Source organism: Rhododendron vialii, chromosome 1a (genome assembly GCF_030253575.1).
Source record: "Rhododendron vialii isolate Sample 1 chromosome 1a, ASM3025357v1".
Classification (NCBI taxonomy): domain Eukaryota; kingdom Viridiplantae; phylum Streptophyta; class Magnoliopsida; order Ericales; family Ericaceae; genus Rhododendron; species Rhododendron vialii.
Window position 1 is genome coordinate 37510416 of NC_080557.1, and position 51113 is coordinate 37561528.

Consider the following 51113-nt stretch of genomic DNA (forward strand, 5'->3'; position numbering starts at 1 on the left):
TTTCAGTTCAATTTAGTAACTGTTACGAATGTGGTGCTGCTGCTGCAGTTTTTTGCTTTCATGACTTCAGTTCAGTTAAGTTTGTGACTTGAGATGAATGTGTATCTTTTGTGACTTGAGATGAAGCGTCATTTTAGTTTCTGCACTCAGTTTTGAGTCTGTTCTAAGTCACAGGTTATACACAGTTGCCACATATCAGTATGCACTTAGTTTTCAGTTTTCAGTCTGTTTTGCACTCAATTTTGGGTTAACATTTGCATAGAATCAGAGAGAAAAGGAGCTATAAGACTGTTCTCATCCTTTCGGGTTCACATTTTGCACATAACAAATACACTTTATAGCTCTAGAATTTGTTGCATTTGGGTTCAAGGGAAGGGAGGGAGGTATGGGGAGGGGATGGAGGTCAGGGGAAATAGGGTGCTCATTAGCAGTGGTGGTGTTCTCTGTTTTTTCTGTTTTGTTAGGGGAAGGGATGGTGCCAATTCTAGGATTGAGGGGAATGACATTTCTGCCCTTACATTGGTGGTGGAGTGGATTTTTCCGTTTACGAACTTAACAGAAGTTAGAATGAAGGACAACATAGAATCTGATTCAATAGTTGGAGGACTAAGTACACTTTTTTGATGGTTTGTAACTTTTGGTATGTTGTACTAAAGGCACCTCCCGGGATCTTTTGGTTTGTCTTTTTTGTTCGTATCTTGCCATCGTGCATGTGTAACTTTAATTTGTTGCTCATATTATCCAGCCCTTAATAAACTCCTGGTTCGTGTATATATATGGCTTGGATTTCATTATGTGCTTGAGTATTTATGATTTCACAGAGAAGAATTGATACCTTGACCCGTTGAGAGTGTTCTGCTCTAGGTCCATTTAATACTATGTCAAACATCATACATTGGGTTCCACTTGATCAAGTTTTTTGTCACTTTAATGGGTATAGGCATCTGAATGGCTTCATATTTTTCAGTTTTTCAACTGAAAACAGAGTTGATACTACGTGAGTAAGGTCTGCTTCCTTTCTATCCCTTTAATGGGTTTTAAAGTTTAGTACTCATTTTGTTAGCTATATGAGCAATGGGGGTTTATTATTGGGTGTTTAATACTGCTTCCTGTTTATCCCTTGAAAGTTAACTTGCATTCCAGTGGGTGCAACTGAACTCTGTGGAATTAAAGAAAACCGTGGTAGAAAATGATATGAAGAATGCTTGGGGCCAACTCCATTCCTGTGACATAGCTGTTTCATAAGACATCTTCTTTGGAATTCACTTCTACCACTTCCAAGGGGTATACGTCGGTTTACAAGTTGAAACGAAAACTTTCTTTCTATTGTGTACACATGGTTGAGTTATGTGATGATAGATAACCGCATTACTCTTATGCTTCTGTTGTGCACATATGGCTGCTTCCGTATATTGTTATTTGCGATCAGTGCTGCTCTGAATATGACTTGTGTTTCTTTACTCCCTTTTATGCATATCATATTTATGCCTGATTATTTGGTTGCTCCATAGTGTTGATTATGGCCATATCTGTCTTACTCTTAGTAAGTTATTGCACAGTTCAATACCTATATTATTCTTTTATGCTAATAGGTGCACCATGGCTCCTACTTAGGATGGTTAGCGTGAGTTGCGCTGCAAACAAACGCCAACACCAAATTAGGACATGCCCGGCCCCGAAGTACTGTCAGGTACTCTCTAGCACCTATTTTATTCTTTTTGCTCAATGATTTTTTACTGTATGATTTGTAGATGGAATTGAAAAAGGTTGAACAAGATACACCATATTCATATTACTTATGATGAATACGAAAGTAGGACTCTACTGTCATTATAGGTGCGATGTAGGCTATTGTAGTCTGAAAAACATTGCCTATTTTAGTATAATTAGTTCGGTGCTCTGCAAATGTGTTTTTTGTATATTCTTAGCACATAAGCTTCACATTCTCTTGAAATTTAGGGGGTTGATCTCATGGTTGCTTCTTCGGGGCTCGAGTATTAAGTATAATAATGTGCCTATCATTACCACACATATTGCGTATCAAGAACAAACAAATTGTGGATATGGTCGAATGGTAAAATTTGTCTTTTCCGAGGAGAAGACTAAACCTCTAAAGGATAAATGTCATATATGTTTAGATTTTTAGTCAGCTCAGAGTTCGATTTTCTGAGTTTTCTATTTTAATTTACTGTCAATATTAACTTCCTCTATACCTGCCTTGACGTGAGGACCCATTTTAGGTGCTATAAGTTTATAGTTTGTACTGTTTGAAGATTTTGCGGACTTTTATGGTACTATTTGATTCAGAAAACTGGCAATGTAGGAAGTGGGATTCTATTCTATTTTCTTGGTTCAATGTATCTTAGTAACCATGCGGTTGAACTTTAGTGTTTTCTGACTGATTGGTGCACAATTATTTCAGTATGGTCCTGTTTCCTTTCCATTTTGCATTGTAGTATTACTTCGTCTGTTGGGAAATTTAAGAGGTAGAAAATTTCTACGGTAATCCAGAAACAGGGTATTAGTTGTTCAAATGGTAAGGAGACTTTGCTGGTGATCTATAAGTAGGAAAACCACTCAGACTTAGGCGCCTTTGTTGTTTATTGATCCCTTTAGAGTTCAGACTGCTCAGAAATTCCCCGGTGCAGGTTAAGGTAAGCGGATATGCATTTTGGTTTGAGGTACTTAATGGGTTGTCTAAAATGCTTTGGATTCTTGTATACAGGTTGAAATTTTGGACCCTAGTTGTAGTATGCAATATCTTCACCCCTAAAGCTGAATAGTCCGATTTGGTGTTACCTGGAATATAAAATTACATATTCATCATCTAAGATGGGTGATTATTGAGACGAGAGCCACTAGAACATGAAGCTATAACATCAGTGGCAGGAATTATGCAATACGACAATGTTTCCTCTTTTAAAGTTTTTTTTTTTTTTAAGTTGGGCCACCGTTCATGCTGGTTCATTCTAGTTCTAGGAACGTGTATCTTTAGATGTGTGAATGAAAGCAGAACATTTACTACCCAAGAAGATAGAAATCACCCAACCCTATTGATGTCCGGGAACTGAAGTCTGTTGGATGGGTTAGATGCCTTCGCACTCCAACTGGTGGCTCAACTGTTAGGTTGTTCAATCAATTATCTCTATAAACAGATTCACCTTCATGTTGTTCTACTTCTTCTTGCTGTCCAATGACTAAGCAACCGTATTTTGTTATTAGAATTTGGCATAACTCTTGTGCCATTTTGTTGTACTGAATTTGATTTCAACCCTATTTTGTGTTGTACGGAGTAATTGTTATCCTATTGCCTTTCTATTCTGTTTATTGAAAAGTCCTATTCTGGTGCTGCTTTGGGACACATCAACAACTCTGTTTTTGCTGTTTTGAGGGTGCTTTAATAATGCTTGTGCTTTTATAGTCTGAATACTTTCGCGAATCATGATCTTATTCTACACCCATCTATTGATCCAATGTTTATTCCTCTAGCACTTAAAACATATTTCCTTGTAAAGCCATATCCTCTCTGCCAATCTTTCATTGCAGTATGTAATGTACACAAGAAGTTCATGAACTCATGAAAACTTCTAAAAATATATATGCTCTCAACCAATTCACATTCCATCAACCATTGAATAACACTGAGGTGACCAAGACAGTACTCTTTACACATTGGCTCTCCCGGCAACGCAGAATCAAAGAAATACATCGCGTCGTTTCTTGGGGTTTTGTGCTGCTTCTGGGTTGCCTTTTCTCATCATGGCCACGAATTCGTCGTAGTTTATCCGACCATCCTGCAAACATTCAGTTCATTATTACGCCTCGTGAAATCTATGCATCGCACAGAAGCATACACAAATATCAACACCCCAAAAAAATTGAGAAGAAACGTGTCCTATGACCTCCTACAAAGACACAATTTTCTTGGATTATGAGTGTTGCTTACGTTATCGGCGTCAACTTCAGAAATGATTTCCTTTATGTCCCTTCCGTCGTTCATTCCAAACTCACGGAGAGCTTGCTCTAGTTCTTCAATGGTGATGTACCTGGCAATACAAAAAGTTCACCGATAAGCACAAAACATTAGAATGCTGAGAGTGGTTTTCTAAGAAACTAAATTAAGCCTGTTCGTTTTCCAGGAAAAAATCATGATTAAGATTGTTGTTGGCATGGTTGTCCATGTTTTTATAGCTACCCGCTATGGTCCTTGTCAAAGTATTGGAACGCGGTGTAAAGATGCTCTTCTTTATCCATTCTGTTCAAGTGCATTGTCGCTGTGATGAACTCTTCATAGTCTATCGTCCCGTTTCCATCTGCATCGGCCTGATAATGACATTATTAGATCAAACAACTTAGCCCTACTGTGAGGAACAAGAGATTGACTTTAGAAAAAAGAAGAGAAAACTTACGGCTTCCATCAACTGTTTAACTTCATATTCGGACAATTTCGTGCCTTGCTTGGCAAGTCCTTGCTTCAGCTCCTCTAGTGTTATTGTCCCACTGTTGTCGGTATCAATGCCTTTGAACATCTTTTTCAATCCCATGATCTCTTCTTCTGATAGGCAGCCAGCAATAACCTACACCCATTTCAAGAAAACAAAAAAAATAAGGCCGCGTTTGGTTCACCAGAATGATTTTGGACAGGAAGACAATCAAGACTTTAATGGCCTCAGTAATCGGCATGCAATGGGTGGGAATAGTCACTCCCATTCCTACCTTTGGTGTGAGTAGGACACGGCCCAAGAAAGGAACTCCCATTCCAATTCATGTCATCTAGACTAGAATGGTACCTATGATGGAGTTTTCAAAATGAACCAAGAACTGCATCTACAACTTTTTTCCAATAAAACGATCAAAATATCGCTGTTCTTAAAAATGACCAAAATACCAGTATGGTGATATGTAATAAACTAACAAAAATCTAAAATGACGCCTCAACAGAATGCTGTCTCTATGTAGTGATGCCCTCAATGGAATACTATACGGGGGGACTTTTATCTCAGCCAGAAATGAGAAAGAATGAAATGATTACTCCTTGGCTTCTTAATGGATGATCACATTATCTTATTTTGGTAAATGATGATACCCGTTAGAACAGCTATTCGCTCTTTTGTTGGTGTAGGAAACATGAGAAAGGGTATTTTCCAATGTAATGATCATTCCATTGAACCAAATATAACCTAAGGAAACTCATGTACGAAGGATTAGAGGGAAAAAGACATCCTAGCAAGAATACGATCATCTTAACCGAATACCATTCAGTTTGTGCCATGGTTGTTCCAATGGCAACATATTTGCTCAGTAGGCCCATTCCTTAGTCATGGTCTTCTTATTCCAACTAATGCAACGTGGTCCATCGATATTGTCTTATGAAGAAGAATTTCCCGGATTATTAGAACTATAGCAATGTTCAATGCAAACTGCAAATCATTTCAACTTGTTTTCAACAGAAGAGGGTTTCAATACCCGAAGAGCAACTTTCTTGAACTTATTCATTGCTCTGAATTGTTTGAGTCTCTCCAAAACTGCATTGTCAAGTGGTGTGTCAGGTGCTTCTCCATCCTCCTTAATCCACGGGTGAGCTGAATAAGTGATTAACTTTGCTTAGAAAAGACAGATATGATATATGGGTTTCGAACATATGTACATGATAGAAGCAAGAACTCGCCAGATGTGGTCACACTTACAAAGAACTTGTTTTGCTGTGAGCCTTTGCTTGGGGTCTGAGTTCAACATCTTCCTGACTAAATCCTTCGCCGCAGGTGAAATTGAAGGCCAAGGATCAGTTGTAAAATCGACGTTGGCGCGCAATATCGCATTGAAAATGCCTTGCTCCGATTCTGTCATTTTTTTCCCCATCAATCAGTTAGTCATCTCAGCTCAAAGTATCTATCTCCAGCATACATTTTCTAAGCTTTTTCGGTAAAAAAAAATTAAGAAAAAAATCACACGGGTATATAAAACACTGGGGAAGAAAAATGACCTGCCCAGAAGGGAGGAACTCCACATAGAAGAATGTACAACATGACCCCAATGCTCCATATATCGACCTCTGGTCCGTATTTTCTCTTCAAGACTTCGGGTGCAATATAATACGCACTACCCACGATATCTTTGAAAACCTCTCCTGTCATAAGGATTGAGCATTGTTAGTGTTAGAAGGGTAAAAACTGTATTCAACTCAATGGTAAAACAGAAAAAAACAAAAAACATAAATGCTTACCAAAAATTTCACATGCGCATATTCTTTCCTAGGGAAAAAAAATTTAACAGAAAATCAAGGAAAATAAGATCATAACCTTCCTTGAAGAAGACAGAAAGACCGAAATCCGTAGCTTTGAGTGGCGAATCCTCCTGCTTGTTCAACAGAAGGAAGTTCTCAGGCTTGAGATCGCGATGGATGACCCCCATCGAATGGCAAGTGTGCACAATCTGCACAATAGTCCTCAGCAGAGACGCGGCAGCCCTTTCCGTGTAATGCCCCTTTGCTATTATCCGATCAAACAGCTCCCCTCCGGCACACAACTCCATCACCAAATGAACAGATTGCTTGTCCTCGTACTCCCCCTTTAGCTCCACAATGTTCGGTTGCCCTGTCAACAGGCGCGGAGCCAGGAAACTCTTTCAGAAATCATTCACCAAACATTTTCATACTCTTTTGTACCACTTTTTAATATGTTTGATCCTTGTATGAGAGGGAAAGTTAAAATGAGACGTACCCACAAATAATTAGACGTTAGAGTTTTGAAAAAGAACAAAGAATGTGGTACTTTCCAAAATAAAAAAGATGGACTAACAATTTAGTTGCCGAGTAGTGCTTTTTCAATGGGGCAGTTTGAAAATTTGCAGGGCAGATTGTAAGAAAGGAAGAGAAAAGAAAAGAAAAGATTGTTGTTCTCTCATATGGTGTGATTTAGAGAGAAACAAAAATAGACCAATAAAAAATCATCTTTTTTTTTCTTCCTAATTAGCCATTGCTTCTCATTATTTCTCACGCCTCTTATAGTCATCCAAATAACTCAGAGAATTTTCCTTTCTTATCTTTTCTCACACTTCTCTCACAATTTGGCACGATTCCAAATGAGATTCTTCGTAGGAAAATGTTTTGGACACGTATATCCAGAGTCGCAGAATACACATGTATGCACCGCCACAATTTGGCACGAATTCCAAATGAGATTCTTCATAGGAAAGACATAGATGCTTGTCACATATTCGGACACAGATGTGCCAAAATCATGTGAATTCAAACGGCTTCAAACACATTCGTGTCCCGGCATATGTATCCTTAGCACTGCTTACATAATTCAAATGTATGTAAGACAATAAGAGATCAATAATATTGCACCTGTCAAATGGTGCATAATCTGGACTTCCCTCCTCACATCCTCAATATCCTCCTTATTCACCAGCTTCCTCTTGGCAATCGTTTTGCAAGCAAACTGCTCGCCCGTGGCCTTATCCGTACACAAATGTGTCACCCCAAACTGCCCCCTCCCCAGCTCCTTCCCTATCGTGTACACCGACCGGACGTCTTCCATGGGCCGGCCCAAGACCGGCCCGATAGGGGCCTGCTTGGTAGGCTTCTTGGAGGAAGGGTTCGGGGAGGCGGAAGGCGGCGTGGCAGTTCTCGGCGGGGTCGTGGACGGACCACCCTCCGTGACCTCGTTTTGGGCGCCTTGGGATTCTGATCCAATTTTATCAGTGCTCGTGTTCGTGTCCGCGTTGCTGCGGGAGCAGAAGTTGCCCATTGGGTGAAAAGAGCTAGAAAGAGAGAGAGACAGAGGGTGGGGTGAAAAGATTGGTTATAGAGAGAAACCCATGAGAGAGATGGACGAGGGGGATTGGAAAAAGTAGCAACGGGGGGTTGCAGAGGGGCTGCAGAGGAGATGGGTTAGAGAGAGAAAATGTAGGAAGTATTTGAAATTGGGTTGAACTTTTTTTTTTTTTTTTTTCGGTGTGTTTTTGGAAAACAAGAGGGTAGAGGTTGGGAGGATTTCCCGGGAAACAAACGGCTTTTTGGATTTTGGTGAAAGAAAGGATATTGCAGTTATGACGAGAAATTATCATTTTGCCCTCCTCCAAAGCAGTTAAGGTGAAGGCAAAAAAGCTGTCATCTTGCCAAAAACGGTAGCAATGTCACAATCGTTGGTCTTTCAGTAAAGGCATTCATCTCCATATATCAATGGACTATCCAGGGAGGAACAATTACTATCGGTAAGGATTTGATCGATTTATTTAGTTTTTATCTTGTTAAATTTAGGGACAAATACTTAATTAAGTCCTTACCGATATCCAAATAAGTTAATTTTTTACAAGAACTTTTTAAAAAAATATTTTTTTGAATGACTCCGATTATTCACTTAAAATGGGTTCCACACAAAATTTTAAGAAGACTGAATATAAGACTCCAATCAGTATAGTGTTTTCTTTTGAAATTGGATTTGGGCCCAATAGGGTGCTAATGCACCACTCTTTGTTGCTATGAGATGCATGGACTTCGGGTTGGTGCTGTGCAGTGAGCTGCACAGCACCGTGTTGCACACCTCCGAACCGTCGGATCATGCATTCGATAGCTCGAAGATACACAGCACAATACTGCGCACACCACCGCATAGCACCATTCCCCAATTTGAGATGCATTTATGTAGCGTAGGTGGGATGTTACAAGCAAAACGGGGTGTCCTGGCACCCTCACCCCAAAGCCTTGGGTGTGTAAATAGTGTATCGATAGATGAAAAATGTATTTGAATATATAAAAGCATTTAGATATTCGTAAGAAGTGTATTACAATTCTAACCTCTTTGCCATCAAAAATGTATTTTAATATATAAAAGCATTTAGATATTCGTAAGAAGTGTCTTACAATTCTAACCTCTTTGCCATTGTACGCATATTATAACGGTCTTATTTGTGTGAGCAATTTACATATAAATTTTTGAAGTACTGTTTATTTATTTAAAAGATTAAACTTGGTCACACATTAACATCCATCTTTTTTTTTGCGACAGACATTAACATCCATCTAAACAAAGTACATTTGGCGGAAGAAAAATAGACAATCAACAGTAAGAGTCTAACCGTACCGATATGCTTAGATCAACATAATGAACAATTGTTTTTCCAAAAAAAATGAACAATTCAAATCAACAAATATGCTCTTAGCGAGTCTGATTTTTCATCACACAAGGTGTCCTCACACGAAAGAATCTTGATTCCATTTTAATTGGCAGAATTATACATGAGATTTTGCATTTTAAAATATTTTGATGATATCGTACTTTTAAAACAAAGCAAGAGTATTGTCATTGAGCTCTATATCGTAGAAGAGCAAGAAGCAGCTGCTTGAAAGTTATTGGATCAAGGGCGAGCAAAAGAACTTGTTGGAGGAAATGGATTTTGAGCATCGAGAGCCGCCTCTAATCCAGTGAAACAAGAGCGAGCCAAAGATCTAGAGGTCGCTTTACCGTAAGAGAAAGGGCATTAGAGTCCAACCAGCCAGGCATGCAAAAATAGACTGTAAATGCCGTGGTAACCTTATGCTACCAACTTAATATAGTCTTAATTCACTCCATGCTCAACTTTCACAGGTAAAACTTTACGCAGGGCATTGCCGTTAGTCTCCAAAATTCTATAACAACAGAACAATTTCCTTCTCCATGCAACATTTAGGCGCACACCAAATCTCTCCTTTGCTCCTCTAGAAACTGCTAAAAGTCAGAAAGGAACTGGAAAACTGTAGACTGAGGAATTGAAACTGAAGACAATGGAGCATAAAATAAGTTTGGAAAAAAGCCAGAAAACGAGAAGACGCTTCGTTGTTTGAAAGAAAGAATCCAGCTCAGTAAGTTGGAACCGAAGGATCAGCTTTGACAGCATATGCATGAATTCCTCCGGACACGTTGAAAACTCTCTTAAAACCCTGAGATTTCAAAGTTACGTCAGCCAAAGTAATATGGAGACAAGATCTTTCAACGAAAACCGTGTTCAAACAGCGTCCATTTTGCAGATCTGGACAAGAACTTTGTTCGAATTCTTTACTGGGAGGGTACGTACCATTCCAAACAATTTCTTGTACTGAAGGTTGTCTTGTACTATCTCAAAGACTATAGACAACTATAAAATTCTCTACTCATATCATATGAAAACAGGTGCTAGTCAACTGGAACCCTACTTTGCATAAAGAGTTTGACACATACAATGTTCTTCGTGTTTACCAACAAGTTCAGAAGAAGAAAATTAGTGGTGTACTAGAATAGTGCATGCGGCACAAGTGTAAAACCAATGGGCAGATCCACAAGTTCAACTCATGCAATTCCAGTTATAAAAAATAAAAAATAATAAAAATGGACGTGAATTATTTTACCTGCGTCTGCAACCACTTAGCGATTTGCAATGACCGCATGCCATGATGACACTGGATGTACAGAGATTCTTGTTAGTACTCCCACAAAGAATGTCACGAAAGAGGCAACAATTGTTTAGTATAAATTTCAGAGTCAAGGTGTACAAATGAAGACATTTGAAATCCTAAACTCTTAAATTGTCCAGGAGTACTTAAAGAGTCTCGCAAGGCATAAGGCAGCGTAGGCAGGAATCAAACCAAGGCCCCATTACCATTTACCAGGAATAGGACAGATTTTTTTGTTGGCATAAGGCAGCGTAGGCAGGAATCAAACCAAGGCCCCATTACCATTTACCAGGAATAGGACAGATTTTTTTGTTGACGTACTCAAGCGTTTCGAACTTTCGATTGCTCAAGAACTCTCTCCTTGAAAAAGGTAAAGCTTTTAAATATGGTCTAGGAACATGATATTACCGTATTGTCCGTGGGGACATGTCTCCTTGAGAAGCTAACCTAGATTCATAGGGAGTATTACATATTTACATGTCTTGAAAGCACCCAAAGGACAGAGAGATTACCATCCTTTACATCCAAACAAAGCCTAGTAGCTTTCCATTTCCACTTGACATAAATAGAAAATGTATTAATTATTGTGATTGCATGTGATATTTAGAATCAATGTTTTGAAATCTGAAAATCGGAATGAACCGGAAAAGTGATTGGGTGGACAGATCACTTGTTCAACTGCTGTTCAACCGGGATTGAACCATGACCTCATTAATTATATCTATAATTCGTGGTTTTGAAAGAAAAATTACTAGAGAAACGTAGAATTTCCAGGGTTCAAAAGCCAATCTAAATGAGAAAGCAAGAAAAAGCAACATGTTCTGGAAGTCTTTACCGAAATACAGTAATACCACATCGGAAAAGCCAGGAAGTTCTATCTCACTTGCTTTATAAAGGGACAAGGATCAGCTGCATCGTAAGAAACCTGACCGGCTCTTCCGGTTTGGCGGTTTTGACACCGTTCAACTGGTTCTCCGGAGGTTTAAAACATTGTTTAGAATTGTTTTTGTCAAGAAATTGAACAATGCGATTGGAATTTCATAGATAGATCATAGATGTATTAATAACTGCTGAATCCGGATTTTCTGAAACTCGTCATGTCAGTGTACGTATTATGTTCCCCAGTAGTTGTATCTAAACTCCAAGACGCAGGAATCTCTCTCTCTCTCTCTCTCTCTCTCTCTCTCTCTCTCTCTCTCTCAGGATATTTAGTTTGGAATTCGAAGACATATGTTTAAGGTTTTTCTAAAACCATCCTGACCTAAGTCAAGTTCGCTGAGCAAGAGTGAGAGAGCGTGAATTTTCAAAAGATCTAGAACTGAGAGCATTTGAATTAAGTGACATTTAGTAATTAAATTAGTTATTAAAGATAACTATATACATGGCGTGTTTGGTTTTTTTATCTATACACAAATAGGATTAGTTGATAGAAATTTATTGTTATGAAAAAACAAAGATGACGAGGTAAAAAAAAAAAGAGGGAAAAAAACCATGATGAGAATTTTTTGATCTGAGATGACAAGAAATTGAAAGCGTTTGTGAGATGGTTCAGTGCCAGGCTCTGCATTTCGCAGACTGCGGCTCAGCGCCTAGACCATAGGTTGACAGTATTCGTGGTACAAGTAAAGCTATAAAACGTGACACGTGGAGAGTAGTCAAAGCGACATAGCGTTATTTGCCAAGGCACGGATAATACAATGGGTAGTTCACGCATCACGAAAAACAGTTCACGAGTTTTGCATGATTTCTTCTCTAGTTTGTTGATCCACGTTTCGATTGCTAGTTGGCCACCCTATTTTTGGCGAATTGTGTAACTAAGATCCTGACAAAAGATTCCGACAAGGAAACCACCAACATGTTTAAGGCAACAGTGGGATAGAGCAGAGGATAGGACAACTAGTTTGGGAAACCTAATCTATTTGCTGTCAGGAACTTCACACCTTAAATCAGATTTGATCGAAAATGAGATTTGACAAGAGCCGACAAAGTAAACAGAATGAAAGAACGATCAGTGGGACACTAAACAAGTAAGAAGCCCCTTCCAAGAAAGAGGACGAAATATAACATGTCATGTTTAGAACTGCCTCAAAATGAAAGCCAGATGAAAGGAAGAGTATCTAACTCGTTAACTCACATAGTCACATGCAAGACACTGACTACATATGAGAGAATGAAAATGTCAAGATAAATAATGAAATATAACGTTATGTTTATAAGTGACTCAAAATGCATGTGAGATGAAAGAAAGAGTAGTATTCCACTCTGTGACTTTACTAACTTGCATAGTTACATGGATGATTAGATGTGAGAGTGAACATTGAAAGGTCATCTTGCTTCTGATAGTAGATTCCTAAAAAAAGCCTACGGGCTACATGAAAGACTACTTCTCCCATTTGAGCAATCAAACATATACTAGATACTTATCTTTGAAAAGAACTCCTTTAATCTTCTGAACATAGAGAGGTTGTGATCAATCTTTTAAGTGAGGAATAACAACAATCTTATGCGCTATGTAAGAACACGTTTTCATACCAGGACATAGGTATCTTTCAGTGGATCAAACTTGGTAGTAATTTCTGGTCCCCAGCTTCCAAATTGACGGAGTGGAAGAACCTGAAAACCTGGCAAAGATGCGAGGGCCCTGTCATGCAAGAAAGTGATCTGAACATTAACAGAATGAAATCAAAACTCTAGCAAATCATGGGGAAGACCAAATCGTTTTCAATCAGGAAAAATAATTGAGAGGGAAAAAAAAATGAGCCACACACTCTCCACCTTTCCAAAAGAGAGACGAATGATGAACTTTTATGAGTAAGCATAGTTAATTCTTTGACCTACGTCTCATCCAAAAGCCTGAGTTGTTAGATAGAGGAGTAACTTCTCTATCTATATGACAGCACTCCCCCACCTGTGGCCAATATCTCCTCCATAAGCAGGCCCAAGGCCACACACAAGCAAGTACTGTTATTACCGAGGGCCGTTTCTGTGTGGTATGCTTATCGTAATGAAACTAGCACACAACACCAATGACTAATGACGGTATGGACACTTAGGTATTGGAACTGGGAATTTAAATAACCCAAAAAGCAGAAACATAATCTTAAATGCCAGTTACTAAGAATCGAAAAAAAAACATAAACATCAGCATACACTTCTTCGGGTTCTCGAACATCAATCAGTTGAACCTCTTCAAAGAAACATGGATCTTGCATTTTTTCATGCAGTTCATCTGGTGGAATGTCTTGAAGTATTGCTTCTTCCCTTTGGACATACAAAAAAAGATAAGAGTGAAAGTCAGTACCTGCATTACTATAATCACACAGGATTTCAACTTCAGAGAGGTTACTGAGACTACCTCTCCGAAAGGACCTGTAATAAATGCCATCCAAATTTAGTTTTGCATCTTACAAGTTTATTTACAGGTGCGTTAAAAGCGGCCTCCTCAAACTCTGGTACCTGAGACATTTCGCCACAAAAGCACCATAGTCAAGGTGGAAGGTTGAGCGCCACAAAAGCACCATAGTCAAGGTGGAAGGTTGAGTAAAGTAACCTACTCTAAAAGCTCCCAAAAAGTTCATTTTAATCTTACAAATCCATTTTCCTGTAAAATATCTCATTCTAGTTTGAGCACACAATTGTTTTGAAACAACAAACAAAAAAATCTCTAAAAAATAAGGTTGAAAAAGGCAGAAACGGGAGATGAAAGTTCAAATTGAGATCTCAAAATAAAAGTGATCTATCTGAATAGCATACCATCTGACCCTTTCTCACCCAACCAAGCATTCCCCCCTCTTCTTTGGATGGACAAATTGAGTGTTCCATAGCCAACTCAGCAAGATCCTCTCCTAAATGTTAGAATAATATAAGACAATCAATTAGAGAAGAGAAATCAACAAAACTTCCACTGCAAAAAGGCACATCATAGTAGGTTTATTGTAAAAAAAATTACAGGTCAAAATATCACTAATCAAATTCAGTTTCCAGCGCGAAAGTCGTAATCACACTCACAAGTTGCAATAGAACAATTTAAAGTAGATAATCATCTCTCATTCAGATACCAACCTTGCGCAATTCGTTTCATAAGTTCCACCAAAAGTTTAAGGTCATCTTCTTTTACAAGCAAATGCTGCACCAGTATTTCCTTATTACCTCCAGAGCTGCTCCCACCACTGAACGAAGCTGAAAAAGATAACATACTAGAAAATATTAAACAAGACAAGAAACAAACAAACAGAGAAAGTTGCACCATGAAAGTATTTTTTGAAAAAAAAACAAAAAAGAATCAGACGAAATGGCGCTTTACTAACTAGCATTTCTTAAACTTCAATAATTAATGTTTAAGCAAACTACAAGACACCCTTAAAAGTTAATCATGCTTACATATTAGCTTCAAAAGTTGGGTCAGTCGTGCATAAACATAATAAAGGAAAGACACCTGTTCTGCAGAATTTGAGAGGAAAAACTTCATTTAACATATCTATATCTTTACCTTTTTTTCCTCCTACAAGCAAAAGGATCAATTTATATACCACATAAGGTGAAGACGTAAGGAATGGACTGTGCACACTGTGCCAAGGTGAGCACAAATCAGGTGCTTTGATTAAAATTTTTTTTGGCCTGGGTCAAACATGTATCGGGTATATAGTTTCAGGAATACGGTACTGCGGGAGTGTGGTATAGTTAACCCGTTGTTCATCAAATAAACAGGCCCTGAGTGAATTTAGAATAAGCACCTTAAAACTTGCTCTAGCTTGCAAGCTAATTTCTTTCTGGAATTTGAAACATGTAGGCCCCGTTCAGATGACAAGAAAGGATGAGAAAAGCTCTAGCTTGCAAGCTTATTTCTTTCTGGAATTTGAAACATATAGGCCCCGTTCAGATGACAAGAAAGGATGGGAAAAACCAACTTTCTCATAAATTTTGACATGTTCAATTACCAGGAAAATAGTGGGAATCACAAAAATACTTTTCCCACCAGGACTCACTTCCCCCCAAAGTGCATCCTGCAAAAAGGTAGGAATTTATTGTCTTGTGAAAAGTTATCTCCCGCCAATAACACTTCCCTCCTCCCGCCAATCACTTTTCCCCTCTCTCTCCTTATCTCAGTTGTGGGTTGGCATTCAATTTATCTTTTCCTTTCTTTGTTTTCTGTTGTGTTCTTTATTGGCAAGGCAAGTCTTCGATCCCAACTTCCTCATTGAAGGTTAAATAGACCTTAGTAAATTTATTTGTGTTTGATATGCTTGTCTAATGATTCCATACAAACTGCTATTATATTTACATCATAGATATCTATATGCATCCTTCATTTCTATGTCTATCGATTGATATGCAAAGCAAAACCCTTGTTTTGTAGATTAAGGTTTGGAACATCTCAATATTACATGGGGAAACATTCCAAACCTTGGGTTTTCCATTGCCATGGTCTTGTGAAAGTGCTCCCCACGAGGTCACAGATTTTCCATTGCCATGGAGGCTAAACATTTCAAACCTTGGGGCCATTGGGGGTTAGCCGGTCGTTACGGCCCTGGAATTAGTTGAGGTGCGCTCAAGCTAACCGGTTATAAAAACAAATTGACAACAAAACATAGTAGAAAATGAGTAAGCATAACAAGCTTTATCAAGAAAAATTATGGGTTGTGGGAAAATTACCAACCTGTGCATTTGGGATGAAGATGACCCACCATAGCAGGGACCCGATTCAACCCGAAAGAGGAAAGATGGGTGGTTGAATGTGGTATTGATAGGAACGAGGGTAGAAGTGGCTGTGACGGCGCAAAGGAGGAGAATCTCCGAAGGGTTGAAGGTGATGATAGTGATAAGAAGTGGAGAGTTGGAATCAGAGAGTGTCTAATAGCAAATAGAGCTGTTGGAGTTGCAACTGCTGGTAGATGATTAGCTACCATTGCTGGTTAGAGGGTTTTCCAGTTTTGATTTGAAGGTTTTCTGGGTTTAGTGGAAATGGGGAAAAGGACGAAAGGCGCAGGATTCAACAGGGGTTGTTTGGATTATTTTTAAAAAAAAAAAAGCATTTGTTGATTTTTCATTAATTTTTTTATGAATTATTACTTTCTCGAGAGGAATTTAAAAAAATAAAAATTATAATTGAGATTCAAATTTTTTTAAATAAACACAAAAATAAGTTAATAAGTCAATTTTTTTTATCTATTAAAAAAATTACGTTTGGATTATAATTTTTTACTTTTTATATTCTTTTCATCGAGTTGAACAAATAATTAAAAAAATTGAATAAAAATTAAAAATTAAGTCAATTTGCTTATTTATCCAGAAGACCCTAAGTCTGTTTGGAACGGAGAAAAAAAAATTGAAGTGTGTAAAATAGTTAGAGAGAAAATCATAAAAAATTCTCAATCCTTTTTTTGGGTTAGGGAGAAAAGATGTAGTAGAAGAAAATAACAAAACGAAGTATCTCTTCATTTTCCTGTTTTTTCTTTAACATCCAAACTGGCCGTTAGGGTGTGTTTGGAGCAGGAAAAAGGGAAATGAAAAGAAGTAAAAATTACAACTTGTTTTACTTATCTTCTTGTGTTGGTATTTAATATTGGAGGAAATTTTGAATAAAATGCAAGAGGTATGGGGTAAACTAGAAGAGTCCTGCTACATACACAGCAGATCTGTGCACAGATTGTGCACAGATTTCGTTGTGGGGCTCACCACGGGTCCCACACAAATCATCCGAGCCGTTCATTAAATGTAAAACATTTTTTCAAGGGTCCGCATAAAAAATAAGCTCAATCCGATACCAATAGGTGCTTCATCCAACCATTTAACTTTTCATTCAGATTTTCGAATAATGAAAAGTTATATGGTTGGATCGAGCACCTATAGGTATTGGATTGAGCTTATTTTTTACGGGAACATTTGAAAAAATGTTTTACATTTAATGAACGGCTCGGATAATTTGTGTGGAATCCATGGTGGGCCCCACAATAAAATTTGTGCACAATCTGTGCACAGATCTGCTGTATGTGTAGACTTTCTGAAACTAGAATACGATTAAAAATTCCACATCATGCAAAGAATTTAAATAATTTAATCTCTTTTCTTTTTCCTCATTGATTGCTCTGTGGTTCTAGCTTCAGAAATGCTATCGGCAAGGAACTGTAGTACAAGGAAGACGACAATGATCCCATGAAGGTTTTGGTTCAAAATTTAAATAATTTTGGCAGAAATTTTCTTCAACTCCCACACCAGACTTCTTCATCTCCCACGCCATTTCCAGCGACCACCTCCGACGGCACACCCACCACCAGAGTTCATGAGATTCGACACAGAGCTCGCTGAGAAAGACTTTTAACGTGCGATGGCGAGAAAAGTTTGTTTATTACACTGGGTCATCTTCCTAGAAACTAGCTAGAATGCACAATTGTGCTTGAGGATGTCGTGTCCAAAGAAGAGCTTGTTTAGTACTCTTTCCATGTTCGGTACTGTATCATTTCTGGGTATGTCGACACTTACTTATTTTATGCGTTTGTATTTCCAGGAACAACGGTAATCGAAGCCCTGGAAGCCCCAACGATGACCAAAAAAGGCAGCGGAGACCATACAACTCTACGACGTTTAGTTTAAAGGTGGAGATTAGCTTAGCAGCCAAAATCCCAATGCAGTCGATTGCCAATGCACTCCGGGGTCAAGAATCAGAGAACTCTCAAGAAGCCCCGACGCTCTCTCTCTCTCTCTCTCTCTCTCTCTCTCTCTCTCTCTCTCTCTCTCTCTCTCTCTCTCTCTCTCTCGATTGGCTGAACAAAAGGTGAGAAACGGTGGGAGACCAGACCCCCTTACCACCCCTATTTCGTTTCTCACCATTTTTGGTGAGATTTCGAGAGAAAGAGAGAATATCCCGTTTTTACCCCTCCTCCGCGTCCCCTAACCACCGCCGCCGCACCACCACTTCGTGTCCTTAGCCCACCATCACCGCTGCAACCCAGTGGAACTAGGGCTGTGAAGGGTTTTTTTTTTTTCCTTTTCCTTGAAGAAGAGGTGGTACGTATAAATGGAGATGGAGGGCTGGAAATTGGAATAGAAACGAGGGAAAACAATCCTCCCCTTTTCTTTTCTCACCTATATGTTGTACATCTAAATAAGATGGTGAGAAACACACTCCTTTCTTTTCTTTTCTCACTAATAAGGAAAACCACACACATTTTTTTTCTTTTTCTTTTCTCACCTAGGTAGCCAAACGGGCTGTGAGAATTCTGGAGATCATTTTGAGACAAGAGGCATGCATGAAAGCAATAATTCATCTTCATATCCTTGATAATTTTGCACGGCTTTGGATTTTTTTTTTTTATCAGCAAAAAAAGTTTCATTAACTCATAAACACGAAGTTACAGAGATAATAGGATCTTGGATACGCCGGTCTGACCATCCAAGACCCTCTTCTCCAAACCACACGGACACGGCTTTGGATATTCATTTAACTTAATGTGGCACATTGCAAGGGCTGCCTCCTTGCTCGCCAGTCATTTTTTCACAATGCTCTGAAGAATTTTGTAGATGCAGGGGTTTCCACTCTAGTTTCCCGACTACGCAGGGTGGATTGTCTCTAAACATAGGTACATTTGGACTATGCTCATTCTTGCCCAAACGGACCAAATATGTTATTACATCACCAATCTTACCTTTTGATTTGCAGATAACAACCATGATAATTCAGTCTGGGCCGGTTGTGGATTTCCTTATTGCAAACCAGAATGTGAAGGACCCCGGCCCCTTCCAAATTGATTGGGCGAAGGTAGCAATATTTCGCCCACTGTTGTTGTTCCTGTGGTATTGACTCATCTTGTTCATGTAATGTACGTTTGCTTAAATATGTTGAACCTATGTGGTCGCTTGTTTATATTAGGCAAAAAGCACCCTAAAGAATTTGAGGATAAGGACCAATCCCGCCAATACTGAGTACACAATATCTGGATTGAGCAAAAAGCCGTGCAATGGCAGATGTATGCTTCCTCCATATTGAGTCCCTCTTCCTTTAGGCACAATGAATAGACCAACAGGGTTTTTCCAATTATACTGCACATTCAAAGCATGACCATTGTTTATTCTCTCTCAGATGTTTGTAAATTATTGGTTATTGGTCCTAGATTAAAGTTTCTAGTCAATTTACCTTTTTTCTTCTGTGTTGAATCCTTAAAGTTTTCATTGAAGAAGGGAAAGGATGAGGATGTTGAAATTCAAACTGTTGAAGTAACCGTGTATGATTATTTCGTTAACCACCGCTATATAGAGTTGCATTATTCTGGTGATCTACCATGCATTAATGTTAGGAAGCCAAAGCGCCTGACTTACTTCCCTCTCGAGGTGAAATTATGGATTATGTAATTCTCTTTATGTGGAAAGCTGCTTTTGATCTCATTTTGTTATATGGTTTCTCATTGCTGCTCTGGTTTTAGTTATGCTCGTTAGTATCCTGGCAACACTATACGAAATCACTGTCAAATTTTCCAATATCTTCTGTAGTGGAGAAGTCAAGACAGAAGCCACAAGAAAGGATGAGGGTTTTGACTGATGTAAGTTTTGTCCTCAAATATTTTGTCTCTTTATCCTTATCCTCTGCTAGGTCTCTGTTGGTTTTGACAGGCTCTTAAAGTCAACAATTACGATGCAGAGCCGATGCTGCGTTCTTGTGGCATTTCAATCAATAACAACTTCTCCCAAGTTTTGAAGGCCGTGTGCTCCCAGCCCCAAAGATACTTTTAAAGTCCATTATGCCTTATCATTTCTTCAGCTATCGGTCGTATTGGTTACCTTCAGGCCTAGTTCAACTTTGTTGAGGAGAAACGGAAGTAGTGTAAAGTCTTTTACTTCATAAGTTGTCAGAGTTGGCATCATATTTTTTAGTTAATACTGTCCCACAAGCCCAACAACAATATTTCAATATCCTTTTCTCCAATGCACACAAGAAATACGGATTCCATTTTGCCTTCGTTTTAGTTTACTTTCCCGAAATAACTTTCCTGCACAACATTCTTGACATCGGAATGGAAGGCAAGTGGAATTACGTTATACTATAGACTCTTTCTAATTATTACTTGTCTTATTACAGTAGAAAGCGGGAAATGGTGAAGACTTCTTTCGGAACAGAAAACACTTCCACTGATCTCGGTTATTATTAACTGTAATACTGATATGGTGAACAGAGTCACGGATTATACCTTTGTCTCAGTTGAAAAACCCGGTGCAGGAGCAGATGCAAATAGGATTGCAAAGGAGGTAATATTTTACTTTCACTGTAGCAATATCTTTTGTCTGATTCCTAGAAAAGTGTCGTCTTCACGACTGTAGCAAGATGTATAGTCTTTTTAACCCTTAAATATGGCAAAATTTGAATAGATTTTATCTCCATTGACTCTTAATCATTTGCATTTCCCCTTCAAACTTCTGCTCCTAATGTGCCGTTTGGACATCAACGCAATTGTTGTTCTAATATTACTTGGCCCCGTAGGTAACTGCACTTAGTTTTTCTGACTCTCTCATATTCTCTTCTTTATTCTTATTTTGTTTAATTGCCTTGGTGGTTTATTCGGACTTTCAGCCGGAGCTTCACAAGTTCTTTGCTTTTGTGACAATCATGTGGTTGCTATTTCTTTAAGGCAATAACTGATGATTTAAAGATTGTGGTAGATCAACCTAAGCTAAAAGAGATGATGTAATTTGAAATTGTCCTTTTCAATATACTGTCTTTCCGTAAGAATCTGTACACTCCGAGATGTCTGGTTTGTGAAGTACATTTTAGCAACTAACAATGCCCGTTTATAGGACGGAATTAAGGTTTTTCAGAAAATTCCTCGTCTTCGTGTCTCAGGCGCTAAAATGGTGTACAGATTTTGCGTACAATTAGAGATGACGTAGTTTGTTCAACGTTGAGACTATTTTAGTAGAAGGATGACAGGTTAAGCTCTCTACGGTTTCAAGCTCTAAATGGCCAATCTATGTGTTCCAACTATGTAGTGTTGCACAATGGGCAGGAAGAAAAAGGATGTTTAAGTGAGACCTAGATCAGGTCTGAGGGTTTTGTATGCTGGCAGAATGAGTACATTTATAATACTGACTCGTACAAGTCATACAACGCTGATATGCAATTGTATCGGCCGACATGCCAGTAATTTGGTTGTGGCACCCACAAATTTATGCGTATCAGAATTGGAACATCCAAATATCCGTACGTAACTGCGCTATTTAAAACCGATGCTACAATACTGCTATATATGTTATGTAGGTATAATTCAAGTGGAATCAAGACATTAACTTTAGTCTGCCTGCCTTCATTGACTTCCATGTGATTGTTGATGATAGGTTTCGAGACTACATGAACAGCTACAAGCTGAGAGAGATCTACGTGCTGCTTTGGAGGTTGGGTAGAGCATGTCTTCTGGACAGTTCTTGAGCTCTCATGGGATGGATTCAAAGGTCTGTATTGCTAGTCCATTTTTTCCTATTTTCTGATTTGTGTTGTGGGTGCTCTGGCATCACATTCTCATAGGTTTGCTCCCTATATGAAGACAAGGGCTGAGCTTGAGGAGATTGCTTTTGCCGAAGCAGATGTGGCCAGGTTGAAGCAGAAAGTTGCAGATCTCCACCATTAACTAAATCAGCAATGTCAGCAGCAGTTCAGCTCTCCTTCTGAATTGCGTGATCACTATCGATATGTCTAAAACCATAAAGCTCAACAGTGTGTTGCAATATCCTTTCCTTTGGTCTAAGCTTTCACATCTACAGTGTACAGCGTTGCGGTTCTCATAGTCCATTTTTTGAGTGCACAATTGTTCCTTTTAAAGAGACGAATCTATTTGCACTCTTTTCACTCAAAATTTCACATTTACTACCATTAAAAGAAAGGTGAATAGTTTTGCAATTGGTTCCTTAAGGAACTTGTTGTAGTCATGGAAGATCGGTGGTTTGATAGTGTAAATTTATTTGCTATGATTCTAGGTACTTCTTTTGCATGCAGCTTGTTTTGCCAATGTGGGGTCATAAATGCGCATTACTTCCCTTGTGCTGGATCTAGCTATGTTTTTGTTATGTGATCATAGCGTACAAGAAAGATTTCCCATGTGCATGTGTTGTCAGAGTTTACTCTTTTTGTTTTTTGGGCATGGATCATAAGTTGACTAGTGCCCTGTGGTAATAAGGGAACTTTTGAAAATATCTACTGTGAGTATGTGACCCGGTAGGGGTGTGCAAAAAACCCGCAACCCGACCCGAAGGGTCTCGGGCGGGGTCGAGCATGTGGTTCGAGTGGGTGCGGGTTCACTTTCTATTAAAAATCAATTTTCGGTTTGGGGTTAGGGTTGGTGCATTCCTTATCCGTGGGGCCAAACCCGACCCGACACGAAGGGTAAAACCGACCCGACCCGACGTAAAGAATCAGGCTCACAGACGGTTCTTACCACCTGTTTGGTTCAGTTTCGGGCCTGAAATATTATTACCCGACATGGTCGGTTCGAGTTCGAGGTCAAACCCGACCCGTGCACACCTGTATGTGACCGAGTAAACGTTGAGGCATTTTTGGGTATCCAAAAGTATTTCCACTTCCCACATTGTTGACTAGTGATTAAATTCTAATCATTATTCAAATATGTCAGATATAACATGCCATAGTGAACTGGAAGTAGATTTCAGTCAAAAATATAGTTACTCATGGCAGAAAACACTTGTTGCACTTCATATTACACTTATTCTTTTGTTCATGCTGCTTAATGAAAAACCTCAACCACTATTAAGCTGCATTTTATGCTTCTAAATTTCATTGGACGTTGCTTTTGGGAAGTTTAAACCGATATGAAGTGAGGCCTCAGTACATAGCCAAAAAAAGAAAAGGAAAAAATTGGGGCCTAGTAATATCCCTAGTGTGAAGTTGAACATAGTCGATTCCTTGACATAATTATGTGCACAGGAAAACATGGAATTGGATGCGATGTTCTTATGTCATCTAAATTTTTTATGCTTGCAGGAAGTATTTTCAGCAAGATTTTGATACAACCCTTGCTTTTGTTAACAATGAAAGGAAACACAGAACTGAGGTACTTCCGTTCTAATTAAGCTATTGTTTGTGTTTACTTGTTCTTCGAGATGGTTCAACAGGATTTTCAACCAGGAAAAAATGCTGTCTGTGTTACCAGTTGGTTCTCTAGTCTTTCATCCAAAATCTTCCCCTTCCGATAATGAAGTTCCACATCAAAGTTCCTAAAGAGCTTAACTCAATATAGACTACTACAGGGTTCCCTTCGCCCACGGGTCTTGCTTTCTCCATCTATATATTAGGGGGTTCAGGGTAGTCGAGCTCCCTACATGAACTAAGTCATTAGCGCCCTTTACCACTTGGGCTGCAGTCCGCAGGTTCTCCATTTGTTGAGTTGAACTTCTATTTGAAACTTTCAGATGCTGTTCTTGTGTCACAGCACCATGACATCTCCCATCTTTAATGTAAGGTTGTTTTTACATGAAATGCCAGGTCAAGTTGATCCCCTGTAAAGTTTGCATTATTTATAGTTTATCGGAATAAATTGTTTTTGGTGTGCACAATTTGTGAAGACCGTGTTTGGATGTTGCATGCCTATCACATTCTTTCATTCACAAGGAATCTTAACTGATTGGTAAACTATTGCTCTGACTCATTAAGAAGTTATTATATGAACCTCTAGATTAGTGAGTCATTGTTGCATTCATATCAGTGAAATTTACATCCACCCCTTGTCTCTTGCCTTAAAATTTTATTATTCGTGTAGTCCATCATGGACCAGCATGCTTCATAGTACTGATGGGCAATCAAAGTGGGGTGGATCGATTTGGATTGTTTGCACGTAGATGGTGAATACATTTAACTCTACTAGTTAGGAAGATAGACCACCTTTAGGCAATGGTAGGAGATGAGATGTGAATAATATTAGTTTGCATTATAACTAAGAGCATCGTTCTTGCTGGAGCTGAATGGTTGGACATGATTTATGTAGCCGACCCCAATTATTTGGGAAAAGTATTTGTTGAGTTGAATTCATGCCCAACATCTAGACTCTTGTTTTGCTTGTTTTGATAAGTCAGCATCTGAACCCTTTTTATTTTCTAGACGGGTGTAATTATTTGGATCTAGAACAATAAATATAACATTCGCTACTTGAGTGAGCCATTAGTATAGTTCTCTTCTTGTGTAATACCTTGTTAGCAAAGTCCCCCTGTGTAATAATTTGATGGCTACAATTTTCGAGCTATCTGGTTCTTGTATATTTCAGCGTACATGTCTTTATCTTTCCTTATTTAACCTTACTATTTGGCTGCAGGAAAGTTTATTTGGGGCAGAGTTGAAGAATATTACAGGACCAATGTTAACTTCTGGCAGCAGTAGCAAACAGCTTGCTAAGACGCAATACATAGACTCGGCAAGCTTTAGTGATTCTAAAAGTACGGAGGCATCCACAACTATATCCATGGATGAGCTTTATGCAGTGGATTCTTTGTCTATGCCTTCCTCTTCAAGAGTGTCAGAGGTAAGACACTGATGAAATTTCTTGGGCTGCCACTGAATTAGTTGTTTGTTTGGCAAAAAAAAAGAATATGGAGAGCATGAGTTGTGGACCTTTCTTTGTCGTTGAGCGCCTTTTAGAGTTGCATAGAGGCTGATTTTTCCAGAAGATGGTGAAATATAGGGTATAATTTGGTAGGAAATTCCTGAAGTGACTGTAGGTTTCCATCTATTACTTAGCAGTTACTCCTACCAGTTTTGAGTTCAGTTTATGCTTTTCATTTTTAGGTTCTTCTGTTCTTTGTAGATTTCATATCTTAGGCTGTGTCATGAGTCATCATGGACCTGTTGGTGAATTTACCAAATAACAAGAAACAGGGGTAGTATTTTCAAAAAATTTAAAGCTTCTTCACTATGTAATCTCTCGTCTTTACCTTTTTGTTTCACTCTCCTTACTATACCCCAAAATCAACTATCTAAACACAGCCTTGAGGTAAGCGATGAAACGAAGAAAAAAGATGCAGTCGGTAGCCATTTGACTTGTGCCCATGTCGCAGTGGCCTCTACACTGTCTATTAGTCATTAGAATTAGGTACTGAATGTCACAATGGTTGCAAACTTGCAGGTGATGGATTATCCTAGAAACCCTACAGCAGCATCTTCCACTTTGGTAGAATAAACTTACTTCTCGACTTCTTCAAGGGACAACGCTCTCAGCTGATGGAACAACTTCACAACCTTTTATTGAAGAAAAGGAAAGATATATTTGCATACGGGCGGTTCTGAAGACACCCAAAAAAACACCTAAAAAAACCTCATAGTTCCCGATTAAATTTTGATAATCCGAGCCGCTCAATGTGATCAGAACATGATTTTAAGGGTACCTTAAGAAATTAGCAAAAAAAATGACCGGAAAGTGTTTGATCCGAACAGTTTTGAACGGTTCAAATAAAAACTGCTCAAATCAAGCCTATTCCGGTCATTTTTTTTGCTAGTTTCTCGCGGGCATCCTTAAAATCACATTCTGCACATATTGAACGGTTCGGATCATAAAAATTCGATCAGTAACTATGAGATTGAGATTTTGGGTGTTTTTTTGAACCGTCCCGATTTGCATAATAGTATATAAAATGAAAAAGGAAAGAGAAACAAATGAGTACGAAATTTTTTACAAGTCGATAGTATATATTCTTACAGCATGGAAATCATTTTCTTGAAGTCTCTGTATTATTTCTATTTCTATGTTCGTGCCCAAAGGCATCTCGGGACGCACATCCCAAGATAAAGATGGGTCTCCTACTTCTACCCTTTGTTGTTTCTCTTCATCTGCAACCCCTCCTCTCTTTGGCCACTTCGTTTCAACAGTCACTGTTTTTTTTCTTGAAAGTTTTTGAAATGTGATGTTTATCTCTTACCTCAGTTTCCCTTCTTTTTTTTTTTCCCAACTAATGGTATTATAAATTGAGTTTATTTGTTTTATTTTTTCACCACCAAACAACACTCGCAAAAAACAATCAAAACAATGTCTTCCTTTCTTGTTATCCTTCAAAAAACTTCCATTGGGGCACCAAGAACCAACGACGGTTATGTGAAGGTAGAGGTGGCTAGTTCCGATGCTTTGCTGAAATATGGATTTGTAAATTTTTTTTGTATTCCTTATTTGTTTTTCTTTCCTTTTGTCATTTTAATCCAAAAACTTAATTTAGGATTCTAATGTCTCCTTCAATTTTATTCTTTTATTTTATTTTCATTTGGAGGCCCTTTAGGTAGTAAGATGTGTATGTGTTCGATAGCAAGGGTTGCATACAGATCAAGATATTACTAGTATTCGATAGCATTGAATCATAGTAGTAGAATTTGCCAAAAACATGAAACTCTGTCGAGGTTTATCGCGAGAATATATATCACATCAGAAACCTCATTATTGATTATGTTAGCTTTATTCCCGTTTGAAGTGTGATCTCATCAGTATTTTTATAAAAGTAAACTATATTGAGATTAGTAATTTGCCCTGGCTTCAAAAAATAACATCTGGTTCTGTCGCGGGCCCTGGATGGAACCTAGAGTTTGACGTGAAAGAAAAAAAAAAAAACAGAAGAAGAAAAGAAAAACAATATCAGTAACCTGGACTTGGAAGGTGGTAGTAGGCTTTGAGCACCCAACCACCTCCCCATAGCTCCTTGATTTTAAGCACTTCAAAAATATTTGTGCATTATCTTGAATATTTTAAAAAATATTTGGATTAAACCCATATCCCATCCATCCAAATTGTTGTGCCTTTTAGGACAGTCGTGTCACTAAAAAAATTGTTTATATTTCACAATTTATAATGGCTTTTATGATTTTGGAATCTTTGTTTAACAAAATTAATAGAAATCTATTAAACAAGATTCATATTAAATATAAAAAATTAAAAGATAAGACAACTTTTTAAGAGATCCAAAATAGTGAAATAGGTAGCAATTTGGGATGGAAGGAGCAATTTTTTACTTTTTCGATTCGTCTCGATAAGATGAATTAATAATCTACAAAAATTTGACACAAAACTAAAAAATGCGGAAAAAATTTGAATAAAGATAAAATTCAAAAAGCCCAAAAAGCTTCCAAAAAAGCTAAGAGAAACAACACATGAATACATTTCCTTGTGCCCCTCATTGTATGGCTGTATAGCCTTTTATTGAATTGCTCGCAAAAGATCATTGATGCATCCGAGCCATTTTATTTAAAAAAACAAACGCCCATTTGGGCCATTTTAAAATTATTTTAGCAATGAAAGCTACTGCAACAACTACAACATCATTCCGGTAGAGAAGTGTTGTAACGCCCATTTGGGCCATTTTTTAAAAAATTATTTTAGCAAAGAAAGCTACTGCAACAACAACTACAACAACATTCCGGTGGAGAAGTGTCGTAACGCATGGACCGTGTGATGGAGATCACGATAGTGATCGATGGTTTAGTCGACTGATGACGGCTGCAGGGCAACAGAGGGACCAAACAACGGTGTTGAAGCATAAAGAAGCATCCCCAAAAGGAGAACCACGGCGCCTGAAACAAAGCCCGGAGGTAGGGAAGATGCCACACCGAGGTAGGGCAGTGGCAATGTAAACAGGAACACTGATATTGGCACTGTCATCGAGAAATCAAAAGAAAACCAAGGTATTAGGTTTGAATAAAACTATGAATCATGTAAAAGTTACTCCTCTACTGTCCAACCGATGTGGTGGAAGTACAGAAATTGAAATTGCCATGCAATATGCAGAAGAAAATGATACATCACTGGTAGGCTTACATAATGTGGACTCGCGTATGGATGTTTGGAAAGTGCATACGTTTGTGCCGGATTCATCAAATTCTCATGTCAAGGGCGCAGGAGCGCTGCAGAATATTGATGTCTGACATTTTATTTTCTTAGGGTGAAGATGTGTCTACAAGGTTCCACAGACCATCCATGCATAAAACGAGAACTTTATGCATCAGCAGAGAACTCCTGAATACTAAGTACGCTTTCTAAATAAATATCCAACTAAAAAGGTAAGATGTATCATACATGATATACCCTCACCCAATATCACGGGTCCGATATAAGTAGCTCAGGATTATATTGCTTATTAAGCCACCTTAGGGTTCATGCAACTTGGTCTCATACTGACAAGACGACTAACCACTCCTTCCCAACCATCTGCGGACTTCTATCAACCTGTTGTACCTCATATACCAGTTCAGTAATTTTGCCAAAAAATTCCAAAATTTGATTCCCGATCTGTGGCCACTTCCTTGGCCATACCCACTCACGAATCCAGCTTAATATCCACTTTGATAATGTAGGGATCTTTGCTTTTATACCAACATTTAATTAAGAGTGGTTTTTTTTGTAACTAACTGAGATGTAGACTTATTCACCGTTAAACATTAGATGAAGGTTAGTTTGGTAGGATGCAAGAATGACGTACCTGAAACTGTGGATGCAAGACAAGATACTACAGCAGAAGATATCTTCAGCAAATGCAGCAATGATATGTTGAAACCCATGTTCACAATAACAAACAACAAAGGTAGCAAAGGTGCGCCATCACATCCTGTGCCAATAAGATACCAATAAATTAAATCAGTTACTTCTGCAATGCAGAACCGCTAGAGTGATTAGTGAGGTTCATACAGTAGAAAGTCAAAATATGGATGTGGTTACTTAATTTTGTCACTAAACACAAAGAAACCACAAAAGAAAAAACGAAAATTCTATCATGAGCAGGTGCTGCTATCGTGTTAACATCACAGAAATCAAGACTGCTGGGAACTCCCTATCTCCCTATTGCTGTTTCGGTATTGGGTTTGTTTTGTCTTGTGGCCTTCACCCCTTTCTCTCTTCTTTGTTCTTTGATCTACCTTAAGTATACTGTGTCACAAGTACTTGATGACTGCATCTGTGCTATATATGCATCGCAAACATGATCTAGCATTTATGGTAAGGAAATAACTCGTCAAAATTCTGCTCAGCCTGGGATTTTCAAAATAATACAGAAGTACATCAACAAAACCATTTCCGAGTGTTGGTCACTTTTAAATTTTTCTGTACAACTCGTGGTGACTGGGCCAGTTTACGTGCACCTCCATTAATCCTTGGAGACCAATCCTATTGATCTCGAAGGATTAATGGCCAGGCAAGAGCCCAGTATGGATCAATTGGCCCAACAGAAAATGATAGCACCTAGGTGGTATGGAACCTAAGACCTAAGAGGGAGCAAATCTCACGCCTTGACCACCATGCAAAACCCTTGGGGTTGTCAGGCCCTTATGATTGATACACCATAATACAATACAATACTATCCTGTACTTCAGTAAGCACATCTAAATTATCAACCACTCAATTTGGTTATGTACCTATTTACTTCATTACTCACGAAAGGGAAAGTGCTCAAGCTGGTACAGACTTCAGAAATGAGACAATTCCAAAGTACGTATTGACTTCTGAATAACAAGAGAACTAGGGGGAAAAAAAAAAGAAGAAGCTTAGTGATCACAAAGATCACTTCCTTGTTTCTCAGGGTGTACCAGGTAATATTTAATTAGTAATTCTTTGGCAAAATAAGTTGGAATGCCGATAATATCGCTCACCACTTGAGACAGTGCCATAGTTCAGAAAACAGGCTGCACCATCTTTCAGATAGTTCGGCAGTTGATAAAATGGGATACCCCATAACTTGGACAAAAAAGGTAGGAGGAGGCATATGAAAAGTGCCTGCACAAAGCAGAGGTTATTAGGCTTCATTCCATTTTCAAATAAGCTCTAATTAAAAATGAACCTTGAAAAAGGAAGATTCATTTGAGGATGTGAGAGAAATAAACATTTTGAAAATTCTGAAGGACCTCTCACCTGGAAAGCAGAACCAAAGGAATTTACAACAAACAGATCTACCGAACGTCCCTGTGATTAATAGGATAGAATAGTGAAACAATTATCATCAGCTTCAAGTATAAAAAGGAAACGAAATTATCAAGCTCATGAAGTCGACGTTCACAATAAGAGTTTGTTACACGAGTTATTCAATTCCATCAGTGCAGTCCTTGAATTTGCCCAATCAAAGTTTGAAACCACAACTGGGAGGATATCTCTTTTTCTTTTTTTAAAGATAACGATGATACCATTTTTACAACAACTCAAGTGATACAATCTAGCACATCGAACTGAACTGTCAAATGCAATCCGATTAAACTATGCAGTTTCCTTTTGGCGCCCAAAATTCCAAAGCTTAGCCTTTTGAAGTAACAAATTAACGGGGTGCTAGAAATGTTGAAAGGGAAAGAGTCAGACTAGAAGAAATACCTTCAATTGCTTAGCAGCATTCAAGAAAATTATTTCCTACAAATGAGAAGTTGCTTCAGTAAGATAAAAGTATTGAGGAGATGGAAAAAAGGGGAAAGCATAAAGACCCATTAGAATCCTTCAACCTTTAATACTGTGTCAGCAGCTTGAAACAAAAAAGAAACTATCATCAACAGACTCCAGAACATACCGGCTTCCATCAAGGAACCAGAACTAGATCCACTGCATAAATAACCATAATCATAAAGGAGGGAAAACACATGGACAGCAAAAAGAAAATAAAAAAAAAGCAGCATTGCTTCTGAGTTTACTTTATAATATCAACCTCACTAGAACAAACAATACAGAGAATTAAATACAAGCACTATTGGACCTTCAAGCTCAAAAACTATCTGCCTCAATGTTTAGGTTCTACTATTAGCTTAAGACTACTAGAGGGACAGCTAGTTTCAACTGATGTTCAATTGAGCACGATCTAGAAAATTGATCTAACTGAAATTGACAGAAAAATGCAAATAAGAAAAATGTAAAAGCATACATAAGAAGCCAAGACAGTCGACATTGGGACAGTTGGGATGCCTAGGGCAGTCAAATTATAGTCGAGAGAATCAAAAATTGACATTGATATTGAAAAATGCATCCGGCTTACCTAGCTACTGTTACAATTACACCAACAGCCACCAGAAGGCACCCAAGTAACTGATTAAATCTGTATCTCCTCCCAAGAAATATATAGGACAGGATAAGTTGCCAAACTAGAAAGCTCTGCAAAGGAGGAAATGGCGGCCAAAGTAAATATCAATTTTCAATGAAGCAATTTAGCAGAAAATGTAATCAGATGGATCCAAGCCCATGCGTTTCAACAAAATATGGTAGTCATATATCTGGGATCAAACTAAAAATGCTTTTTGGTCTTGAAAAATCTTTTTTTGAAAGGAATGAGAGGATTTTTTTTCCCAGTGGGGTGAAACTTTAACTCAAACAATACCCAAATTTTTTACATTTGAAAATAAAATTAGACAATTTGTAAGTGATAAAAATATAGAAACTTAAATATGAACGGTAGGATTAAAAAATCACTTTTCCAATGCCCCAACAACTTTTCACATTTGAAAGTGTTGCATGACATGACACGGTAACCAAAAGTTAGTTTGGCATTTTGGGTAACCAACACAAAACCCGAGGAGAGATGCTAGCCTAATCTAATACCGGAAATAAAGCTTCATGAGTATCTTTTTCATTTCCACGAAACGTCGAATTTGATAAGCCTCTAATTGATGTATCCATCATATAATGAAAAACCTCGAATTTGGGTGAGACTTATTATCCATAAGATGCAAGACTTCCAACACCTTTGCAAGGAGTGCTAATGTTAAATCAACAAAATCAAAGATAAGTTCAATGCCACTGTAACCAACTAACTTCTGTCTAACAGGTCTTAAAGACTAAGAACAGTGACAAGTATCAAGTTCCATATACACATGTGGGTACAAAGTTAAATCGGAATGTGGATCGCCGTCACCACCCAATATAAATGGCAGGTCAAACCCTTAGATGGGAAGCAGAGACATGTGGACCATTCTTTGGAGTGTGTCAAACTAAGTGGGACACGCCATGTGCACGGGGTGAGCAGTTGCCCTCCTAATTGATTCAACACTATAAAGGGTCATCCCTTTGCTTCTTCTTTTTTTCCGCTCGATCCTTACAGTTAGGCACCCTTTCAACTTCGGTATATATATTTCTACTTTCCCGATTTTCCTTGTCAAGCAGAATGATGTGACCTAAAAATCGTACCCAAATCTAGTAAAAATTAAGAGAAAAAGGTGTCAAAAAGTCAGTGAAAAGTTAGCCCAAAGGGGGCCAGAATGTGGAAGGAAAGAAAACCATCCAAAGAAGGTGGCAAAAGGGCAATTCTAATTCTTGAAGGACACACGAAAAATATGGATTGGAAGCCTAGGTTGCCATCTCCTGATCTAAGGGACATGAACCATTGAGATTAGAGGCTTGTCACACAGCATTGGCTTGGTATTATCCAAGGACGTATTTGACCAATGAGCTTAGAGAATTATAATCAGAAATTGCATGCACATCCACCAGGTAATCACCTTTGATAAGCACTGTTATCCAACCTTCCTTCAAAGATAATTAAAACAGGTCACCCAGCTGCCTCTGATTCTGCCAAGTGCCAACAATCTGAGCACCCCAAGCCCACCTCCCCAACAAAACCTCACCCTTCCCGGGCCCACGCCCGGCCTTTACCCATAGCACCCGACCCTGAGCAGTTCTAGCGACGTCAAGTATTTGAAACATCAGGTATAGTAAATCGGTACCTCACAATACCGGGAGAGTTTTACGGGATTGCATCAAGTAGATGCATTTCTCTACCATCTTCCCACCTTTTTACTTTAAAGTGGTCAATCATACATGTGAGTGAGGTCTTAACCCTGTGCCGTAGTCTTTGGCTGTTACAGTTTCAGAATTGTGCATATAGGATTACTCAAGTCATTCGGATGTTGTTACCTGAGAAAGAATGGGTATTGCTGCCCCAGAAAGGATAGCTGTTTCATGAAGAGGAAAACAAGTATAAATCACCACATAATCTGACAATCATTAAATCTTGTACATAGAAACCATAATATAGCTAGAATTTCCATCCATATGGCTAAGCTATACTACTTGCACCCCCAAATGCGTGACTGACAAAAACTTCTTCGTAAACAAACATCTCTAACAAATATGCTGAAAAAGGAAAATCTCTGACAAGACTATGGATAAATACTACAATAGACCAGTTCAGTTTCAATGGAAAATGGTCAATTTAGATGCTAGGAAAAAAGTAAATGTCATTCAAAATCATACATGAAAAATTTGACTCGTCAAGAGAGAGATCTCAGTAGTTCCAAAAGATAACCATAACCGAAAGATATCAACAACAATATTACGTTACCTGCAGCTGCCATTCCAGAAGCAGCACCAAGAGCCTCCAAGAGACCAACAGCAAGATATGGAGCTTTTGGCAAGGAAAGCATTTCATCAGTAACAATGCCAGCATGATAGCGGATATACAAGATTGAGAAGTATACAACTACATATCTGGAAAAAGAAGCGGAACAAAATATTGGAGTTAGTTCATTCCATGCACTTGTGTGCTTCAGTTTTTGTTTCATACTACAAGTTCTCAATTCAGGCACGTCATGCTGTTCAAAATAACTGCATGCTTTTTTTTTGTTCTTCAAACAAAAACAAGAAGAAAATGGCATAGGACTATGGGTAGTGATATTCACCATCGGGGAAGGCTAGGATTTATTTGGATATATATTTAAAAGTAGGTCAATATTATTTTTACAAAAAATAGGAATGTAAATGTAATTTGGTGAATCATGAATGCCCCTCATGACCTCATGTGGGATATGCAAAGCAGCACCTTTCTTTCTAGAGATTTCAACCACAATCCAACAAGATAGCAGCACCAGGTTCCAACAGCATGTGGCGGGACCACGTGCCCCAATCAATATTAGCAATTGACATTAATTTAAAAGGACCTACAAGAGGATATTTCTACTTTCGACAATATTTCGCTAACCAATGTATTTAGATGATGATAGAGAAATTGGACCACCTCCACTCCTTGATTTTTCCTTGAACTTGGAGTACAGTTCATTTTATCTGAAGCACTAATGGGTACACTAAAATTTAAACATAAGTTCAAGCAAAAAAAATTACTAATGGCATGGTTATAAATTTGGAAGACAAAAAATGTCTGTCTTCCAAATTTGAGCAAGATTTGAGTCTCAAGTATGACCACTTATCATTTACTATGTTCGTATTTCACCAACAAATTATCTTTCTCTTAAAAATGCTATTTTGCCAACAATAAACTACCTTCAATTGCTGTGAAGCAAAGGTAATTTCCAATGTTCTCACAGTGCTTTGCTCCTGCCTTTAATTAAGCTTCCGCAAATGGGAGGACGAATTGGGCCCCATAATCTATGTGCACGTAAGCTGATCTAGACACTTCAGCTATAAAAAAAATTTGTTCACCCTAATTCTAATCACATAACTACCAACAATTTTTCCGAGTGTGTCACTTTTATTGAATCATTGAGAGATAAAGAGTGGTCACCATAACTAGAAATAATTGAGGTTGCTCTAGGCGACGGAATTGTTTTCCTACAGGTACACTAGTTGACAACAGTTTATGTGCACTGGGCTGACTCAGCAGCGAGAGACCATTCACATTCGCAGCGTCCTTGGGAGTTGGGACCCACCTCCCATCAGTCGTCTTCTTTTCCGCTGGACCCATTTCCTCTTTTTCCATGATAGTTCTCTCTATCTGTCTCTCTCTGGAGTCTGGACCCATTTCCTCTTTTTCCATGATAGTTCCATTTCCTCTTTTTCCATGATAGTTCTCTCTCTCTGTCTCTCTGTGGACCCATTTCCTCTTTTTCCATGATAGTTCTCTCTCTCTCTCTCTCTCCGATATTCTCTTTTCGACTTTCAACGATAGTACGAGTATTCTCTTTTCCAATAATGTTAAAATAGAAAAAGCACCAAGAAAAGACACTTCAATTTAACACTACCCCAATGATGAAAATGAAATTGAATATGCTCCCCACCCAAAAAAAGATGAATATATGATCACACACACAAAAAATAGAGATGAATATACCCATGAAATTTGTTCCTTTACAAATTTTGAGAAAAAAAAAATTACTTTCTGCACAATTTTCAATAAATTGCATCAAAACATTCCCAAAACCGAACAAAGTAGGATTAAAAAATGAACTCTATTACGGGAAGGATTTGGATTTAAAACTGACAGCACAATTACATGAATAAACGTGAAATCATAAACACATACGTATAATACATCTTTGTGGCACTATATATAATACTCGCTCAATCCCAATTTAAGTGTCTATTACGATTTTGCGTGTCATTCTCAATGTATATTGCTAAAAATATACAATATAAATTTTATTTGATATTAATAGATCTCAATTATTTCTATAAAATAATAATTTTAAAAATACAATATATGTTGAGAGATATAAATGGCACGCAAAACTATAGTGGTCACTTCAATTGGAAGTGAGACAAATGGTTGTTGGGTCTAGTATGATACTCCCTCCGTCGCATAATGTATGTTTGGCACTTTCACTATTCCAGCCTTATGAAAAAATTAACAATATCTTTTAATCCATAATATTTTTTTATAAGCAATATGGATCTTGTTTGATAAAGTTTAATTTGTTCTATTATACAAAGTTTAAAAAATTGCCTAAAACATTATGGATTAAAAGATATATGCAATTTAAAAATGGCACACATTTCTGAAAATACCAAACATTATGGGACGGAGGGAATACTATTTCTAGTCTAGTGGGTATAGTGAACTACGAGAGTTTCGCTCGCTTATTTAGGCATCGTTTCCCATAATCTAATAGTTATAGACTGCAAATTTTTTGTTTACAATTTTGTTTCACGTTTTGTTGGTTTTGCATCAAATTTTTATATATTATTGGTTCGTCCTGAAAAGAGGAATAAAAAAGGTAAAAAAAAATTATAAATTTTACGCAAGTATTCTTTGAAATTTCCAAGAAAAATTCGCCGACTTTTTTGGAATTTTTCTTGAAAATTTGGGTAAAAATCATGATTTGTTGGATTTTGCCGGGACAGTAGCAAGACAAGAGGAAGAGGAGGATGGGGTACCCGAAAGTAGCGAGCTGAGCTAGGAAGAACGGGTAGTGCCTGAGCGGCACCAACGCCAGTTTATAGAGCACTCGATTCCCTACTCCTAGCAACACCGTCACCCCCGCTGCAACCAACACTTCCGCCGTCCGATCCCCACCGACAACCTTCCCCACCAAATCTCCCACCTCCCTCTCACCTCCCACGTCGCACAATGAGCAACACCGCCTGATCTTCTCCTCCCCTCCGCCGCCGCCCCTCCGAACCGCCTCGACCCACCGCAGCTGCGGCGGCGACCGCAGGGCGAGCCTCCCCCCTCGATCCGCACCGGCCCGAGGAAGCGGCCAGGCTCTTACGGCTGCCGCCCGGAGCTGGGCCTGAATCGCCGCCGGTGGCGCGGCGGTTCTCGCCGTTACCCGGCGGTGACACGCCGACATGGTGCCCTGCGTAGGCATATTTGTACGACTTAGCTGAATTTATCTATTGAGAAGGAATGAATGAGGTAGAGTCAACGAAAGGGGGATCTTGAATTGGGAAGAAATGGAGGTGGGAGGAGAAGCGAAGTTGTGCACGGCGGGAGAGGGAGAGAGAATCTTTAAAACTAGATATATACATAACATGTGTATATATAATTATAGATAAATAGAGAGAGAGAGAGAGAGAGAGAGAGAGAGAGAGAAGGGGGTGATGTATATGCGTGAGAGAGAGAGAGAGAGAGAGAGAGAGAGAGAGAGGGAGAGAAGGGGTGATGTATATGCGTGCGTCGCTGTCGTCGTCTCGGTAGCATTTAGATAGTAAAAATGGTGCATGTCTTTTCAGCTTTGTCCATTCAGATTCCGACAGTGATGGTAGAGATGAGAAAACGAAAATGGTGAGGTTAAGGATAAGGAAAATTTACCTTCAGAGTGTCTCGAAAAAAGTAATGAGATTATTGTTCCGTTTCGAAACTAAAAATAAGTACTTATTTTTTAAAAAGATAATTTTAAGTTAAAAAATAATGTGTTTACGTAAATAATTTTTTTAACAATATGAATCTTATCTGATAGATCTTATCGAGATCTTTTATATGGTGCAAAAATAATAATAATAATTTTTAATTTTCATTATTTTTAAGTTTGAAAATATGAAATAAATATTTATTTTTTAAGAAGGTGCTTTGGAACGGGGCCTAGAGCCCTTTCCAAAAAAAGAAAAAAACCCTTATTTTTTAAAAATACAATTTCAAGCTTAAAAATTATGGGTTTATTTAAATCTAAAAATATGCAATATGGATCTTGTTTGAAAAATCTCGATGAGATCTTGTTTAAAAGATCTCTTTTATAAGATGCAAAAAAAATTGAAAATTTATTTTTTATTTACATTATTTTTAAGTTTGAAAATGTGAAATAAACTGCTTATTTTTTAAAAATATTTCTGAAACGGGGCTTTATTTTACGTGTGGACCTCAATTATCAAAATGAATATCAACTACTAATTATTTTTTTTCGAGACATCTTCGGAGTAAGTTTTCTAAACTTGATCCCGAGTATTCGATTTCAAACGGAGGGAGGGGGGCTGCTGTCCCCGAATTCAGGGCCCACTCCGGTCTCGATTCGATGATCGGAAATGTTCATTTCGTAGAGCTCGTCGAGTAGAACAATTATGCAAAAAATCAGCTTAATTGGATATCATTAAGTATTTGATCGGAACCTTTTTATCTTAAAAAGAATGGATCCGAAACACTGGATCAAATCCACTGTAACCCATGGACTAAGAGTTATATGGGCTCCGATCAGGTACTTAATGATATCCAATTAAGCTGAATTTTTGCATAGTTGTTCTAGTCGACGAGCTCTACAAAGTGAACGATTCAGATCATCGGAACGAGATCGGAATGGGCCCCAAAATTGGGGCAGCAGCCCCCGCGTCCATTTCAAACCTATCTTTAATTCCCTGTTCAAAAAGGGTAACCAAATAATGCCGAATCAGTTGTACTCCGATAGATCAGTTGATGTACTAGTTTTGTTCTTACTTACAAATTTTAGGAAACCGACGGAACGTGTGTTTTGATAATTAATATAGTATCTGTTAAAAATATTTGGGCAAATTTCTTTGACACGAACAGAAACCTCCCCTGAGGTTTCTGAAATGACACTACCCTCCCCTCCTTTACTTGACAATACCAAGGGACCCCCCTCCATTAATTGCACGTTAGAAAACGGATGGAAAAGGTGATCGGCTTTATTCGGTCCTTAGTTTAATTTTGTTTTAGTTTTATTTTTCAATCATTACTCTACTTCTTTTTTCAATCATTATCTTAATTATTATTTTCTCATCTCCTCTCTTTATCTCTCTCCAATCATTATCCCTCTCTTCAATCATTACTCTATTTCTCTTTCCACCCACTACTAAAACTAAACTAAACTAAATTTCAACCAAACAAAACCGATGTCATTGTACTATACTTTTTACAATACCTATACTACTCTCACCAGACTTTTTACCCCTCTTATTTATAAAATATAAAATACAAACATCACTACACTTTGTACCCATTTCACTTTGAGATTTTGTCCTTATTAAAAGGATTCATATTTGTCAATTTTTTATCAACCTTCTTTGAATTATTGGTTCATCTCGATAAGAGGAATTGAAAAAGTAAAAAATTAAAACTTTTACCAAATATTTTGAGAAATTCAATATTTTGGGTAAAAGTAATAATTTTATATTCGTTTGATTCCTTTCGTTGAGACAAACCAATAATCCACAAAAATTAACACAAAATTAGCAAATACGAAAAAAATTCAAATACGGAAAAAAATCAAAAAACCTAAAAATCCCACAAACAAGTCCGCATAAAAAATTCGAATATGAACAAAAACAAAAAACCCTAAAAATTCCAGTAACAAATCTCGTAAAAATCAAAAAGCCTAAAAATCCCACAAACTATTGGCAACGGAGGGTACGGGCTTGTTGGTGGGATTTTTAGGCTTTTTGATTTTTGTTCATATTTGAATTTTTTTCGTATTTGCAAGTTTGGCGTTAAATTTTTGTGGATTATTGGCTTGTCTCAACAAGAGAAATTAAAAGAGTATAAAATTATTATTTTTACCCAAAATATTGAATTTCTCAAAATATTTGATAAAAGTCTTAATTTTTTACTTTTTTAATTCCTCTTATTAAGATGAACCAATAATTCACAAAAGTTTTATATAAAATTAACAAATGTGAATCCTTTTAAATAAGGACAAAATTTCAAAGCGAAACGAGCACAAAGTGTAATAATATTTGTATTTTATTTTTTATAAATGAGAAGGGTAAAGAGTCTGGTGAGGGTAGTATAGGTATTGTAAAAAGTATAGTTCAATGAAATCACCTTTTCCATCCGTTTTCTAACGTGCAATTAACGGAGGGGGGGTCCCTTGGTATTGTCAGAAAAAGGAGGGGAGGGCAATGTTATTTCAGAAACCTCAGGGGAGGTTTCTGTTCGTGTTAGAAACCTCAGGGGAGGTCAGTGAAATTTGCCCAAAATATTTTTAACATTAATAAATATTCTCAGTATATCATTAACAAGTATTATTATCAAAATACGTCATGGGCCGTCATTTTCCCTCTAATTTTTTTTGTATTTGTTAATTTTGCTTCAAATTTTTGTGACTTAATGATTCATCCCAACGAGACGAATTTGAAAAGTAGGTTTTTTTTTACTTTTACTCAAATACTTTGAAAAATAATTACTTTTAAGTAAAAAAAAATCAATTTTTTTTTGTTAAAAAATGATTACTCCCTCCGTCCCCATTATTTTGTCTCTCGTCCTATTCCAACCGGATAAAAAATTAATTATAACTTTTAATTGATACTCCCTCCGTCCCTTTTTAACTGTCATGCTTCGTAATTCCAACTTATTAAAAAGATATCATCATTATACCTTTCACATCAACTTTTTCCTTCACTTTCCCTACTTACCCATCATCATTACACTTTTACTTACTTACTTTTCAAAAAGAAATCTACTTTTAGAGGTAAAATAGACAATGCATCAACTTTTACCCACTAACTTTACAAAATAGACACTTATTAAGGGACAGCCCAAAATGGAATACTGGACTCTAAAAAATGGACGGAGGGAGTAATGTTTTTATATGCAATATAGATCTTATTTCATAGATCTCAATAAGCTCTTTTGAACGATATTTTCAAAATCACTTAAAAAATTATAAATTACAAGATATAATCAATTAAAAAGTTGCACGAACTCCCAAAAGAAACTAAAGAATTGGGACGAAGGGAGTATTTGTAAATATTTGAGTAAAAATAAAAAAAATTACCTTTTCAATTATTCTTAATGAGATGAATTGAAAAACCAAAAAAACACTCTCTCCGTCCCAATTTACTTGTCATTTTTTGGAGCTTGTGCCACTTTTCAATTAATTATATATTGTAATTTATAATATTTTAGGTTATTTCGAAAACATTGAATTACAGAACAAATCGAGATCTATCAAACAAGATTCATATTGGATATAAAATTCATTACCACTTTAAAAATATAACTAGTTTTTGAATCCAGTTAGAATAGAACTGAGACAAGTAAATTGGGACAGAGGGAGTAAGTCACAAAACTAACAAACGCAAAAAAATAAAAAAAATAAAAAAAAATAAAGACAAAATCAAAAAAAGTAAAAACAAGGTTGTCACCGGAAAGGGGTCGAAAATTCCAACGTGGTCATCAGAGTTCACAAAGTCTACGGCCACCGCACGGCTTGTGGGGCCCACTCTGGATCTCGCACGGATGATCCGAGCCGTTCAATAATTTAAAAAAAACCGATTGGGCATCGCCAAATATCAGCTCGATCCGATATGTGTAGGTGCTCGGATCAACCTTTTCATCTTTGGAAAATCGAAAAAAATGGAAAGATTAATTTTCTAGTGTACAGAAAGATGAGAAGGTTGATCCAGACACCTATACATATCGGATCGAGCTGATGTTCCGCGATGCCCACTCGGTTTTTTTTTTTAAATTATTGAACGGTTCGGATCATCCGTGCGAGACCCGGAGTGGATCCCACATGTTGTACGGTGGCTGTAGAACTGCTCATCAGAGTTTGTAGAGTTGTACTTGTACATCAAGATGACAAGATTATGCACGGCTTTTTGTAGGAGTATGACCCGTTCGGACAAATAAGCCACAGTGGCTTATTTTTTGTCCTTATTCAAAAAAATTTCGTATCACTTGGCTTATTGTCATTTTTTTTGGAGATTATTGCATCCTCACGACAAGAGGAATCTAAAAAGTAAAAAATTTTGACCGAAATTCAATTTTTTTTGAATAAAGACGAAAAAATTGGCTTATTGATTTACTTTCGTTTTTATTCAAAAAAAATTGGATTTCGGTCAAAATTTTTTACTTTTTAGATTTCTCTTGTCGTGAGGATGCAATAATCCCCAAAAAAATGACAATAAGCCAAGTGATACGAAAAAAATTTGAATAAAAACAAAAAATAAGCCATTTTGGCTTATTTGTTCGAACACCCCAGATTCAGTTCCGCTATTCTTCCTCTTCTTCGTCTAGTGGGCGTAGCTTAAATTTTCGTACGGGTAATAATTTATTGTTTCTGTCCCTAGAAGAAAGCCTTGGTATCCATTTTAGTTTTGTTTTTTAATTATTATCTTATTTTTTTCTTTAATTATTATCTTATTTCTTTAATGATTACTTTTTCATATTTATCTATCTCTCTTCAATTATTACCCATCTTTTCAATCATTATTCTATTTCTCTATTCACCCGCCACCAAAATTAAACTAAACTAAACTCTCAACCAAACAAAGTCAGTGTCCTTCCAATTTCAACACATTCAGGTCTCTCTTACCTTGTAACCTTCCTCGATTCAATCAAACAAATTACTCCATTTCCTCTTAGGCCAGGTCTCCACTAAGCTGAGTTCTTCTCCACTTAAATTCTTTTTATGTGTTTTGTTTGTCTTTTTTAAATTATTTTGTTAGATTTGCTTAATTTTTTTGGATTAATTATCCATTTCAACGAAAAGAGTCTAAAAAGTAAAAAATTATGAATAAAAAGAAAAAAAAATCACTAAAGACAAAAAAAATAATCATACAATTGTCTTTTGAAGCTTAAGTGTCGTCTTATTTAAAAAAATTCAACATCAGTCAATATTTTTATACTTTTTCGACTAGCTACAATATAATCTGAGGTTAACCTTTTGAACCACATTGTTAGGCTAAGGGTTAGCAAGTCAGTTCGTGCGGATCATTACAAATTACTTTGGAGTAGTTACCCAAAAATAAAAAAATAAAAAACTATTTTTGGGGTAATTCATATAGATTTGCTTAGCCTCCGAACCTCGCCTTCGAATAAGGTTAAGAAAAACCCCAAGCGTAGGGCTAGGTCGTCGATAGCATAATAACCAGAAAGTCCGGGATCGTACCTACAGAGAATCGAATATAGCTTAATCTGATTGTAGGTTTTATATGGTGATTTCGGCGTTTAAGACGGCCAACTTGATTTTCCTTTAAACGGTGGAAAAGATAGCGAAAAAGACTAGAAATGAACTTTATGAACTAAAAGAGGTAAGTCTAGGGATCATCCTTCCCCTAACAAAGGTCGCTACCGGTTCTCAAAATAACTCAAGCGAGAGACACAACCGCGTGCTCACGCCCGGAAGATTTAACTTTAACGACTACGTTTATCAAAAGATGTGATTAAACGGAACTAAACCAACCTATTTTTGCTAATGTATCTAACACATAGGAGACCACGAGCCCTCGGTATGCTGCTTGCCAAGACCGCTTGACTAAACTTCATATCAAGGAGTTAACACCCCTCGCTCAGACCAAAATGACTAGGTTAATGAAATTCCGAAAATCATGATTTTATGCCCGAGGGTTCGAGAACCAAATAACACCCTAAGTCTTTAGGAAAGATTAGCCCGAGACTTAGCCAAGAAACTACTCGCACATATTGAAAAGGCTAGAAATTATACTAGGAAATGAAAACATGATTAACCGATAAAAACGAAAATAAACTTGATATTAGTAAGAATCTAATCCGTACAAACAACTTTAATAAACGAGAAATTAACAAACGAGAAAGACTTACAAGTGTTCTTGAAAGATTTAACTAAGAAAACTTGGAAGACATTAATGGAAAAAGACTAACCTAAACTAACTACCTACTACATTTACAAGTGAGAGAGAGAGAGGAGTATTTATACAAAAGACTCTCTCTCTACTCCAAAATATCCAAAACACACTAAAAGTAGAAAGTTGCCATTTATGGAAAGTTAAAAGCTGTCAAAAAGTAAGTCGGTAAGCCTCCCGTATCGATACTCCAATACCGTATCGATACTGAACTGTTGCTTGAATTCCAAAATTCCCCGTAGAGGAACCGTATCGATACGCAGATAACCGTATCGATACGCTGAAACCTTCAAAACTCTCTGTTTCAATGAAGTATCGATACTCCAGAATCCGTATCGATACGCTGAAGGTTGGATTTATGACTACCTTCTGTTTTGAAACCGTATTGATACTCCAAAATCCGTATCGATACGGTTCTGCTTCTTGGCAGATCAAGTCCCTTGTGCCCCGATTTGACACCCGACGGCCCATGGCATGCTCCGGACACTCCCGAACTCGGATTTAGGTGTTCTTTGGACCGTTAGAAAGCTTGTCGAGTCTACTTTCTAACCCAAGTGGTATGGTTCAAAAGTAATTTATACATAAAAAGTTATGACAATTCTACCCTCAGCTGGTCGGAAGATGAGTAGCTTTGGTAAAATCCTCACTTCTCCTTCAATTCCCTTGACCCTTGGGCGACCCGAGCAACCTCCAAACCATCTCTTCATGACTCTTCGGGCACCACAACGTGGTGGCACGTGGCCTTGAGTACTTGGTTGCACCCGAAACATTCATTGGCATTCAAACACGCCTTATTTATACGAATTACCTGAAACACACAATAATCTACCTTACGTGCAATATCGCATAAAAACGACAACATATATGTACAAACACAACATACTAGAGGACTTAAGCACCAAGAATATACATTATTGGGTGCTTATCAAGAGTTTTGCTATTTTAATTGTGGCTCCTGTAATAGAGGCTGCGTTCCTATAAACTTATAAGTCTGAAACTTATTTCATATTTTTTTAACTTTTCCTAATTTTTTGTTTATATTTTCGTCAAAATCTTTGGGATTAATCGTTCCTCTCGACAAGACGAATCGAAAAAGTATGAAAATATGGACCAATATTGAAAAAATTCAAATAAGACATTACTTTAGACAAACATGTCATAATTTTATACTTTTTAGACTCCTCTCATCGAGACAGATGACTAATTCAAAAAAAAATATCACCCGAATTTATCGAAAATTCAAAAAGACAAACAAAAAATACAAAACAAAAAAAATAATTATGTTTAAAAGAATGAAACCTAAGCGATGGGATTGATCCCTAAAAATAAGTCGAGCTACGTGTAAACTGGTAAGCATACTTGTAAACAACCGGTATTTTTAATAAATATTAATAGATATCAAAACAAAAAATATTATTTTTCTCGTTAGTTTATTTAATGTGAAAAAAAAATATTTTCAACGTCATACCAAATTTTATTCCCTAATCGATTGTATGCGCGCGTATCCGATGAATGATTTTACAAGTGTGTGCGTGTGTTATCCCGGACCAAACCCAACCTTTCCCCATTTATTTTTATTTCGGCAAATGAAGGGACATATCCCATAAATTCCTCCTTGATTTACCCCCAATGAGACAACACTATATTGCCCATGGTCTTTCTCCCCCATGCAAAGTCCAAAACCCATTTTATAATACCCCTTTTTCCCACTTCCCTCTCGGCTGAAGGAGAAGAGGAGAGAGAGTGAGGCATCACTCCTCAAATCCTTTACTTAACTCCACCACCAAACAATTCCCACACTCCACCTCCTATTTGTTTCTACAAACCCATCACCTGACCATTTTTCTTTTCCTCATTCTCCATTTATTCGGGAGAGAGAGAGTTCTTCATTTTTCTTCTACCACCTCCATATCACCATCTCCACCGGACCACCCACGGCCGGAAGATTTGAGCTCTAAAATCAACCCGAACACAGCTCCTTTCAGCCCTAAAAATTAGCTGCATTCCAGTCCAAAAACCTGCTACATTTCAGCTCCAAAAGCCGTCATGTTCCTGTCCGAACAGCTTGGTAAACCTGCTCCTTTCCGTTTCCGAATCAGCTCCAGAACCAGTTCAAACCTGCATCGAATCGAGTCTCGATCCGGCTCCAAAACAGCTCTGAACGCAGCCTTGAAAATCAGTCCCGAGCCACCACCACCGGGTCACCACCAGGCGAGCTCCATGCCGCTCCGACTGCCACCAAAATCTTTCCGAAACCCTGTTTCGCTGTACGAGAGGTAGTTCGGAACTCACCTCCCTAAGTATATATCGCGTGTCTATATTGATTTTAGCGTTTCGATATAATTGTATTCGAATCCGACATCGCTGGTCGGGCCTGGCCGGACACCCTGGTTTTTCCGACGTAACACAGCCACTGGATTTTGAAATTTTCTTGGATTAATTACAGTTTGGTCCACCTGAGTTCGTTTAGCTTATAAATCCAACTCTTGAGTATTACTAAAATCTAATAATGTTTGCCCTCAAAGTTAATTAGTTTCAGTTCAATCTAAATTTTACTACATGATTAGTTATCGCATGAATAGTGTACCAAATGATTAACTTCATCGCATGGTAGCCGAGTAATTAAGTTTATCGCACGATTATTTTTATGGCATTATTGATTTTATCACATCATTATTTTTATGGCATTATTAGTTGTATTGCATGATTATTTTGTGACATGATTAGTTCTATGTAAAATTTATTATTTATCGTTCGATTAAACATTATTAGCATGTTAGCCTGTATTGTGAAAATGTGGATTATGTGAGATGTTGTATTGATAGATTGGACAAATAAGTTCTCGGGGTTGGTTGCGATGTGTGGATTTAACATATTAAACGTGAAAGTAAGTTTAATGGAAAATAGATAATGTGAAAGGATGTGATTTTGGATTCCGGGCAATCCTGGTTTGGAACCTGTGGTGTGATGTATTGTTGATGAATGATCGGTGGTAATCTGTTGAACGTATGGATTTACGAACCCTAAGTACGGTATGGTGGTGGTCGGCTCTCGAATGATGGGACGGGTCATAACGGAGGTATTGTGCTTGTGTCACAACCCGGGCTCGAATGTGCTCGCTTGCGCATCCGCTGAAGTTTTATCCGAACTTATGATCGCGGATGGGATACCGGGTATATAACTTAGGTATCTTTCATCCGGATCTGAAAAATGGGAGTCGGACCACACCAGTGTTTGTGCCATAGATTATGGGTAGAAACAGATCTGTGGATAAGATCCGAGATTTCACTTAGGTTAAAGAATAGTAATGAAATAATGGATTTGTTCTCTTTTATGTTATTCTTATTGCATTCCTATTATATATCTTGTTGCTTGTAAGTTATGGGTTCGGGTGGATTTTGGCTACTAAACGTCATCGCTCACGGTACTATGTTGCCCCATGATAACTCGAACTCTAGGTACCGAAGACGAAACAGAAGTGTCGTACGATTCGATCGAGTTCAATCCTATTGAGGAAGAAGCTGAAAACCTTGATTTTCGTATGCATAGTCGCTCTGATTAATTTAAGTCAACTTTGTTTTGGAAACTTTTGAGTTTACTTGGAAATTGTAATATTTTGATTTATTCGAAACGGTTGTAAATTAATGACATATGCTTTTGAAAGGGTGACGTAGTAAATCTATGAATTTCTTTTGTGAAAATAATCTTTGAAATGTTTATTAATGTCTCCGAATTTTCGGGGCGTTACAATACTGCATACTAAAGTTATGAAAAAAATTCAATTTCTTTTTAAAAGTCCCTAAATTACATACTCCATTTTATAGATCTAATTGAACGACGAGTCTTGCTAGCCGTACCGACCAAAGGCCACCGAAATCGTACCGACGGCCATCGTCGGGCCGTCTCCGGCTACCGGACGGCCGATTCGAGCCATCCAAAAATTCTATAAAAAAAACCGAGGGGTCCACACGTGAATCAACGGCATCCGATGTGTGTAGGGTGGTTGGATCAAACACCCTATTTTTCGTGTATTCGTATATATACATATATACACGAAAAATTGGGTGCTTGATCCAACCACCCTACACACATTGGATGCCGTTGATTCACGAGCATACCCCCTCGAGTCTTTTTTTAGAATTTTTGGACTGCTCGGTTCGGCCGTCCGATGGCCGGAGACGGTTCGGCGATGGCCTTCGGTACGATTTCGGTGGGCTTTGGTCGGTACTCATAGGTTTTCTGTTGAAGGACAGTCCTTTATGCTTTACCCATAGCTTTTTCGTTTTTTTATTGGCGGGCAAGCTGCCATTCGGAGGGAAAACTTCTTCACACGTGAATGAAAGTCAAAATAAGGGGGAAATGCACGAGGACAACATGGTCATTGTGCTTAACCGTGTAATCAACTCTGCAAAGGCTGTCAGCGGTAAATCAGTACATGCCAGAATGTTTCTTTTAACCGCGCGCGTGAATAGCACTATAGTCCACCCTTTGGGCTGATTACAGCATTCTCCTTATTCAATTTATCAATTCAGAAATGCTACTCATACCGATAAACGATTAGATTAAACATTTAGAGGTATCGGATTTAGCTGATTTTAGCGCAACAATTTATAAAATCACTAATGCATGCCCGTGCCTGAAGGCACGGCTCGAATTTGGTATTCAACAAATTATTCAGTTTTGTCCCTCTGACCTTTTGAAGGCCAAGACCCCATTAGCAAAATTCGAACTACACAACAACCCGTGCATGCACAAATAAACGCTATCTAAAGCACGACGCCACATCAACACGAAATCTTGTACCGTGCGTGCAATATATCAACTCTTACCCAACGAATCCAACTACGCAAAAAATAATAACCCAAGCATTTATAGAACGCCACATCTATTTCCGAAATAAAGTATTGTTTTGCACCCCATTTCCCCCCAAGCCTGAATGAACCCGTGCCTAAAGGCATGACACAATGTAACAGCGGGTTTGCAACTATTCTGAACTTCCCGATTTCACATTTGCTAGAAGTCTTTTCGGAGCTACCGCATAATAACCATGAATTTCACGTGATGAAAACAACCTTTAGTAATCAAACACCATGTGCAAGCATGGAGCTATAATAAAATTAATTGAGCTAGTATGATAAATAAAAATGGAAGGTGAGTTTATAGATCTCCATTTAACTCAATGTGGAAGCATTCAAATTTCAGATAAAATAGAATCCCACATCATCACAAAGTTCAATTGTTTATCACCCTATCAATAATATTAGTCTGAGGGTGGTGGCCACCACCCTCAGAAACAAAAAGATCCATGTGAAGAAGCACACATTGATCATATAAATAGAAGACAAAAAGATCCATGTGGAGATAAAAAAATGTATAAATACAAATGTATACCAAATATATGTATTTTCATTAACCCAAATAACCCAACCATAACATTCAATCAAGGGAGCATGGTACCACCACACTTTTAGCATTCGCCCAACAACTAATGAAACAAAGAAGAGTAATAAGAATAAAACGATCAGACCTATTGGTATATAAAAATCATCTTCATCTTCATTCCCAATGAAAGCTTCCAGGAGGACACCCAGTGCATTTTTTTTATAGCTTCACTTCAACCCCAGTCTTTGAAAACCTTGTGCATGCATGTACCAAAAGCAAACGTAAATGTACTAATTCATTTTGGCTAATTAATTGCATGTGCCTTATCAAAATAGGCCGACCTGTTCAATATAGGGGAACCATCATACGCACTTGTCCAATCCAACAAATTCAACCTCATTCCTCCCTAGTCCTCCTTGACAATAAGTTTCTTAAAGGTAAAAAAAAAAAAAAAGAAACTATTCATACTTGGCAATGACCAAGTAGATCTTTTGGTGCTTTGAGAGGTTCTTGAGCAATTGATAAAAATCTAAAGAAGCTTCATGAGCCACCATTCAAAACCATAAAACTATGGTAAAACAATTCTGACCAAGCAAAAATTTGTTTAAATATCTATGTAGTTGCCAACTCTAACAACAATTAATAGTAGATGATAAAAACAAAAAAAATGCTACAAACTTTGAGTTAGAACACAAATGGCAATGACATTAAAACTATGTTGGAAACAAACTCAAACTATCACTCGTCGGTAGTCTCTAATCTGTCGGGTCCATCAAATTGTACACATCAAACCAAACAAATAGGATTTTTGCTACTAATAAACCCAAGCAAACAAAACTGACACATAGGGCTTTTTGCTTATTACTTTGAATCAAACTCTCTTAGGAATACCCTACCTGTCAAAAAAATGAGAAAAGAGCAATTTACATCAGCATTAAAAGCATGTACTACAATATATTTGATAACCCAAATAATCAATGAGTACTTTTTAAGTTTTTTCCATGATACAAAGGGGTTGCCTACTTCACATATATCCCAAAACTTTTTCCAAAGTAAAAAGAATGTTTTATTATTGAGATAAGATCCTACCAATTATGGGCGAAAAATGCACATCGAACAGAAAATTAAAGCAATTTCGCTACCAGAGCTTACTTTTTTTTTCTTGGCCCAATGAAACCAGAGCTTTCTTACATTTTCACTTGATGAAACCTCCTCTACAGTAAGGAAAAAAAAAGTGTTACAGAAAACATGAAGAAAGGGAAGATGATGACCTTGAAACATGGTAAACCCATAAGTTACATTCTAATGGAATATCCTGTACCATGATTTATCGGTAAACCCATAAGTTAAATGACCTGCATTAAGGAAAAAATAAAATGTTAGGAATTGAAATAATCCATACCCTGAACTTAGTGGACTACATACAGTTTCAGTTTCTAAGATTTACCTCTGACCCTTTCACAGCATCAATCTATAGCCACGAACCATTCATCGATTGAAAGGATGGGGAGAAATGTTTGAAACAAAAGGGATAGGAGGAGGATAAGTAATATGGAGAGGAAGATATACGTCGATAAAAAGGGAACAAAATTAATACTTACAAATTAAACTTCAAAAAAAATATAAGAATTGAAATATTGGTAATACTTACAACACCGTCCCTCCGACAAATCGGAGTATTTGCAAAAAAATTCACTTGAAAATTTCGTATTACATGCTATCACTCCTATAAATCTGCAAAAAGAAAATAAAAAGAAAATTATTAGTAACTCTATAAACAAAGGAAAAACCATAGAAAGTGTAAACAACTTAATGCATAAAGGAGATCTTTTAATTTTTGGAGATTTGTTAGTAAAAAGTTTTGTTAGTAAAGAGTTTTCTTTATAAGCTCTTCCAATTTTTTTTCAAGGTGAAAAGGTAATCACGGAAACAAAGGATTCCTTTTCGGTAATAAGGTAATCATAGTAATTAATAAGCTCTTCCTAATTACCAAAAAATCGTTTACCAAAAATCATGGAATCCTAATCACGGAATGCTTGGGGAAATCACCGAATCGTAATCACCAAAAATCACGGAATGCTTTCCTTTTCAGTTTGGAAATCCTGCAAGTCATGGGGATTAAAATGTGGAATGTAAAACCATCATTACCAAAAATTCGTGTATGTAGGAAAAAATTAATGATTAA

At 37.5% G+C, this 51113-nt stretch overlaps 3 protein-coding genes and 1 long non-coding RNA gene across 9 annotated transcripts; 1 reads left to right on the plus strand and 3 right to left on the minus strand.

Annotated features, from left to right (window-relative positions):
- Positions 1-3507: 3507 nt before the first annotated feature.
- Positions 3508-7934, minus strand: LOC131299046 (calcium-dependent protein kinase 17-like). The gene is made up of 9 exons (XM_058324619.1): positions 7349-7934; positions 6300-6593; positions 5984-6127; positions 5688-5840; positions 5467-5582; positions 4410-4577; positions 4196-4323; positions 3947-4046; positions 3508-3794 (listed from the first exon to the last, which is right to left on the minus strand). The coding sequence occupies exons 1-9, from the start codon at positions 7749-7751 to the stop codon at positions 3696-3698; spliced, it is 1605 nt and encodes a 534-aa protein (XP_058180602.1). The 5' UTR covers positions 7752-7934; the 3' UTR covers positions 3508-3695.
- A 1571-nt stretch (positions 7935-9505) lies between these two features.
- LOC131299192 (rhodanese-like/PpiC domain-containing protein 12, chloroplastic) lies at positions 9506-16416 on the minus strand. The gene is made up of 8 exons (XM_058324837.1): positions 16068-16416; positions 14474-14590; positions 14165-14256; positions 13767-13867; positions 13562-13672; positions 12944-13052; positions 10367-10417; positions 9506-9922 (listed from the first exon to the last, which is right to left on the minus strand). Exons 1-8 carry the CDS (start codon positions 16315-16317, stop codon positions 9842-9844), a joined length of 912 nt encoding a protein of 303 aa, XP_058180820.1. The 5' UTR covers positions 16318-16416; the 3' UTR covers positions 9506-9841.
- Positions 16417-17479: 1063 nt separating this feature from the next.
- On the plus strand, positions 17480-25691 carry LOC131299272 (uncharacterized). 6 transcript variants are annotated; one of them, XR_009190752.1, is made up of 10 exons: positions 17480-17833; positions 17916-18987; positions 19068-19735; positions 19828-19944; positions 20015-20647; positions 21731-21844; positions 21937-22106; positions 23388-23457; positions 24712-24918; positions 25519-25691. It is a non-coding gene; the product is annotated as an uncharacterized LOC131299272 (long non-coding RNA). The 6 variants fall into 6 exon arrangements; XR_009190783.1 differs by having other exon boundaries at positions 17480-18987; positions 20015-20225; positions 20481-20647; positions 25519-25690; XR_009190698.1 differs by having other exon boundaries at positions 17480-18987; positions 19068-19166; positions 19278-19735; positions 25519-25690.
- Positions 25692-27506: 1815 nt separating this feature from the next.
- On the minus strand, positions 27507-37064 carry LOC131299505 (protein CLT3, chloroplastic). The gene is made up of 10 exons (XM_058325113.1): positions 36431-37064; positions 33666-33811; positions 33239-33276; positions 31368-31483; positions 30844-30940; positions 30719-30754; positions 30269-30319; positions 30010-30133; positions 28847-28972; positions 27507-28022 (listed from the first exon to the last, which is right to left on the minus strand). The coding sequence occupies exons 1-10, from the start codon at positions 36862-36864 to the stop codon at positions 27850-27852; spliced, it is 1341 nt and encodes a 446-aa protein (XP_058181096.1). The 5' UTR covers positions 36865-37064; the 3' UTR covers positions 27507-27849.
- Positions 37065-51113: the final 14049 nt, after the last annotated feature.

Coding starts and splice junctions, on each gene's coding strand:
- LOC131299046 (XM_058324619.1), bottom strand. CDS start 7,751: ATGGGCAACTTCTGCTCCCGCAGCAACGCGGACACGAACACGAGCACT. Junction 4,324..4,409: donor TTAAACAGTTGATGGAAGCC/GTAAGTTTTCTC, acceptor TGTCATTATCAG/GCCGATGCAGATGGAAACGG. Junction 3,795..3,946: donor CTGAAGTTGACGCCGATAAC/GTAAGCAACACT, acceptor GAATGTTTGCAG/GATGGTCGGATAAACTACGA.
- LOC131299192 (XM_058324837.1), bottom strand. CDS start 16,317: ATGGTAGCTAATCATCTACCAGCAGTTGCAACTCCAACAGCTCTATTT. Junction 14,257..14,473: donor TATGAAACGAATTGCGCAAG/GTTGGTATCTGA, acceptor TCTAACATTTAG/GAGAGGATCTTGCTGAGTTG. Junction 13,868..14,164: donor GGGTGAGAAAGGGTCAGATG/GTATGCTATTCA, acceptor GAAATGTCTCAG/GTACCAGAGTTTGAGGAGGC.
- LOC131299505 (XM_058325113.1), bottom strand. CDS start 36,864: ATGCCTACGCAGGGCACCATGTCGGCGTGTCACCGCCGGGTAACGGCG. Junction 31,484..33,238: donor CAATACCCATTCTTTCTCAG/GTAACAACATCC, acceptor CCTCCTTTGCAG/AGCTTTCTAGTTTGGCAACT. Junction 28,973..30,009: donor CTATGGCACTGTCTCAAGTG/GTGAGCGATATT, acceptor TTATTGGCACAG/GATGTGATGGCGCACCTTTG.